The 72089-nt window shown below is 28.7% G+C and overlaps 2 protein-coding genes and 1 long non-coding RNA gene across 3 annotated transcripts; 2 read left to right on the top strand and 1 right to left on the bottom strand.

Moving 5' to 3' along the window:
• Positions 1-29185: 29185 nt before the first annotated feature.
• LOC111040711 lies at positions 29186-29846 on the bottom strand. Its single transcript, XR_002605233.1, has 3 exons — positions 29703-29846; positions 29474-29637; positions 29186-29331 (listed from the first exon to the last, which is right to left on the bottom strand). It is a non-coding gene; the product is annotated as an uncharacterized LOC111040711 (long non-coding RNA).
• Positions 29847-43936: 14090 nt separating this feature from the next.
• On the top strand, positions 43937-45872 carry LOC111040734. Its single transcript, XM_022324742.1, has 3 exons — positions 43937-44804; positions 44949-45655; positions 45864-45872. The coding sequence occupies exons 1-3, from the start codon at positions 43937-43939 to the stop codon at positions 45870-45872; spliced, it is 1584 nt and encodes a 527-aa protein (XP_022180434.1).
• A 131-nt stretch (positions 45873-46003) lies between these two features.
• On the top strand, positions 46004-46408 carry LOC111040733. The gene has a single exon (XM_022324741.1). It carries the CDS (start codon positions 46004-46006, stop codon positions 46406-46408), a length of 405 nt encoding a protein of 134 aa, XP_022180433.1.
• Positions 46409-72089: the final 25681 nt, after the last annotated feature.

The following is a 72089-nucleotide window of genomic DNA, read 5'->3' as shown; positions in this document are numbered from 1 at the left end:
ATTAATATCCAATTTCATATAAATGTGAACTTCAGAAACTAACAAAATTAATGTGGTTTACAATGCAGTAATTATACAACATTTGTAAAAATATTAGTGTTTAGTTGTTTACGCTTTAGGGCGTAGACCTTACATTAACCTGGAAGATATTTTTGTACGTTTTACGAATGATATTAAACAAACTAATTTTTAATTGTAAAATAATTTTGGTTTGATTTGTCCATGTTCAGCTTTAATATTATAAAAGTATTTTATACCGATTAGTGGACACCACTATACCACCTGCCGAAGCCGGACATGAATATAATGAAAAAAAATACCACGGAAGTCGCTTGTAAAGGAACATTTTTAAATAATAGTATTATAGCTAGGCATGATGCATTTATTTTTCAATTATTTAAATCAAATATCGAGGGACTTTAGGTACTTATAGAAATCACTTTTTAATATTTATTTTTAAATATATTTTACTAATAATAAATTCGGTAGTTGATTGTATATTTTAAATAATTATGCATAATAACATTGCAATATATTATACAATTGTTTTTTGTGAAATTTGTTCTACCAGTTGTCATATAGTACTCATAGGTCAGAACTCGATGATGATCGCACTTTATTGATATCCGTGGACATCTCCAACTACGAACACGCGTATTGTTAAAATCATTTTTTTCCGTGTTTGTGAGGGTATTTTCAGTTTTGTTGTACAAAATAAAGTAACATCACTGAAGTATTTCTTACTTAACAGTGGTAATATTCTAAAACATTATAATTTATACTTTTAAATATTGAAACAAATCAGGAAATGTTGATAAGTTGAGCTAATTTGTTTTTAAAGAGTTTTTTTTATTGAAATTATATTAAAAAGTTATTCATGAATTAATAAGATGACTGGATATTAGAGATTTAGAAATGCTCATTACTAAAATATATGATTGATCTTTCATGCGCCGTACTTTATAATATTATTAAATAAACGAAAAATGTAAGCCTCCAGCTTTTTTTCAATTTATAACAATATTATGTCATTATGGAGTACAATATTATTTTAATGTATTAATTCAAAATAATAATACCTTATTTAAGAAAACAAAAATTAGTTGTCATTTTATGACATTAATAACTTTATTTACAAGCTCTAAAATATAGGTATAAATATAAATAAAAAAATATTCAAAAACCTAGGACAGTTAATATATAGGTATTCAAAATACAGTTTTTTTATAATTATTAGAGTATTTATACTAAATAATTTTTAAAAGTATTGGACCTATGTCTGGACTAATAGTAGATTATAAAATACTTCTGAAATGTGTATTAAAATAACCACAAATTCTAAACCGGCGAAATTGTACAGTTATGCCGTTATCATAGGTGTCCAATGTACCTCATCAATAAGTCGCTGTAATGAACATTATTGTGTTTAATTAGAAGTAAATGATAAATAACTAATGCAGACAGAAAGCCATTTTGATCGGGAACTGTGGTCAGCTCTTATAACTATATAAGTAGAGAACGGATTTTCATGTATTTTAATAAATGAGGAAAGAGACTTTTTATACAGTAAGAATATGGTGAAATATTCTCTCAATTTTTTTTAATCCTTATAAATATGCTTTTACAAAAAAAATGAATGACTAGCTTTACTGCGGTTAAAGTGTTAAAATTGAAAGCTTAAAGCTAATAGAGCTTCGTGAATAAAAACTTCAATACACTTTTAAATGTGTTAAATGTGTGAAAACACTGTAACAAATCAAAACAAACAACTAACAAGTTTAAAAAAATATATTTCATAAAAACCAAAATAATGGAAACAATTTATAACAATATATAGCATGCATCTCTATAGTCTGTTATATTTTTGTTATATTTTACATTAAACAATTTTCTACAGGAAAAAATGTGTACAAAATATTATAATTAATCCAAAAATAATAAAATAATAAAATAAAATAAATGTGGGTATTGCACGATGCACTTACACTTTTATACCGCCGCTGGTGTGTTAAACGTAATAAAAAATGTCCATTTCCTGTGTACTATTTTTTTTTTTTAAGTGCCTTGTTATTTACTGTTCAAATAATTTAAATATTCTTAAAATATGACATTATGCATAAAATATTCTCTAACGTCTAAATACGCATTTGTATTCAAAATAAAATGCTGTATCTATGCACCTATATTATAAATTGTTGTTAAATAATACGTCGGAAAACCTCACCCAAATGTTCAAGCTGCAATACTGCATAGGCTCAGTAAAAACATGTAAGATATAAAAATCTGGTCTCTACTTAAATGGATATTTTATTATTTATTTCTATTTCTATTGTATATTAGTATTTGATTACTTATTCAAACTTTTTTTAGGAGGAAAAATCGCATAATATAACGGTGTGAATAATATATTAATATGCTCAATGTTTAAGTAGGTAGATTAAAAATAGTCTAAATAATCTATAAGAATGTGTTCTTATCTTTCTGCACAGAATCTCAAATGGTTTATTAAAAAATTTACAACGTAGTAGAGTATAATTACTTATAATTTATTAACAATAGGCTGGGAACTTCAAGAAGGTTTTTTGTACTGGCATATTTCTTTGGAAGCTATCCGAAATCTGATTCAACACAAATTCGTTTCATAACACATACAATTCAAATTTAATAATAGATGTTGCATATTTTCGCATAATATTTCATCAAATTTAATTGATTTTGCACATTTACACATTCAATACATAATAAGTTATTAATAACCAATAATATATATTATTACATTATTAATAATAACCAACCAAAAGATAAATACATTTATCATGATAGAACAAATTTAATTTAAAAATAAAAAAACCTTAACGCTCCATTATAATCATCTATATTTTGAATACCTATACAAATATACAATAGATTTAATATTCTAAATTCTGACCAGAGCGATGAATGTATTTTATTTTATTTTTTGATTTTACAATGATCTGGTGTTTTTTTATTCTTATTATATTTGTGTCTGTGTACACAATTAGTGGTCGTGATAATACTTTGATTTTCAACTTCAGTAACTATTCTGGTAAGAAAATTAATCTAGTTAGTGCATATAGGAGGTCGAAATTAAAATTCTCAGTATTTTCAAAAGCATTAGGAAAAATTAAGGAAAAACGGATTTTTTACGCAAACCAGTTTTTGACAAAATATGTCAAGTATTTTTCATGTAAGTTTTACATGACTATAACTATAACAAATTAGCCATAGATACATTCGATTTGTACTGAATGTTTATGTAAGCATTTTCTATACACAATATAATTTTTTAAAATATGTTGACACTTTTTGAGCAATTTATAGTCATAAAAAATTTTTATTTGTAATTTTTTAATTGGTACTCGGTGAAAAAATTTGAAAATTTAAAACAAGGTTCGTCATAAGTTTTTTAACAGCCGTTAATAAATATTAAACATCCTTAGACACAATTTTTTTTTGCTATAAGTATTTAAAGTTCTAATTTTGAACAAAATCTCGAAAATTTTGCTATTTATTTGGTAGTTAGTAATTTAAAAATTTTTAATTTTTATAGCTAAGGATTAAATATTTAAAACGAAGATTCCTATAAAAAAATCATACTGCAACCAAAACATCTAAAAATATGTAAGCAAGGTTTTTTATTTTTATTGACATTAAAAGCTCAAATTTAACACATCCATTGCAATGATTCAACCAAACACCCAATTGTACAACAGTTAGCAAAGCTTAATCCACTTACTCCATTTTTATTTTTTACTGTGCATATTATATTCTTTCATATTAATATTTAATAATTATTTTTTGAATAAGTATGTTTAAAAAAAAAAGTAATTGCCTATTATATTTAAGATTTATTTGTATATATTATAACGCAAATGCACATGCTTAATTGTTTTTAGCATTAAGCTCCAAGATGGCAGTTATTGAACTGCTGAATAATAGTAAACAAAATAAAAGTGATATTACATCGATGGAGATTTAAAATAAACGTTCCTTCATATTGTTGACATAGAAAACGTCCAAAAATCAATAAATCTGTTTTTGGTTTGCTTTTTTTTTTAACAAAAAAAAAAACAAAAAATAACTGTTATGTCTACAACCTTCTAAGCTTTAGACCGTATATTATAGTATATTTAAACTTAAATGTTGTTGTAGGCAGGTACTACAGCAATCAAACGCGAAGCTACATTGGTACTTTAATGTATAAAATATATTTTTCAAATAGGTAGTTTCCTCTTATTGTTCTTCTTACGACGGTAACATTTTACCGAATATACCACCTCGAGCATTTGTCTGTTTTTGATTCGATGATGATGTAATGCAATTACTCCATACATCAAAATTAATCAGTGTTAACAGCGGCAAAAGAAATATTAATTAAAGCAGAATTCATTAAACGAAAGTGAAATGAGAGACACGCATTGTCATCGACAGAGATGCTATACAGCCTATAGCTGAAAAGTTTCAAAAGTTGTCAAGTGAAAGTTTTCACGATCAAAACATATCAAAGACGATGTAAATTGACTAGTTTTATACAATCAGGATTCAGTGTTGTGAAGAATGGTATAAGCTGTCATCATAACAATAATTTACATTTATCATATAATTAATTAATGAAACCATCAGGTTATTTATTTACATTTTAATAAGTTTTATATAATAGTATATTCTACAGAGTGATTGAAAATTTATATTACTGCCGTTTTATTATATAATTGTTCAAAATAGTTAAAAATGTAAAATACAAAAGTTTTTTGATTTAGAAACATCCATTATGATTTAATAGTTTCTAATTGTTCACAATGTTTAAGGGGGGTTTTGGAAGGTCAACTTTAAAAATTCAAAATGGAACCTATACTTTCTTTGTAAACATTATGTGAAGACATTATTCAAATAAATATAAATATAAATATAACAACATATTTAATGCAATACTCTATACTTGAGAGCCCACCTAATCCTCTTAAAATATTGGAAACAATTATAAAATTATAAAATCATAATAGATGTTTTTAAATCAAAAAACGTTTGTAAGTACTATATATTTTTCAGTATTTTGAATATTTATATGATAAAGCGGCTGTAACAACAATTTTGAACAACCTTAGCTGTATAGTTGTTTGTAATGACTGCTTCGTTCGTTCACTCTAAAATTTAATGAAATTATATTTTTTAATCCTGATGAATTTGTAATGTTTTTTTTGTTTGTTTATTAAATGTCATTTAAATAAAATCGAGATAGGCACAGTTATTTGCATGCTATGAATTACTATTATAGTATTATTATTTATTTATAGTTTGATAAGGTTATACATTATCGCTTGGAATTAAACGTATACAAAACAAATTAAATGTCTAAAATAGCATCTCTGATTGTCGATAGGGTAAAGTCGATGTGTTTCTACAACAATTGTATAAAAGGGAATGAACTTGAAAGACTTCGGGTAACCTATGGTGGCCCGGAAATTTTTAAAATTAGTTCTCACTATATGCTCCCAATAATATTTATTCTTTCACAAATCACAGTCACTCGAATAATTATTTAAAAAACATTTTTTATCGTCTACCTTCAAAATAGCTTTATTTGGAACGCGCATTTTCGTGGACAGTAATTAATAATCATAATAAACATTTAGTTCTCAAAGTTCACTTCATTATAACTTGAGTATTTATATAGTTTAGTAGACACTAAGCTTATGTCATTCCTTATTACGAAAACCTATTTTTGTGAATTCTGGAATTAAAGTCTTGAAGCATTAAAATGTACCAATACTATTAAAACTAAAAAAGGGATTTTAGAAATATAACGTTTTGGTTTAAGTCGGTTCTTATTTATCTAATAAAGAGGATGCAACATCCATATGTGGAGAGTTACCCGCAATGATTGTAATTCAGTTTAAAACTTAAAAATCAATAAAAAAAACTTATAACGTATCCCAAATAATTTCTACCAATAAAAATTTGATTATATGTCAACCTTTAATTTAAAATTAACGACATAAAATGGGCTCTGCTGAATACGATTTCCTGATCTTGTGCCATGTTACACTACTTCTTTGAATTTCATTTTGGACTAGATGTTGTTTGTATGACCAAAAGAAGCCACATTAGAACATTTATAGATACTCGGTACCATTATTTAATTAATATAATCAATATAAATGCATTACAACAATTAGTAGATATTTTCAATTTATTTAATGTACCTATAACTACCAAAATTAATAATAATAAATAATAACTAATATCTTTTAGTAGGTACCATTATTTGATAAATATAACAGGATTCTATAATTTGAAATAATTATCAAACAAAATTAGATGATAAATATATGAAAAAGTAGTTTTAAAATGTAAAAACCAAAATAGGTATAAAATTTTTTATTTATGATTAAAATCGTGCCAAGAGTTATGCTTATGAGGTTTTATAGTTATGTTCTATTTATTTTTGATATATGTATAATCCACTTCTCAACTTTTACATAGAGTGTTAGTGTTATATATAAACAATAAAAATAATTTTCAAAATATTTTCCTTATTTTTTAATTTAACGTACCACACAATTGTCAATTTATACTACTCTAAACCTATAAGGCTATAAACTAAAAATATGTTATGTGCGTTTGAAATCGAATGAATGATTTTGACTAACCCTTAACAATGCTGACATTTTTGTAATAGATCATTTTTTAAAAACTCATTATTATATAATAGGTATAATTGATAATATGTACCGGTTTTCCCAAAATCTAAGTATGGCGAGTGACATAGTGGACTACCTGCCAACTGGCCTAGTTCTTTTCTTCCCTGTAACATGAGTCTCTGGACCAGATTAAAAAGGGTGCCTGTGCTGTCTTACAACGACTAATTGAAAAAATCTCAAGTCATGTTATTGTTGACATCATAATATGCAAATATGTTAATTATTATGATAAAAAAAAAAATGCGATAATGTTTGATGGTTCTATTTATTTAGATTTAGTCAATTATTGCAAACATAATATATTTTTTATCCAGAATTCACTACCAAATTATCAGCCAGCTAAAAAATGAGTAAATTAATTTCTTGTTATTAATTTATTTGAGATGGTAACTCATCTAGGAGCGAAAACAATTTAATATTCTTGTTCTAAAAAGCCACCCGAAATAATTCAAACTTTATGAAACTTTAAAAAACACACTGCGATTATAAAATTATGCCATCAATAAGTCATATCGTTATTTATTGAATACCTACCTATGTAGAGGTTATAACCTTCTATCGATTGGGACATGGAATGGTATTTAAAATTGGCTAGGTTAGGAATAACACTTTGGAATACCTGAACTACAGTTTGCAGAAGCTTAAAAGTATATGTTTTCTGCTATAATATGCGATTGCAAAATATAATAATATCATAATCATGCCGAGTCTATATTATATAGGTGACAATATTATTAAAATCAATGTGGGACGTCCACCCCATTATCACTTGGCATTTTTATATCATCAGATTTATTATTGTTAGGGCGAATATTAACTCTACGGTATAATTGCTTAGTAGTTATAACATAATAACCTTGTATACGTATGATAACGAAGGAACATATTAATAAAGTGTATAATAAACAATAATAATTATAATAATAATATATTACATTCATAGACGTGCGTGGACCTTGCTGGTAAGGACTAAGGGACCCGAGGTGAGAAGCAGAATTTGGACTAACAGAATATATTAACTACATTTAATATCGTATTTTCAAATATTTTATTCGTCAATGTGAATCATGAATATATTATACCATAACTATATTGCAGTGAATTAAACGTAGGTTATTTTTACAATAAAATATAGGTTGGGTTTTAAAATTTCATGAAATGTATTTTCTTGAAAGTGGAAATATTTAAGTTTTACAAAAATTAATTTTGAATTTTAAATAAAAACTGTCGAATTTCTAGGTAGTTATAAACTGAGAGAGGAAAATATTTTGAAAGTTATGTTTATTGCATGTAAACTGCTAACATTCTATGTAAAAATTGCGAAACTTTCATAATCTTAACACATTTTAAATCGTAAATAAAAAATGTTTTATATTTTGTTTTTAATATATTTGTTATCTAATTTTGTTTGATGATTATTTCACACTACATAATCATGTTATAATTATCAAATTATGGTACCTACCTAATGATATTAGTTAAAATGCACCATTGTTAATATGTTTAGGTACTTGAAACAAAATGTACATATCTACCCAATGATGCAATGCATTTATATTATTTATAAATATTAGGCTCCAGAAAGCATTAAGAATAATAATGAGACACAATTAATGAAAGAACACTGATCAATTTTTAACAGTTAATTCGAGGTAATTTCTGCACTGTGGCTATCAGCGATGATGAATCATTCAATATTTCCAATGTGTTATCATTAAGTAATCAAACTAATCACGAACTTTATGTGAATTTTAACTTCAGACTGCTATTAAAAACGATTGTGAATTTGTATTTATGATATTTTTAAATTTCTCCAAGTAATATAAAGCAAACTAAAAATATCTTGATGTTTGTCTAAATATTATATATTACCGTCATTCTCAGTGACTTGAAATTTCTTTTACGTTAGTTATTTTATTCTGATATAAAAAAAATGAAATGCCATGTAAGGCGATTTAGTAAAAATTAATACCTTTAAAAAAAATGTTAAGTTCGAAAATTGATGTTTAAAAAAATTAAACCTTTAATAAAATATTTGTTTTGAAATTTAACTTTTTTTTTAATATACTACAAAAACCATACTTTAAGAATTTTTACCTAAATATAATAAAATTAAACATATAACAACATCTTCATCAAAGTAAAAGAAACATACCTAATAATAAGAATTAAGGTATATTAAACTAAATATTATAATAAAAACACTTAGGAAATCAAACAACTTTTTAGTTGCACTGTTACAAATCATGTCAATGATCTAAAATCAAGAATAATACATTTTTCAAAGTATCGATTGAATAAATATTTTTTTTGAACTACTGCCAAAAATTAAAACATATTAAAATTTAATAATTTGACATTCTTCATACAAATCCAGAACACTTTTAATGGTAGTTGCAAAATATACAGCTACATTTTTTTAGATTAGATTTTTTCGAATTGGTGAGATAAATCACATGATTGATGAGAATGTATATTATTACAAATAGATATAAAATCCTAACGGATCCAAAAACGGTTCTCATATTCGTAAATCTTTGGAATATATTCAATAATTGATTAGATTTTAAAAATCAGACTGTTTCAAGTCTCAGTTTGACGTCATGTACTATGTTTAGTATACTTACAAAATTATGATAGGGAGGAGGGGTTAAGCTGAATTTATTTGCGATTTTGTACGTTAGTAGTACATGGTATAAAACACCAAAATAAGTTTTATTACCTGGTAAAATATTGTATCCGTTACACCATAAGTTTTGATTTATAATTTGACCCTCATTATATATTATAGTTTTCAATCAATACATCGTTTCATTTTTCTACGAGTATTTCAAAATCTAGTTCATATTTCATTATATTGTACCTTATTGTATCTTAAATTTGTTATGAAATTCGATGGCGGTTAATTATTATTTAAGAAAACTGTATGATATGGAAATGGAATTCGACAACAATTAATCTCAGATTTCACATTAACTTAAGTAGATATACATTTTTTTTCGATTGTATTTTCTTTTTTTTTACTTTCCACTGAATTTTTTTACGGTGAACTTTTTCCTATAGCTCTTAAGATTGGAAAAATATCAGATCTTATTTTACTTATTTTAACAAATTTGGTTGAAAATTATAACAGAAATCCACCGTAACTCTGGGCTGCCGAACTCTTCAAACGATTCGAAGTCTACCAATGGTGCATAATCATACCACCGTCACTTGACTGACTAATTGTAAGAGGGGGTACACCCATCAATTTATAGTTAGAACGAACTGTTGAAGAATTTAAAGAACACCATGCAGAAATTTACCTAAATTTGAAATCAAATCGACGAAAATCGACGAATTTCAGTTCTAATGTCATATCCAATAGATTAAAGTATGTTTCATGCTGCATAGAAAAAATGAAGTGGAGTGTGAGATTAAGATTACAAGTTTAATTTTAAAGCAGGAATTTATTACATTAATACTACTGTACAAACTCAATTAATAAGAACTATGAATAAACAAATTGTATTTTAGCGAAGTGTATTTGTCTTTTTGTATACCTAAGTAGTGAAGATAAAAGCAATGCTGTACCCGCTGCACTTTACGTTTTGGTACACAATTTAAAGCTTAATATAAATAGTATGGATTTTTCCTGTTTCAAAAACAACACTGATGGCATTCACTTGAAATTTAGTTTACTTGCATAGTATTTTGTCGTAACAAATTATAATGACGATGGCGGTTGATAACCATTATGTAAAGAACACCAAACACCAAACTTACATTAAACTACAGTCTCCATTGAAATTGACGAAAAATGATGAATCGCAGTTCTAAAGTGATCTTCAAGATTAAAGCATGGGATATATTGTGTATACTGAAAAACACTCAAGATTGGATTGTGGGTTTCAAATTGCTAGTTTGATTTTAACTTTTGAGGTGCTCATTAGTCATTACATTAATATTATGTACTGTAAAACCTCAATTTATAATAAATATGGTTTTAATAAAATAAACTTTATTTTAGTAACATATTTTATTTATTATAGGGATGTTTATTTGTGTGTCATATTTTGGTATCATTTTACAGCGCTTATGGCTTGAAGCCAACCATATTACAAAGTTTTAAATTATAATTGGCAATAGTTTATTATATAGATAACTCACGGTATTCATTTCGAATTTCGATTAATATTTTTTAGTCGCTTATACTTTTTTTTTGCTTAATATAATATTATGTACAGCGACTTGAGTAAAAAGTATATTATTATCCTTTTCAATTTAAGGACTTTTTTTTAAATTGTCGGTTTGGTCGAAACCTTATTAATCGTTTCTATACACAGTAGGTGGGTAGTGTAAATACGTATTAATCCGTTGGTTAGGGTCTTCATGCGACGTCGTCACGATAACGGTAGTATTGTTGTATAGTAGGTATAGAGGTATATATATATTTTTTTTTGTTATTCTTCGACTTTCCACTCGCCACCCCCCCACACATCATATACCCCACTGTTTGATGTTGATGAAAACGATTAAAAAAGCGGCGCATTCGTATTCAAATAACGGTAAACGTTCACAAAAAAAAAAAAAAATTAAAAACAGGTACCCACCTCCCATACACATATTATTCATTATTCATATATTATTGCGTATCCTAATATGTATCGGTAAGCATAATAATATATATATACGATCATTGAACCGTACACTTTAACCTAAGTATGTAGTATCGAATTACAATGAAATACTTGTGGTTGAAAAAAAAACTCGTAAGTATCTACAACTATACAGCAAGTCCGAAAAAAGAGATTTCCACTCTTTGAGGATGCGGTCCTTCTCTTTTACCTACCTATCCATATGCTTTACGATAATTATATTATAAATTTATATCGACGTGTCTACAGCTAGTTATGTTATTGAGACAGTCGTAATCTGTAAATCCTAGTTATGCCACTGGCAATGTATAATTAGGAACCTAATATATTATAACGTAATAACAGTGGCAAAATAAAGAGGAAGTTCTTATTCTAACAATCAGGCCAAAATTATTTTCATTTTTAAAGTAAGTTCAATTAATATGCATTCATAATAAAAAGTTAATTTAATTTTTGATCAACTATAGTTAAAAATTAAAATCAACCTTACAATTCTGTTTTAACTTTTTATTAATTAAAATAAAACAAAATAAATTAACTTTACGTCTTAAAATTAACATTCAATTCGTTGATTTCGCGTTAATAAAAATAATTAAATTCAATTTGAAGTGAAGTTAGCGGAAACCCAAAATCAATTAGTTATGTAAAAAAGTTAAAATTTAATTAAATATTAACTCGTTAATGCTCTGCATTGACAAAATGTATAAAGTGTACAATGCATGCTTACCCCCATTTGTTAAATTAACATCAAATTTATTAGAATTTTTATGTTTATAATTTTAATTGAGTATTAAAATAATAAGTAGAAATAATACCTAAAAAAATAATATATATATATTACCTAAAATTACTATAAAATAATTAAAATAATAATATTATATTATACTAAAATAATTATATAATATATTACCCAAAAAATAATACTTACTAAATACTTCGGACTATATTTTCAACTACCTATCTATATTTTTCATACAACTTATACATAATACTGTAACATGGATAAAATGCATTCACGAAAAATCTTTTTTTTTATGATTTTTTAGTAATTAATATTTGTGGAGTAAAATTACTTATTACGAAAATCATAGAGGATAACATTTTGAGAGTTTGACGTATCGGCTTTATATTTTATTACTATTTGACTTTATATTCGACTATAAAAATAAAATTTTTGTAAATTTAAATGGATATCATTTATTGTTTTGGAAACAAAACGAATGATATTATGGTAAATTCTCAAAAATATTACTTAAAAAAATATAAATAAATGATTTTGTGTGAATTTTGAGTATGTATTTTGTCCACGTTGCCAGTGGGCCAGAGAGAGAAAACAAACAGTGCGCCAACATCCTCTTAAGCATAATAATAATTATTATTCTATAGACTCAAGGGCATACGTTTAAAATATTTTTATTGACTTTATTATAAAACTCTATGACCACCTACTTTATTCTAAAAATCGAGTTTTAAAAATATTCATTTAATAGTCATTTAAATTTGAAAAAACTTTATATTGAATAGAACAAAATATGTATAACATAAGGTGTTATTTCATACTTATGTCAGATATTCAAGTTACACCCATGTGTAAATATTAGCAGCTAAACAGGTATAATTCATTTCTTGGTATAGGTAATAACAAAAAAAATAAATTACATATATCCATGTACTTTTAGTGAAATTATAGTTAAAATATTACATACATATATACATTATACATTTGATTTGTATGTTTTGATTAAATCTCTTTTGTATTTAGTTTGAAATTACGATACGAACTATTTGATATATATTTTCATAAATAAGTGCTAAGTAGTACACCTCCATATTATATAAAACTCCTAATATTGATTATATTGTACCTACACGTGTACAGGCATTACAAAATGTACGACAGTTTGTAAATAGTGTATTAATTTTAAGTAAATTTTAGTAAATGATAGTTCTCATATAACCATGGACCAACAAATATTTTATTAAGTATAACACTTACTTGATTCTAAAATCAATACCTATAGGTACACAAATAATTTTCATGTATCACTTTATGTCTATCAAATAGATAAATATAGATAAATACTGCTTACAGACAAGCTATGCTTACTTATTGACTATTGCAGAGTCTGTTGTATGAAGTAATGTACTGTCAATAAATTGTGACACATCCTATAAATTACATTTTTAAAACAGTTGGATTAATTTTATTCTATTGCCTATTTGTACAGTTTACACCGTATTACTGATAATAACAAAACAATTACTACAACAATTAATAGCAAATATATTTATAAGATAATTGGTATGGGCTCTCGTCCATCGTATGCAATACGATTTAATTAAAATTTAACACGTGATTGAAGCGATCAGCCCCACTGCAGTTAGCTCCAAAAGGGCCCTATTATTAGATTTAAGGGCCCTTTTCAGACATAAAGGTTTGAAATAGGGGACCCCAAAATTTAACTCACACCTGCAGAGCTCTTTCGTATCTAGTTATGGGCACTTATGGCATTGGCAGCTAGTAACCTATTCTTGATGACGCGATACACTTTTGTACCACTGTGCATCAAAACGGTTATTTATATGCAATATGCATATATTGTGTTAAGTCGTTGACTATACTTAAGTAATTAAATTCCTAAAAAAATTATTATCGGATTTAATAACGTCCAACATTCGCAGTGATGAACTCTTTTGTAGTACCCATGGACCACACAGATGCCCGCGATGATGCCATTTTTATTTTTTTTTTCTCGGTGCACAACATTTTAGACTTTAACGGTAACCTCTATTCAAATTAGGTAAAACATATTTTAATATACAAGTATATAGCACGTGGACATGGTTATGTCTTAAGTAGTAACTGTATAGTCAGTGTAGTAATAGTAACTAAATATTTTGAAAAATTAAGGAATTGTGTATTCGCCTATTATTTATACTTAAAACCATCATATATATATAAGCTTATTTATCAAACAAACAAAATGGTTGATTAATATTATAGACTATACTACTATAGTTTTAACTACAGTTAAATAAACTTATTATTTGTTTAATAATAATAGAGAAAAGTTTAGTTTCATTAGAAAATTAACAAACTATAGGTAGTTAAAAAGTTATAAAAATTATCTTTTTAAATTAAGTTAATGGCCATACTTTGTTTTACATAATATATTTGCATTTTGCACATATCTTTTTTACTTAATAATACTTATGGACTTATGGTACCTAAGTCTATATGTATGTGTGCGTAGTATACTGTATAAAGTTCACTAGGCCAGGTCAGTAGAGTGTTTATAGGGCTCTGCTTGACCTTTATTATTTTAAGTATTTTTGTACTCCAAGACAATATTTGTTCATAGATTGATTTTTGTATCATGCAGAAAAAGTCCCCAGTGGTTGATATTTTGTCGACGAATGTCAAATAACAGCAATAATAATAGTAATAATAATATTACTGTTCAAATGCTGAAATGCCAAATATTGGTTTTGATTTCTGAGAAAATAAAATTAGTTTATTCTATATTAAATATTACTATATACAATTAAAGGTGCCTATCCAATTATAAATCATAAAAAAATATAGTTGTAATAGCTAAATAGCCTAACTAGTCGAACGATCACTCATGATGGTTAATAATTGCAGAGTGTAGACCAAAAAGTTTTTGACTTATTAGTAGATATGTCACTAGATTATTCTATTAACAAAACTACGCCAGCTCATTAACGAGTTAAGTCTAAAAATTAATAATTAGGTTATATATTATGATCTTGGCTACAAATTTGTGTTTTATAATGTTATTAAGTTTTTACGTCATATTTAAGGAAACTTACATTGTCGGAAGGATTACCTCTGGCCATATCCCTCACCCCACCCCAATAAAGACATAATTCTGAATGCACCATTTCTTCAGTCGTTTACACTCTAAGACTAAAGAGTTTAAAGTTAAACTGTAGAGGTATTCATCATCACGATGGAATTTATAAATTAATCAATTAAAAATTAAAAACTATTAATAAATATTTTATTAATGCCTACAACGACATCCACTGCTACTGTTGAGGACTGCTCTCGTCGTAACAACGTTTCTGGGCATAAGTATTTGTGCCAAAAATGGTTAAAAAATATGTGATTTGCACCAAGTCTAAAAATTAAATTTGGTAATTTGCATCACCTTTTAAGGTTATAATATAGAACGAGTTGAAAAGGCATTATCTAATAAGTAAAAACTGTAATTGGTGCCACTTTAAAATAATGAATAATTATTTTTTTAAACTTATTAATCAATCAAGTTAATTTTAGTAGTCTCATTATTATCTCGAAGAAATAAACAAAAATATTTAAGGAGCTTGTAACATTAAAATATTTAACTATTAGTAACTGACTTTTGTAAATGTAAAATTAATATTGCAACAAGTTACAAATTTCCTGGTTACAGTGCCTAGTACAACTGTTTGATTACAACACTAAACGAGTAGTGATAACTTGCACATCCTAGATTGTAAATCAAAAATGGGCTGCAACTTACTGTGCACAATCTATAATTTTTACCCAAGACATCGGAACGCACCTTAGGCAAAGGAAAAAAAATGAAATGTAATACTGGTTTGCTTATACCATGGTAATCGTGTAAAGATTTTAAGATAAGTACCAACGCTTCAATTAAATCATGAAAATATTTTGAACAAACAAAACGATAACCCAGCATCTCAAATGACCTCCGTCTAATAGAATTAAAAACTCTTAAAAAAACACTCTGCACTCATCTCACTTTTTAAAAAACTTTTTACTAATATAATTATAACAATGATAATATTGTACAAATATTTAAAAACAAGCGAGCTTCAATTAAATCGTGAAATCATTTTAAAACATAATAGAGTGATTTATTCTCATTCAGTACAAAATTCGTTGTACGCGGCTAGAAAAAACATTTTTCAAAACTACCAATGGATATCAATGAAGTACAGAAAATCATCTTAAGGTCAGGTTAAGACTTTCTTATTTACTTATTTAAAGTTTTATGTAAATCATGACGAAAATATTATAGTAATTCTAACTTGTTCAAAAAAAAAATGTAAAATGTTTTGAAACGTTCGACATGTTTTTGCAGAGATGACACATTTCGTTATTGTAGTCCTGCATTTTTAAATCAGTTGGACATGATTTATATTTACTAGCTGAAATCAATTTTATGTGCCTATAGTTTTTTGTCATTTTGAGAAATAATAAGATATTATTTTACACGTATAATACTATTTATACTATTTATTAACATATATTGTACGTTACAATCAGTACCTATAGGTGCTATCACTTTATGTAACAATAGTTGTATTTTTAACCACACCTGTGATATGTTTATAGACAGTCCTAAGTATGTTAAGTGGTAAAGAAAGTGTACGTACCGTCAATCTTGGTTGCTCGGGACGATGTTGACCTTTTAACAGATTCATTATTGATAGTTAAATTCTGTAAAAAATCACACTGTGTCGCACTGCAGTTCCAAAGAATATATTAAACAACAAAAAAAAAAAAACAGACATGTTTTCAAGGAAATCGAAGTAAAAATAAAAACCAAAAAGTGATTGCTCCAAATCACCATTGTAATTTTCAAAAACCTATTTGCATTTAGTTCTTTATGTAAGTTCACTTGAAAACCTAAAATTATTATTATTTTTTTTTTTTAAAGTGGTAAAGCATATTTTTACGGTTTTTTCTATTATTTCAATTATTAAATAATATTATTGTACAATAAATGATGTTATAGGTTTATACTGATTGATTCAACATTTGATTAACTATTTATTTAAAACAAATACTTTTTAAACTTGAAAATGTATCTTTATCAGCAATGTTTATGTATTACTTATACAAAGTAAAAATTGTAACTCATGAAGAACATATTAATTCAAAAATTATATTTGAAGATTTACACTAAAACAATAAAGTACGGATTCACTTAAAAATAACAACACCTTGAGTTATGATATCGAACTGCAACTTTAGTAGCTCTTAATTTACGCGTTGTAAAATCTTCTTTTCTTCTACATTTTGATTGGAACACAAGGTGTATTCTTAAGATATAACAAATTTTTAATGCGAATAAAATGTTCTGAACAATATTATCATGCAAAGACAGAATTTAATTTTTCTTATCCAACATAAAAATCAAACGCAAAACGTGTGTGTCTGCTTACAGTTCGAGTCAAACAAGTGGTAGTTTTGTGCGCCATCCAGGATCGCCCCAGATAATTACTAAGTATTGTTAATTAAGTGTTGGTCAAACGTTCGACCAAAACGGTTCAACGTGCTCATTCGTTCGACTTGCAATATTATTACCACGGAATGTAAAATATTATATTATTATTTCGTTTGTTCTTATCGGGTGCGGCCGGTGCGGGTACCTGAGGCCTAGAGGTATCTATAACGATCTGGTTACGGGTGTGCGCATGCGTTTATGTAGGTTGGTATAAACCTATAAATCGCCATGCATTGAACATTATTATTATTATTTTTTAGCGGTCATCCGGTCTGTGATTATTATCAGTGCACTAGTTTCTAGTGCAGTGTTTAATAGCGTGTAGCGGAATATTTTCTGAGAATTACAATGAATAAAAATCGAATGTCGGACGAGCGTAGGTAGTGAGTTATAATAACGTTACCTAATTATCAGTATATAAAGTTTAGTTGTGGGTGCACAGAGTGGAGTGATACTAACCTACTATTGAAATCAACAACTTACTGTTAACGGGTAACATCGATCGATTTCTATGTATATCAATTATCAGAAGAAAAAATTCTGCAGCATTATAATTGGATGCTGTAGTACAAAAAAGTAATAACTCAGAGAATAATACGATTATGAAAATAGTAAAAATTATTAAAATTTTTTTAAATGCTGTTTTTTTATGACTTCGAGTTATTTAATAGGGATTTAAATTTGAAATATTTGAAACGTATTTGGTTTTAGATTATTATAAATTATATACTAATTACACACATAAAACATTGATTAGTGAATGTCTTATTAGTTATCAATTAAGGTTCACAAACTACTATAATATGTTAATGGTTATAAATTAAGTTTTATAAAAAAATGTTTGGTGGTTTTTAACAGAGTTTTAAGATGTGTCATGAGTTAACTCTGAGTTAAAATGTTAGAATTTGTTATATTATGGATTTGTTAAAGAACTTACATTTTATATGTAAATACGCTACATATTTTCTTTGTATCATACAATAAAAAATCTTTTAAAAATATTCACTTGCAAGTTGACGACTATAAACTTTTAGATATACTTATGATAAACATGTTTTTTATTTTTCAAAGAAATGAAATATCAGAACTACTAAAAACGATTTTGTCAAAATCCAATCTGAAAAAAAATATTATTTAAGGAGACAGGGATATCTTAAACAACCACACGTGACGTCACTGGGAATTCCTCGGAATAGTCGCCTATATTACGAGTATAAAAGTTGAAAGCTTTACACAATGATTTATACCAACCTAAACATTTTATTTTTGATGTTTGATACATGTAGAAATATGCAATCTTCCATGCTATAGACGATAGAAGTATCAGCATCTCAATATAACGTTTAGTTTTTTTTTTTTTAAGAGATATTTGTATTAAGTACATATTGAAGTTACAACGGCGCAGCACAGTGATTTATTTTGATACAATTTTTAATAATTTCAAAAAACTGGAGTTGACATTTTAATTTATTGGAATATCTAGCGGTTCATTTAAATGAAAAGTCCAATTTGACCTAATTTAAAGTTTTAGCTATTCCTTACTCTGTTTAATGCCGATAATATTTTTTTCAATTATTTTCGGTGAGTCTTCCTTTTAAGTATAAGGAAAGGTAAGGAAACTACCCCAAGCTAATCAAGAAACAGCCGATCTCGGCTGAATCTATATGGTAGGAAGGTACTAAAAGTTTGGTATCTACACTTGCCCCCCAAACCTCAATTCTCCTCCCCCAACCCGAGTGTCACAACCCCGGAGATTGTATTACCACGGACGGCTTTATATTGATGTACTTAATATGCATAATATATATATTTATTGTGCATAATATTACAGTATAATAATCACTAATCAGTGGTTTAGCCATAGAATATTGTAATTATTTTAATTTGTTTATACCTTAAATGCAAATTAAGTGCAAATATTCTGGATTAAATAGAAAATAGGCGTCTACATGCACTGATTTTATCTTCGGAGAGACTGTGTCCACACATCAACACACACACACACACACACACACACACATCTGCCAATTATTAATTTATTTTAAATATGTACAAATATATATAATATGACATAAGTGCATAAGTCAATGTTGCATATTATCATAATATGCCAGTTTACAAATTTACACTACTTTTAGTTAGTACTTACCTACATTGTGTAATTAAATCAGGACACTTACAAATAATTAAACTATTTATCAATAAAAACAGTTTGTTTTGACAGGTCAAATATGAAAATTCACAAAAGTGAAAAACCTGTGAAAAATATAAGCTGTTATAATAGGTAGGTATGAAATAAAAAAACTACTTGTGCACTGTTGCAAAAATAATTTTTGACTAGTGAATTTTCACATTTGGAACAATGTGTTGAAATATAGTCATGTGATAGATAGTGGTACCATTCAACCAAATTTCACACATGAAAATGAATTAAAATTTTAAAAATGTCAACATTTCACGTACCTATTCCCTTTTACATAAAAACTGCATCACGAGTATGAAAAAAAAACACCACCCTCGGCTTCACTTGTAAACTAACTTGCTACTATATATGACTAAATAAAAGAGTTAAAACTGTGGATATTTTCATTGGATATTAATTATAGACATACCTACGTCAGCTGTATTCATCGCTCAACCAAAGTTCTAAAAGTGTAAAGGTTTCTTGTGGATTTGACTAAAATTTAATCTTTTTTTTCACCGACCGAGATAGAGAAAAAATTACTTCATCGAATTTCGTGACAATTTAGGTACAGCTTTCTCTTTTGATGCAAAAAAACCGACAGTTTTAAAAATTCAAAGTTTTTGAATGATTTCACGCAGGAACGCAGGAACGTTCAAGTATTATATTATATTGACTACATTTCACCTTCGGAGAATTGTATTATTTTTTTCGTTTTATCATCAGCTATCTAGGGCTTTCGGCTACTAAAAGCCCGACAGATCAGTGTTTGAGAAGAGGGTATAATACGCTGCCAGCAAACGTCATATTCTGGTTTCAACCCCATGCCCTGCAGCCACCTACACGTAAACGCCACGTCACCATTTACGATAAACATTATTACACATGATGACGATGACGATCGTGATGATACTGATAATAATAATAATATTCTGTTCGATAGAAATCATTTTCTGGTGGCTATCTAAATCATAATATGCCTATAAAATTACGCAGGTGATAATATTTTTGGTAGCCTCTTATGCATGCTCAGAAAATTGGCCTACACCCCTTAAAATCCAACCTCCCTGCCAAAAAAAAAAATCGTAATTATAATGTAAAAGATTAGCCAGTTTTACTAATAAATTCGTAGTGTGTTCAGTATTTCTATATTTTGTTATTATTAAATATTTACAATAAATGATTCATTAAAAACAATATTATTGGTAATATAAAACTAATCGATACTTCAAGAAAACAATATAAAATATCACAACAAATTGCGCAGCAAAGTTGCTTTTTTCTTTGATAATTTATGTTTTACCAATTCAAAAATAGTTTGTTTAGAGTTGTAATATCAAAAATTGTATATATTAAACTTTGATAACTGATGAATGGTTTTCTCGAAGAACATCCACTTTTGAATGGAAAAATAATAACAATTGTGATAAATCTATAACCGTGGATAGATTAAGACAATAATTACAGTTATTAAACTTTAAAATGTAGTTCAATGATAAGATAAATTAATAATTAATATACAGTTAATGGACTTTGGTACTCCACTAACGATATTGTCGTGCTTGTGCTTAGGTATTTGTAGGGATTTTATCAAACATAAAAAACTTTAATATAAATTAATTTTGACATTTCATATACACCTGGTATACCCTGTGAGCAAGCTTTTGATATTATTTATCGATCGACGAGTATTCGCTACAATGATGAGACTTACGCTTCGGAAATATGTAGTTTGTATGATACTATAAATAGAATGAAATAAAACCAGGTCACATGGAAACTTTTTTTCACCTACGGGGGAAATCAACTTTTCAAATAATGAACCTTTAACAACCTTATACTACTAGACATAGACTAACCTACCATCACTGCGAAATATTATTACGCAGCTCTTAATTCTGTTGTTATACACAGTTCTTGTCGAATACGCTATAAGCCTTATGGTTATAACAAACTATAGTATACTGTAGATAGTTATTTCATTAACCTAAAGCTAATTAGTGTAATGAGTTATTAATATCATTTATTATAATTTATTAGAGCTGGGAATTTGATGAGAAATATTCAGTCTAATAAATTGTAGCGAAATTTCAATTATTCAGGGGGCCAGCGTCACTCACTGACCCCCTATCTACTTAACCCATTACCGCATAGATATATGATCAGTAGTACGTAAAGTCATGTAAATCAAAATCTACTTAATCGAATTTTGATTTAAATACATCCAAAATCCCAAATATCTGCCAAATAATTAAAAGTGAAAATTAGGTGAGAGTTTCTATATGAAAAACAAAAGTTTGTATCGTCACAGAATCGTCCTTAAGTGATATAAACAAACTTCAGTAGATATTCGAAAATATGGTCATCAAGTGTTAGGTATTAGTACTACACAACGGTAGGATAAATTAATTTTTGCAGAAAAAAAGCATTCGAAAATGTCATTATTATGTGAATAAAAATGTATAATATTATACTCTAAAAGTTTCAAGTACCTAAGAATAATATTTTTAAATTACAACAGAACCACTAAAAAGTTATTCTTTATTTGAATATTTAATGTCATTCAAATTTAAACTTAAATTGTTTATAAAAAAAAACTATGTTTATGTATTTTTAGATTTTTAGTTGCAATAAGATCTATTTATGGGAATTCTTGTTTTAAACTATTAATCCTTATTCCTTAATTATAAAAATTGAATATTTTGTACATTTTTTAACTACAAAATAATTTTAAGATTATCAAGATTTTGATCCAAATTTGAATTTTAATACTTATTATAAATGTGAATCTAAATATTACTCAACTATTACAAAAGCTATTACAATAACTTATGAGGGATCTTGTATAATATTTTTAACTTTTTAAGGATATTGGTTGGTTGATAAACATTTGTTCTGTGAGTATTTGTTGATTTATAGGTAAATATACAATACAATTCTCATAAATGACTGTTCGCCCCCCAGTAAACTTTTTGTTTTGCTAAATTTAGGAAAACGTATGGAAAATCTTGTATCAAATTTTCAAACCTTAGATAGACATCTAACAATTTTTATGAATTTCTACCACAAAATAATTTGGAAATTTTCGTGATTTTTTTCGAAATTCTAACTTAATTAACTCATAAAAAATTATTCACAATTTACTCTCAATTACATTTTTAATTTTTACCGAGTGAAAAATTATGTACCGACAATAGTTCAAAAAATTTTCTTGTGCATGCCTATAAAAAGTTTTTTTGAAGCTCAAAAATATTGCAAAATATGTAAATTGTGTAGTGTATAGAAAATACCAATATAGGTGTACAAAAACCGGTTTTGCATAAAAATCTCAGTTTTTCCATAGTTTTTATTTGTTTTCCTGAATTTTATTCTATGAAAATTACTTGAAAATTTGACTAATGGTAGTTCCCCCCCCTCCAACCCAAAGTACCAACTAGATGAAATATCCTAGTATCCTACCAGAATATTCAGAACAGATGCTGATCGAAGTAGAAAATCCAAGCATTTTCACTATCCCAAAACGTGATGACGGACGAAAATAAATTTAAAAAAACTCAGCATTTTAAAATCAATATATTTCATCAGTCCGCTCACCTCGTAAAATAAAACGTGTCCAAAAATGTCGTCGTGTTGTAATGACAATGAAAAAAAGCGATCGACAAAACGCACTCCAAACAACGTATTATATTTCTCTACGATATTATTATTATTATTATTATTATGTAGTCTAGTGTTAGGTAGTATTGTGCATATTATATTACGACGACGATGTTCGTCTGGAATAATTGAAATCGGATTTTACGACGAGGCTCGAAAGTCTTGTGCGTACAGCATAATACCATAATGTCTACAGTCTACACACGTATAATAATAATATAATAATACACTGCACTAAAAATAACTCGGGTGGTGCGTGCGTGCGTGTGAGCTTCTACGCACTCGTTTGACCCGACGGTGTACGCGCGTTTATATTGTGATAATATTATTTTATTCTTATGGATTTTAATATTATACTTAGGCAGTGTAGGCTGCAATATTGGCTATAGCGCTAAAATGTTAAAAGGCGCCAAGAAGATGCCACTATGTCTACTATAATATGTATCTCAATCAAAATGCATTTTTTATTTATTTATTTTTTTTGATACGAGTTTTTTTCATTGAATTCTTTTGGAAATTTACCTAACACAAATAAAGCAAGGAAAAACATGTGTTTTTTTAAATCTGTTTTTGGAATAATTTATTCAACAGACAGTTTTGTTGCTCAACTATGTTTTATTTTCTAGCTAAGATATTATGCAAAATTATTATTCCATTTGCAATGAAATATAAATATTGTTACGATTTATCAACTTAAAATTATTTGAGTGTTATAAAATATAAATGTTAATATAATACATAAAGTATAATACTTTCGTTAAATTTTGTGTATACTTACTTGTTTCATATTTTGAGGGTTGCTATAAATGGTTTAAGTTATAATTATTTCATATACTATCGACAACCTATTAGTTCTTAATTTAATCAGAACAACTTTTTATTGCATTTTGAAAAATGTTTGAAATAAAAACCATACTTTGCTTAGATATTGTTTTATGAGGGATATTAGTATTATTAAATTATTCCGAGCTTTTTTACGCCCCCCTTTAAATTCGCAGGCCCCCTTGTCCCTACCTCCACACGTCCATGATGAGGCGTGGCTATAATAACAACACACTAGTACCCGTCAACTGATATCAGAGTCTTACCTATTTATATTTGTTTTTCCCATTCATGCTGGAAAGATACAAAATGGTGAGTAGTTGCTTATTGCTCGTATTTGACCACTGAACTTTGAACACATAAAATTGATTACTTTCACAGTTCTTGAAATATTCAAAAATGTAGTTTTTAAATTTTTATTTTTGTTTAGTGATATTTAGTCACACTGCTTTCACACCTGATTAGTGATTATCAATATTTAATTTCCGATCACGATGTAGTGAAGGTATATGTATATAAGATAGATAATTATTATATAATTTATAAAATGTGCGATGTAAGCTATAATATTCTATAACATTTTCCACTGAACATTTAACTAAGTAGAGGTGTTAACTGTACTTCCAACTATAGTTCTAAATTAAAATTGTGTTATTATTTTTCATAACCATGAAAATTCAAGTATATATTTTCATGAAGTTGTAGTACCCGATTTATAATTCTTATGTATTATGTAAAAATATGTGCTTATAAGGAAGCCACCAAATGCAATATTCAAATTTGATTTTTAACATTAATATTATTATATAAGATATAAGTTTTCATAGATAATATGATATTTCACCAATTCACCATGTATTCCATCGTGAAACGGAAAGCATACCGTGACTTGCTATCAGGATCATAATATTTTGATTAACATACGAATTCCATGTATTTAGTTTTCACTGTCTTTGACGCAAACGGTAACTTAACTAGTTAATTATTTTTGTTTTTACCTTTATAACTTATTCAGTGAACAAGTTATTGTTGTAACTTAACGTCTTGTAATAGTTAATCATCATTATCGTACAGTTAAATTAATTTTCTTTTCACATCATGCTGAGCCAACAGACAATACTGATTTGTTGACTGTTTTTGTACAACTTCGCTTTGCCCTTTGGTTATGCCACTTGTATAACGCATATGTATTTATATTCGAGTAAGGTTCTAAAATAAAGCTCAATCTTGTTCCCATTAAAAACCTCCTATTTAGGGGAGTATTGGGGGGCTCCTAAGTTATTGCCACTAAGTACCAAGGCACATTTGTGCTGCACTAAAATTGGCTCCTTCCTGCTCTTTGGGTATTTTAATGAACTCGCCTTCCCCATTTTCTTTAACATATCCTCTGCTTTTTAACTTAAAAATGGTCCATTAACACGGGCATCTATTTTCTCATTTTTAAGTACCATTCCTTCATGACATTTTCTTTCTCGCCTATTTTTATTTTCCGGTTTTCTACTACTCTCGTTTCCCAACATAGTTACTCTCAAAATATTATAACAGTCTTTCAAAATCCTGGTCAATGTACAATTATGAGAAAAGCTTAATCGAACTGCAGTCGTACCTAGTTTTTTGGGAGCATGTCGTACGACTTCGACAACTCGCACTTCTCTGCCGAACTTGTTATTAAACGAATGTTAATTATAATATTATGTTTTGTCATGTGTGAGTCCAGGTGAGTTGATACGCAAAGAAATTCACGGTTTCGGGCAGTAAAAGTGCTTCGATTTTCAATTTTGTGAAAAAATTTTAAATTGTCAGAGTACAATATACCTACTATGGACTGAAATATAACATATATTTCATTATTTATGGAAAACCGTTATCAGAAGACTTTATAGTAATATATTACTTAATACATAGGTACCTACAAAATATATACTATTAACAACTCAGAAAATGATAACTATACATTCGAATTTTTATTTTGACATTCTTGAAAATATCGTCTGATAACGATTTATACTAAAGTGGGTTGATTCACAATGTACAGTGATTCTTTTATCGTGATCCGTCAAAATCCTATTCAGCCGTCAAACAACTATTTTTAATATAACTTTTAGGACATAATATATTATATTATTATATAGGTACTAATCTACGGTTTTACATAATTTAAATGTTGACGTTCTAAGGTTCAAAAATACAAATCGAAAATGTGTAGCATGGCTGGCAGGCGTATATAATACCCGGATGAAAAATTGCCACTTAAATTAGTGGTCTATTTGAAAATGTTTTATAGGGAAGATTAGCAATGTTACAGTTGTTGTGTAATAGTTTATAAATACATATTTTAACTTGGAATTAGGACAAGCCAACAACATAATAGTGTAAACAACGAGCATATTGCGTGAGTGAGAATTTACCCCCTACACAATTATACCCTTGATTGTAGTGACATGACTTCATATCGATACTTATAAAATATATAATTTCTAGTCATACTTTACTCTACGGGACATTATTTTTTACCATCCTGCATGGCGTAGAATATATTAATCGTATAGGTAAGTTATCTTATACGTTTTTATACATACCTGCTGTACCTACATGCAATACGAAATCGCTTCGGCGGCACATGTCTGTGGTTTCTTTTAATTTTATTATTATTAGGTATTCACTATAAACCAGTACTCGTACAACAGTCGTACCTACCTATACATACCTCCATTTTACATCTATATCAAATATATCTACATAACTGTACATCCACCGCCGATAGGCCTCGCATGACTTTATATAATAATAATAATATTATGTATAATAATATATACCCGATGTGTATAATACATTTAAATAAATAAGCGAGCCGCGTGCACATGATATTTTCATACATATAAGACTCATTTTTCTCTTCATTTGACAAGTACCTACAGTGCATGATAAAATATATAATATATATTTAAAAAAATTATATAAGAAATCAAAAATAATATCTAAATCGAAATGTTGATGGTCATACCCCGCTCGGACAAGCCAAACTTTCCATGTAAGCGGAAGACACCCTTTTTTTTATCCGCGTACATGCTTATTGTAAATTTAAATTACAGATTGTATGTTTTTAAAATAAAGTTAAAAAAAAAAAAAATCGAAATGTATCTTAATGTTATTCATAATATTATATTAAAAAATTATTAAAGCGCAACAACAGCTGACATGTCTCTAATATTATTCTTCTGTAGGTAATAAGTAATGGGTAATGGTTAATTTTCTTAAGACCATTTTACAGACAATTCGGTGAATATGCAATCGCGTTGCTATAATGATATATTTTTAATCAAACAACACTGTTTTAACTGGTGCTTCCACCGCCTGCACCTTTGATTTTAATCTAAACTATTTTTAAACTCTGCCAGAATACTGGTCAAGTTAAAAGGTTATGAAAATGTCTAATTTCTCCACCAGTTTTATTTTCTTACTTGTACCTAATGGGTATAACGTGCGGAAACTTTAACAGTGCGATTCTTTTGCCCATTTTCTTTTTTTAGTTTTCTTATTTTTCATTATCACTTCTGCATTAGCTTCTAATACACACGGGATACATAATAGTTAATTACGTAAAAAACGGGTGTGGAACAGCGGAAACTGATTTGATGTGCGTAATCGCGGGAGTTAGACAAAAAACTGAAAAACTGCAGTCGACACTATGTGGTCAATTTCAATGTACAAACAGTCCATGTGTTAGACGAACGCCAAACAATGTGGAAAAATATTAAGTGTGAGTGGTTCTCAAATGTACGAATAAGACAAAATACCAAACAAAACTACACAGAATATTGTTCATGGATAAATAAAACCGTAGTGTATGACTAACAAAGTAATAGTGAATTCGAAATTCCCCGTGGAAAAGTTAAGAAAATGGCCATGACTTATAAATTTATAGGCGCAAATAGGGGTTAACGCTCCCAAAAATGCAATAGTCCCCCTCCCAAACATTTCCTAAATGTGTTTTAATCTTATTCACTATTATTACAGTATAAGAATTAAGCCCCCCCCCCCACAAAAAAAAAAAATCTCAAACTTCCTATGCGGATTATACATATTCATATTAAATATTATTTATCTCATAAACATTTATCACGTGTATATAAATGAGGAAACTAAATAGTGAATACCATTGCAAGCAGGATAACACCGAACAAGTAAGTATATGTGTACAACACTGAAATTTCTACAAAAAAAATAATAAAAATAAAAGAAATGAAACGTATTTTGAGTTAAGTGGACTCGGCGCCGGTTGATTGTTCAGAGCAACATTTAGGCAGCAATTTATTTACCACATTAATATTATAAATTATTGTGCTGTGGTAAAAGATGACTGTGGGTAATATCAAGCACGGATTAAAGATCCACTAGGCCTCCAGACAGATTGAGGGCTCCTTTCAAGTCTCAAACTTCTACCCTTCTAACTAAAAAACATTTTTAATTACTACTTTTTGCAGTTGCATAATACAATATAACTGTATAATTGCGCGCCATTAAAAATTTAAGTTAAAATTAAATAATCAAAGAGACTAAGTGAAATAATAAATTATGCAATATTATGCGTATGATATTATACACAATTATCTTAACTAAATAAATAACAGTTCATAATATAGAAAACATAATATATTATTTAGACAGAGATAGGTCATAGGTACCTACGTAATAGCTAGGTATACTATTATGGTCACCCCAACAACCACCGAAATAACACAAATATATTCAATTTCAAGCGTTTACACATTAATGTAAAATATTGTTACATCATACGAACAGGTCTAAACCACCCAATAACGATTTATGATTGAATAACAATAAGTAATAATAGAAACTATTTGAAAATGTACATGGTAATGGCACTTCCGTTGTCAGTAATATTATTCACAACTTTTATGCTATTGTTATGAAATATAAATTTCACTACATTATATTAAATAATTGTTAAAACTAATTGCCTGTTAAATTGATAATTAGATCTAAGATCCAAAATTTGTTTAACCTTTTTCCACTGCTTGGATAGCCTATAAAAACAAAAATTAATTTTTCAAAAACATTCTGTATTACTCATTTCGATATTAAAATATAAAAGTCCCAGTTGAAACATTTCAAATATATAAACCTATTTTAAAAAGTATTAACCGCTCAACGCCGAGTCTGCCTTACCCGCCATGGCACAAGTATGACGACACTTAGAGCAAGATGCTATACCGATCTTCAAGTTGGCAGTATTCACCGGCCCGTCGACGCTTGAGTTCACTCGGACTTTGGGATCTGGGGTCCAAGGTCCCACATTTGTGAGCAACAGTGAACGTTTATGATCTGCTTGTCTGTGTTGTAAAAGATAGATAAAAAAGTTTTAAAATATTTCTAACATTGTATGAGTTGTGCCGACCTACTAGCGATTGTCACTACATCGTGCGGAAAACAACTCGTCGTTTCTATTTTCTACAAATCGTCGGTCGCACGCTAAATGCATTTCAGAAAACGGAAAATAATTTCATTTCCAGCTGGTAGTTTTCAGTATACTGTGACATTTCAGTACTAGAACAATACAATAACACTATGTACCTATTGTAGTCCTATACCTATAATATATAATACAAAACCAATATTAAATAGGAATTTATAGTTTTATCACATTTCATTGGCCGTGTTGGATACAACAGTATTACTTATATTTATTGACCATAAAGTCGTGTGGACACTGGACATAATATTTATATAATAATATTATGTTAGTGTCGCGTTTTACCTACATCCTACACCCAACTCTATAGTTGTGTTGAGCTTATATCAAAGGATTAATTCGTCATATTATCATAGACCTAACATAATATTATAATATTGTAAAGCAATATGAATTTGACTGCCCAATAATTATAAATACCTAATATTATATTATAGATACACTGGCGTGTAGGGTTACACACAATATTATGCTCGACAGTGCGGAATCACATTTGTATAATATTATGTTCTTGTCTGTGTATTTATTTTACACTCGTTCAGTGTTATTATAATAATACTTTTATATTATACTTATAACATTATGACTTGTGCGATAAATTATTAAAATGGAAACAAAGATTATTTTTTTCTCGTGAAATTGCTCGTTGTGGAAAAATAGATTCTCGTTTTGCTATTTAGACAAAAGACGAAATATGTGTAGCGAATTATTATTATATTACGCCTAGAAACAGAAAAAAAAAGTAATTTTGTGTGCAATGCAGTATATTTAATATTGTATGTATAACATTATTATTATTATGTATACTTTGATAAAATCATATTATACAGCACTTGATGACTAATCTAAATTTCAACAATGCGAAAAATATCACTTTCATTGCTAGACACATTGCGAATAATAGTAATAATTATAGTCTGATATTATTTTTGTGCACTGCGTGCGACAACTATTAATATATTATGCAGAATAATATGTTTATTTTGTGTTTTTTTTTTAAAAAGGTTGAAATAAATAATAATATATGTATATGATTTTTTTTCTGTATTTTCGTGTCAATAGTTTTTCCACATTCGGTATTGATACCGTGAATGGTGCGACACCGGTTGTAGTGACATATTGGGTCTTAAGACCTAAACATATAGGGCCCGTCAAAATTCACTATTATATTGTTTAATATGCTAATTTTTATCGGTTTTTATGACCTTTACTTTTGGTGAATTTAGACAAATATTTTATTTATATAACAACCACATATTACACGGGACATGACGTACTATCAACGTTTTATGCCTAATTTCAAGATTAAGTGCAAAATATTAAGCAATCAGTGTCAAACGATATGGCTATTATCGATTTAAGTTCAAAACAAACTTTGAAAAAGCAGTAGAAACGAAAATACAACTAGATTTTTATTATTTAAAAAACGTTATAAACAAAAATAACTGATTTAAAAAAAAAATTTAGTATAATAAACAATAATAATAATATTATGTAATGAAAATATACTTTCATTTTCAATAATAATATACAATATACGAGTGTACTATTATATGTAAATAATTATAATAATTATTATTGTTAATAATAAAGATTTAAAATATAATAATATTATTATGTTTAATAGGAAATACATTTTTTTTCAAATTTTGGTTGTTGTGACTATATCGGTTACCTATTTTATCCTGGTCCTTTGGACGTCGTTATAAACGATTTCTTCTGTACATAAAAGCATGCGGGACATGTCGATAATGTACGAAATTGGTCAATACACTTGAGCATTAAATTACACGGTTGTGAACATGGCATGGAATTAAAACATATAATAATATATAACATATTTTATAATGGTGCACAATTTATGTTCAAAAATGCACGTTTCCGCAGTAAATAATAATATTATAATCATAGCATAAAGGCTTTCTATACGTCATATTGTGGTATGTATTATTTATTGCTGGTCAGATTTTAAAAAACTAGTTTTTAACAGAATTTCATTACAAACCTCTAACTATATAGGCGTGACTGCCGGGCCGACTGGTAAATAGCACTAAAAAACGCATTCTCCCGGACACCCTTTGGTCCAACTAGTTTCTATACCATAGTAGATGTATTATACTTATACTATAATACTATACCTACACATAACGTTTATTATTATAGTATTCTAGATTTACTATATTATACACAGAACCGATTTCGGGAATTTACAGCAACGCATGTATTGCAATATTGTATACTTATGATATACAGGATGGTCCATTTAGCCTTAAAAACCAAAATGTTTTCTTTTTTTATAACGACATGCGTTATCATTATAATTCCTTACTCAAAAATAGAATATGTTTTGGAGTAGGTTCTTCGATAAAATATACAAATCTAGTTTTGGATAAGTGGTTATTGTGATTTATATCAGTAAGTATTTAAAGTCTAAATGAGAGGAGTGGAATGGAATAGGGAGGGGTACCCCGCACACATTGGTCCTCTACACTCTACTCATCTGAACTTAAAATATTGACCTACCTCTAATGAACTAATGTTCCGAAATTTGTATAAATCGAAACACTCCAAATCGTATTTGCTTCAGCATATGAATTAAAATATGTATGTTGTCATTCAGAAGAGTAAAAAACTGTTAAAAAAAAATGATGGCAATAAAAAAAATAGTAAAAATGTTATTTTATAATGACTTTAATGATAAATAAAAGAAATGTTTTCAAAAATGTTTCAAACAACGAGTGTCGTACGTTACTTATGGATCACTCCGTATATAATTAGGTACTCATTACTGCAGGTCACCTTAGGTATTAAAATATGAATAACAAAGCAACGCTTATCCACTGCATGTAAGTAATGGCTGTTGGACGATTGAGCACGTATTGTACCATTTTGGTTGAACTATTGATGAGCACATTCAAAATGTCCGATGAACAATAACCTGGGATGGTTGAGTTACTTGGTTAGTATTGTAACTATACTTACCTATACCTACGGCACATACTGTAACTAGGAAATTTTAAACATTTGTTACATAAACAGTTGTAGTTAGTAGCTCATATTTAAAGTTATATTTGAAGTTTCAAGTTGATAAATTATTTTTGTTTATTTCTTCAAGAAAATAACAACACTTAAAAAAATTCTCTAGAACCTATGCGGCAACGAGAACAATTCATACAAGCAAGTCACACGTAAAATTTAAAAATGTTAGAAGTTCGAGTATAATATAATAACAATAAGTAACTTTGTATAGTACCAGTACGGTAGAAGCAAATTACATAAACGTATGTAAATGTACGTAAACAATATTATACTCTTATGTGCTCCACTTTTTTAAACTCAATTGAGTTGATATATCTGTCTATACCGCCATTAACTTTAAACTTAGCGAGTACCACGCGTGATGTGTTGCGTGTATTAATGCTTACAATGCTGTGGAATGCAATGTGATTTCACTGATTCGATGAAATGTGTCAATTAACCGATTGTTTCTAATAAGCGATTGGTTTGATTTGAACTATGAAAAAAAAAAAAATGAAAAATAAGCTAAAAATGTTTGTATAATATAAAAAAAGTACATATATGTACAAATGTATATATTTTTTGATATGATTTTAATAACTCCTACTTCTGTTTAGAACTTAAATCTTGGCGTTTAGACATTTTTAGATTTAGATTTTTAGAATAACGAAACACTTTTAAATCACCTTTACGTACGCACGCCGAAGCTGAACTAACGATACGTATAGGAAAGAACATTCTTATACATCGCATAGAACGTACTGCACTTAAGATAAAGTATAGTCCAAATATAAACGTAACGACAGCAAAGATAAGATTAAATTACATTGGTTATCACACGGATAAATGGTGAATATATGTCAACTGACCTCCCATTTGTTTCAAATAACCGATGTGATGATTCAATAATCAGATTTATTTTCAATGTTCTAATATACGGCCGGTCCGTCCCTGCACATTTTGTTTCAATAACGCGATTGTATCAATTATCCGTGTTTCTAATAAGCGGCTTCTACTGTACTTCTCGCAGCTACCAAATTTAAATAATACAATTAAAAAACCTATCTGCTTCGAGCCAAGGCGTTAAATTTTCTCCGTCACTAATAGTTTTTGCACTATTTAATACTCTCAAACAAATTGAATAATAGATTCTTACCTATGTCGGGTGTGTTAGAATTTAACGAGGTCTTACTGGTATATAATACAGCTAGACATCGAATGAATAAAACGTATTTTTTGAATTTTTTAGTTTTCATGGTTTTATACTTAATTTCTGTAGACATAGCGTCGCTGTTTCAAATACAAATAATTCGATTCTATAATTGCTGTTATTCTGTTACGTGATAAACTAACATTGATTTTGGATGAACACAAATACTGCAATGTGATCCACTTACCTATACCTAATAATAATAATTAAAAAGTAGATTAACTTTTTAAACTGCAGAGTTATGTTAGTATATTTTTCCATATTAACTTTAAAGTTAGTGAGTTTCGTGCATATTAATTACTGCTGTAATGCCGTATAATGTGATTATATCAATAAACGGCTTTCAGCTACCTAATATTTATAAAACAGTTTTATTCTCCGTCTCTTGCACAATTTTCTCTCAAACATATGAAATACCTAATAAATACCTAAACTGAGTGTTTCAGAATCGAATGCGGTCGTACTCACAAGCGAACGTCATGCATACAAATGAGAATTTAAAAAATATATTAAGTCTACATCAACATAGTGAAATAATACAACGTGTTAATTTAATGCAATAGGAGTTATCATTATATTATTATATTATTATACTTAAACGCAATACGCGGAAATATGACACATAATATTTTGCAGTAGACCGTAGAGCCGTACATTAGTATTATTATTTTTATTATTATCCGATAATCTCAAACAAAAGTACAATATGAACATGACTAAGCGTCCGAGGAATATTATGCAAATATAGTCATAGAACAATTCGAGCAGGTCGGCAATTTTAAATACTCTGGAAGCCAATTCGAATCACTGGAAGGCAACGCTTAACGAAATAAAACCGAGGTTGGTCGGGTTTATCATATTTTGGAATAAACAAAATGTCTAATTCTAATCGGTTGTCCGAGGAAACTAGAAAGAAGCAATACACCACTCATCTGCAACAGGTTAAGTCAGAGTAGCTTAGGGTTATTGTTGTTAATCATCGTGGTCGACGACTGCATAGGCATTGCCGTATTTTACTGAGGGTTTAAAGGGCGCTTGCCCTAGGCAGAATATGTTTAGCGGGCATCAGAATGCCGAAAAAAAAAGGTTTAAACTTTTTGACTCTCTGTATGGAAAATGTATGAAAAAAATATCAACTTAAAAAAATAAATATTGATTTATATTTTATATTATAATTTCAGCTGCAAAATTAATACGTCTTATGGTGTAACCTCACGACAGAATGTCATGGAGACATCCAGCGAAAACAAAATATCTTAGTCTATAGGTAGGTGTATTTTGATTTTAGACTCTGAGAGGGGAGATTAATGTATTGATTTTACAATGATGTGTGTTAGTTAGCTAATATAGTTTTTCAAAACATCAGGAAAAAAATAAATAAAAATATGGAAAAACTAAGATTGTATGCAAAGGCAATTTTCAACAAATTTGCAGGTCTATATTTTTATGTAACTCTAAAAAAAATTATTGCATAGATACTTGCAATTATCATTGGTTGTTTATGCTGCCATTTTATTTGCATAATTACAGTTTATAAACATTTAGACACATTTTGAGTAAATTATTACCTACAACAATGTGAAAAAATAATAAAATAACATAACTGGCAATAAATATTCTAACATATATAACATTCGCCGAATAAAAATGAACATAGTCATATAATACCTACTTATATAATAATAATTGCATTCATGAATATGTCTGAAAATTAAGTTTAAGTTTTATTTTTTTAATTGTATGATATTTGTTCAACAAATTTGTAATAAAATATTTTACTATTTTTATAGTCTTCATTGTAAGCTTCATTGCATCGTTGCCATCTCACATTTTTTGTACCATGAGGAGTTTTTAAAATTTTGATACTTCTAATTTGTATGTATATTAAAGAGAAGTGAAATGACTCTCAAACATTAATAGTTCTAGCCAAACTTGCCAATGCAGCAGCCCACTATTGAGGTGAAAATAAGTTCTTTTCACTTTTGAAACTGTTAGTCAGGTAATCACAACATTTTTTTTAATCTTTCAATATCAGGACTCTCCGACATAAAATCATGTATATACAAAACATCTAATAGAAAAAAACAATAATCAAAGTATGCCTATAATCCATTGTTGTTCGTCAACTTTTTTACTATTAAAAATGTTGTTATTATAATCTCCAGATAATCCAAAGTTGTGTACCAAGTCTAAGTATTACGGAATCTAAAACCCAATATGTCATTGTTAAACTATCTCAAGGACTATCGTGGCCCATTTTGGAGAAAATTACTGTGTATAGTGTATACTCAATCAATTTAAGAAATTATTTATTTTATGGAAAGTATAATACATATGTTTCATAACTTTTGTTTAGTAACCAACAAAACATAATTGGAATATAATGTCCATTGACCATTTTTTAAGTTTATAAATGATAAACATTTGTGTAAAAAACCTAGGAAAACATTTAAAATATGTACTGTTCATACTTTAATATATTGAATCTATTTCCAATAGTAACTTTAAATATGTGTCACAAGAAAATATAATTTCCTGTTTTTCTATGTGGTTAAATAATTAAAAAAGGCTCATCTTGTTTCGTCGTTTGTTTCATAAAACTCAAGTCTAAAGCTTTATGCGCCCTCCGGGGAGGCCATTAGAGTTAGCAGGGAGAACTTTTTAACGTTTTTCATAAATATTTTTAATTATGCTTTTAACGTCTATAATATTGGTTTTCTATGCCAACATTCTACATACTCCTTGAATCAGAAACCGAAAAACCCGTGCCTACCCATCCCTATATATAATCAAATAAATCAATGATTATTGTATATAGGAGGCTGCGTACGAGTTGATTCCCTATTATTGTATATCAATTATCAATAGATTGCAAGAGTAGAGAGTTTACGACAGTATAAAGAGTTCGACCGTCACACACAACTCGCTCTTATATCCACCGAGACCACGCGCGAATTTACAAAAAAAAAAATTTAAGAGAAGAGATGTCACGGTATACTGGTGATCTCATTACCAGATACTAATTTATAAAAACAATGTGTTACAAATTTTGACCAAATTAATAATTTTTTTTATATTTTTTTACCTAGTTACTACTAAATGTTTTTAATAATAATATAATTCAATAAATAATTAATAAATAAAAATTGAATGATTTTCAAAATATGAAAAAACTAAAAAAAACAACATTTTTGAGAAACTTGTCAGCCAACCTCCTCGTGGTGTTTCTTGGGTTATGCCAATAGGCTGGATATTTTACTAAATATTGAATAAAATATATAATGACCCGGGAATCAACTCGTACGTACTTCTTAATGACCCGGGAATCAACTCGTACGTAACTCTTTATGACCCGGGAATCAACTAATACACGAGAAAGGTCTCGGGAATCAACTCACTTATTGCGATATAGGATACCTAAATCGCCGGATGTAGGTTTTCAAGTATTTCGAGTACTCACGTAGGTACACAACATTATATCCATACTTAATACCTACTACAACGCTCTAGAATCGGTTTCGTGGAACAGGAACGTTTATAATATTATAATATGTATATGTATTATACTAATCAAACACGTTTTTTATTCAGCCTATGCAACATGTGCGTCTAGAGACCGCGATAAATTATCGGGGACCCGATACATTAAATGCGTTTGTGAGAAAACCACGAGAAGTTTCTGCCCATTCAGAAAGACACGCTATAGTTTCTAGAACATTATAATATGTCTTCTTATATGCATAATTATACCCATTTAGCGGCACCGAGTGGAGGCTGCAGTCGCCGGTTCGGCATCAACGTGCAGGTATACCGCAGAGATACCAGGTATTTATAATATTATGTAGCATTTTTAATGAGGCGCATCACTTAGTGGATATACAGTACAACATAATATTATTCTATTAAACACGAGAGATGGATAATGACTTTACGTCAGCAATAACAGTAATAATATATGCAATCACGCGGATGCAGTTATCAGCTATACTCGTATATATTAGGTATCGAGAATTAACGCATAAAAGAAAAATATCTATTGAGTAATATATTTTATTATAAGTTAAGTCTATACGTCGATAACACAGGTACCTGTGTGTATATTATGCAGTTGAAGACTGCGGGAGTAATAAACTAATCGCAATGCTATTCTACAAAATAAATATTACATTTCAGTAGGTACCTAAATAACCACTGTAATGTTTTTAGAGAGATCTTAATTTCTATCTTGTGACTGCGTGCTCATAATATAAAATTTATAAAATTATATTTTTTAGTAAGATCTTAATTAGGTGTAAAATAATAATATATAGCCTATGGATAACGTGAAAGAATATTCATTATTTCAAAAACTATTTAAGATTTAAAAATATTATTTTTACATTAATTTCAGTCGTAACAAAACAACATTTTTGAATACTTTTAAGTTTTTACTTTTATGACGACATTATACATTTTTATATTTAATTTGGCCATTAGGCAATACTTGTAAAATGTATACAACGATAACATGTCATACGAATATTTTACGGTTGAAGACCTCGAAAATAATAAGCTAATCACAATGTAATATTATGCATCAGTAATCACTGCAGTGATTTGTGTTTTAGAGTGATCTAAATTCCGTATCCCGTGATCACGTGATTATAAAATAAACTTTAAATTAGTTTTAATTTATTTTTTTCCTAAAAATAAATTTATACTTAAATTCTATAAAGTAGTTATTATTTTGATATAAACTATCTGCTTTAGTTTTTTTTTCGATTTCAAAATAAATTTTAAATATTTTTAACAACCGTTTTCGATTTAATATTACTATTGATTTTTAATAAGATTTTTAGAGATTTGTATGGACATTTAAAATCAATTTTGAAATATATTTCAAGCCCTAGACTTATTAAAGTATAATACTATTAAAACCGAATATTTGAACTTGATGGATTATATTTTTTTAATTTAAATTTAAATAAAGGCTTCAAATACTTCAGTCATTGCCAGGTACTGTGTGGGGGAAAAGTTTGGTTGGAACACGTATGTATGTGTGGCAAGGATTTTGTTGCTAAAAAATTCATCCGGGAGCAACGCAGGCCGGTAAGTACGCTCAAAACGTTTCGGCAGATTGAGCGTACGACCAAGCCACATTATATTTTTTAAATCAACTGAAAAAGCTAAATTTTTTCAACTGCCAATTAAAGTAGTTTAGTTCATGGTTGATTAAAAATAAATCATCTAGTTCAATTAAAAAAATGTAAAATATAACTTTTCGACTTAACGTGAACATTTTAACAAGTTATTGGGCCACATTTGCATTAAGATAAGACAATTATTACTTATTAGCATAGAAAATATGAATAATTTTAAAAGAAAATAAGAGTAAAATTCGGTCAACGTACCTTTACTAATGAGTATGTCTCGCATCATTTTTTATAAATAAAATAAATGGTGCCTTTTTGAAAAGTTGATTTGTCAAATAAGCAAATAAAAGATTTCTCGTGACCTGGTTCTTTTTGGTTCTATTTATATAAACATATAAACTACAGATTTTCGTACCGGGAGGCATCACTCGTCTCATCGTCGTCTCAACCACGACTCGACGATCGATACAAAATATCATAGGTGTGCTCACAGGGTGAGCCAGATTTATATGAAATGATGGAATTAATTTATCCTTGAGTTTTTTAATTTAGGTAAAATTTCTACAGACTCAAGATCATAAGTATGATAAAATTGTTAGTAGTTTTCCAAAGTCCATTACCTTAATTATTCAATATAGCTTATAGTTGTAACAACAATTTAAAGTTAAATATTTGTAATTACTATTTTAATTCATCCGTGGTTATCAGTTTATCAAAATTACGTATTATTATTTTTCGATTCAAAAGAGCTTGTTATTCGAGAAAACCATGCATCAGTTATCATCAAAGCTTAATAATTATAAAATATACAATTTTTTTCAACTGTTTACAAACTGTTTTTAAATAAATAATATAAATGAATGAGCAGAATAGCAACTTAGCTGCACAATACATTGCACAATTTTATTTGTTGCGATAATTTTAATATTGTTTTCCTTGAAGTAACGATTGGTATTTTTACCATTATGATTGTTAAAAACTGTAAAAAAAAATATAGAAATATAGAAATATAGAACACACTATTAGCAGAATTGGATATTTGCATTATATTTGAGATGTTTTTGCGAAGCGGGAGGATTTTAAGGGATGTGGGACAATTTTCCTTTTGTCACTTCCCCTTGCCCAATCACTATGCACACGGCTACCACAAATATTATTACCTATGTTATTATGTATAATATTATAAATGAGAACACCCCTGCAACATTATAGTTTTAACCGAGACAGACTATTATTATTATTATCATCATCATCATTATCGTCGTTGTGTATAATAATATTTAACGAAAACGGTGACGTGAAGTCTATGGGTAGTGGCTGCAAGGTGCGGGGCTGAAACTGAAATATGACGTTTGCTGGCAGCGTATTATACCCTCTTCGCAAACAATGATCCGTCGGGCTTTTAGTAGCCGAGGGGCTCTAGATAGCAGACGATAAAACGAACAGAGTAATACAATTGTGCGTAGGTGAAATGTAGTCAATATCATAATATTTTAACTCCCCTGCGTTCCTGCAGCTTGAAATCATCGCCAAACTTTGGTTTTTTTTGTCAAGACTGTTTTTTATTTAAATTTTACAAAGCAATTTTTCTTCTATCTCGATCAGAAAAGACGAAGATTATATTTTTGTCAAATCCACATGGAATTTTTGCACACTCCGGTTGGGGATGAATGCAACTGTTGACGTAGGTAAGTCTAAAATATTAATGTCTAATGAAAATATCCACTGTATATTTTTACCTCTGTTATTAATTAGTAGTATAGAGTAGAAAATAGGGCTGAGGACTTTTGTTTTTTTTCCATACTAATTGCCAAGAAAGGTCATCGAACAATGAGTGAGAGATCTATAATATATATATATATATTTAATATGACATTGGAAATTAAGATATAATATAAGAGACATAGGTGCTTGGTACCATACTATTTACCATTAGACATGATACTCAACTCATCTGTTCTTAGGGCAGCTCGAAATGTATAGTATAAGAATAAAAAGATGGCTACCTCTCTGTGTACAGTAGGTCACAAGTGGGTCACTGTAATGGATGGTGTTACATTTAAATTCAATGATATAATATAATTGCATAGGAAAAACGATTCTAAGCGTAGGCGGCATATCAGTCAGCCATATTAAACATATTTTTAAATTACATCAAAATAACTAAGGTCGTTCTTCTCCGTATAAATATATAGCAAACTTAAAATAGCAATAAAAAAGAACTATGTTCAAATTTTTTTTTTTAGATTTTTTGGTAATAATATGTACCACTTCACTACTAATATCTTGCTTTAAATTTTCGATACTTAGATATAAAAACAGAACATATTATAAATGTTTACCTTCAAAATATGTGAAATGAATATGGAAACAGTATTTGAGAAACAAAGTCATTGATATAGGAAGAATAGAATTTTGTACACTGTATAATTTTAATATTCATAATTTTAACAGCTTTAAAATTTATAAAAATATATAATAATATTTTGTTTCAATAATCTTTATTTTTAGTTATATTCATTAATTTATTTTGTATTTTGTATTTTGTTCTATTCTCTGTTAAAAGTTAAAAGCATATAAATATATTATCATTATTATTGTATAAAATTTAAAGTCTCAGTAAATATAAGCCACAGAATAGGTTAAACTTAACCTATTATGCTCTAAGCTTATATAAATATCCAATTGTTCTATTATCATTTTTTATATTGTCCTTGTTCATTTTATTCTGTTCTATTTTTCATTTTCTTAATTGTAATAACGATTATAAAACAATAAAACAATGAGTCATAAACTCTCTCTATTCAAAAAAAAGCTCCACTTTTGAAAAGAGAACCAAATATGTATAGTTAATGTATCTTCTTGTATCATCTATATCATTTTAAATGTTTAATTTTGTGTCAAATAAACATTTATTTTATTATTTGAAAATTTTTGAGATTTTGACGAATATTGTAAACTAACTTTGTGTTATTATTAAAACTTTAAACGATTATAAAATGAAACAGTGCCAATGTATTTGTAATATTTTACAACAGTCATCAAAATAACTTATAAGGAACCTTGTATTAAACGTTCAAGCATTTCGATACAGCAAAAAAATTTTCTCGACAGTAATTTTAAAAAATAGTTCCAAAGTAGGTACTTACATTATATTATATATTGTATACCTACACATAATTACATTTTCAAATTAATGTTCAATTTTGTTGGGAAAAATTAATTCAACCTACTGTATTGCTAATGCCTAATAGTAAAATTAATTACTTTAGTAGCAATAATATCATAAAACAAGTTAGGAAACTTCAATCTACGAACTGGCCAAATTTACGGTTTCTAAAAGTATTTTGTAAGTAAATATATTTAATAAACTATAATATTCCATATACTTATTTATGATTGAAAAAATGTAAAGTTGGTATGGTTGACTATCAGGCACATATCCTGGATAATTGTATGGAACAATTGTATGGGGGAGGAGTCAATAAGGTTAAACGTTTTATGTTGTCGACTGACCAAGATGTTAAACTGTAATTATTAGTTCACTCTAAATCACTCGGGTCATGGGTTACCACTCCCCCCTCCACAAACCACCGAAGTGGGGGGTACGTAGGTACGGTATACTGTTGAATAGTATGAAACTATAGAGGCCGCATGTTTTATCTTTCCTTAGTGCCTTATGTCTTATAACACCTGTATCAGGTGTTGTTAAGGATACAGAAAAATATGACACAAGGTATAGCGGATCCTGCGCAGGGTTGCCCGTGGCAAATTAAATTATGTCCTTGGATTTACCTTACAGTAAGTTTTCCCAGGAGCGCCTCTATACTGGTCAGGGCATATGTCGGCGTCTAGAGGTCTAGTATCATAATGTACGGTTTCCCTGCAGCGTCGAACGATGGAACAGCTCGAGGTGTCTACGTCGTGACGACGACCACATCAGGTCCGGTAGTTGACGCTAGACGCCACGACGCCACGTCCAGACGCTGCCCAAAACGTAACAGCGTACTCCCGTAAACCAAACGGATTTTTAACTCATGAAATATTTCACACTTGTTAAAATAAAAATACATTTTAATAATAATTGTTAGTTTAAATATAATAGTTTAATTATTGCGAGATCGTATTCAGCAAGATATGACAAAACCGATAACGTCATAAAATAAGCGATACGTGTAGGAAATTGACTTAAGTTGTCCTTCATAATTCATCCATAGATTATAGTGAGCACCCGCCAAGTGTTTTCGTTACGAGTACTACGCGATGTGTAGATGACGAAAAAATAAATAAATTTTCACATTTTTTGTTGGATAAGCTATTTCCAGACACTTTTTTTTCTATTTCACATGTAAATAATATTATCGTTTATCATATTTTTATTTAAAATGATTCACTCATCAATTACATTTTTTTAGATCGTATTTTAAGCAGGCGCGGATCCAAGGGGGGGGCCAAGGGGCCATGGCCCCCCCCCCGTAGACTGGTGGATTTTCTATTATATCTATTTTCGGCAGCCGATAAAATGTATTGTTTTGCCGATAGCGTTTCGGCCGTTTCCGTTTTCATCGTTCGCCGTCAAAAAGCTAATCTAATCTAATCGAATATTTAAACTTGTTTGATGCAATAAAATGTCTGGCTGTATGTAGTACCTATCTATTTTATTATTGACGATATTTATTGTGTAATGATAATTTGTTAGTTGACATATAGTTACGATACAATACGCACACAGCCGCTGTAACTGTCGATAATCAACATCAAACGTGTCACGTGTATAGTTGTATTATTATTTTATTAAAATGTCAAAGCGTAGTGCCGATTTTATGCAAAATTTTCTTAAAAAAAAAAAATGTGTCATTAAAGACAATGAAATGGTAGACGACCCAGCTCCCATTTCGTCAAATCAACCTATGAAAAATGTAGACATTGATCCAACATCAAATCAAAACAAAGGTACTGTAGAAAATATAATTATAGATATTGGTATTGCATTAAGTTCAAAATCAACAATTGATGATTTTACTAAAAAACAGTTACTTGAAAATCATTGGAAACCACCAATAGGTTACAATTTTCCTTATTCAAGTCACACAAAAAATGGAATTCTTCGTAAACGATTTTTGAAACAAGAACATATAAATAAATATTTTTGGCTTGTTTTTTCGCCTTCAGAAAGTGGATTATTTTGTATTTATTGTTCTATTTTTCATAATAAAACTGGTCATGGATTTAATAACCATACTCAATTAAAGTCATTAGTAGTTGAGCCTTTAAAGAAATTCGCTAAGTTATTAGGAAAGGATGGTTACCTTGAAACGCATGATAATAATTTGTACCATAAAAATTCTGTACTGAACGGAAAACAATTTTTAAAATCGTATAATAATCCAGAGCTAGAAGTAGTAAACCAAATAAATTCACAGCGCCTAAAACAAGTTAATGAAAATAGATCTAGACTAAAACCTATAGTTGAAAGTTTGATTTTTCTCGGGCGGCAAAATATTGCTTTACGTGGTCATCGCGATGATGGAAGCGTTAATGATCTATCTGATAACCCATTAGAGAACGAAGGAAATTTTAGAGAGCTTTTAAAGTTTAAGATATTATCTGGAGATATCGCATTGGAAAATCATTTAAAAAATGCTGAAGCAACAGCTACTTATATAAGTAAAACGACTCAAAATACTCTTATTTCGATAATTGGAAATATAATTTTAAAAAATGTATTGAACAAAGTAAATAAAGCAAAATATTTTAGCGTAATTTTCGATGAAACAACTGATATATCTAAAACTTCACAACTGGTTATAGTTTTACGATACGTGTACGACAAAACTATAAATGAAGACTTTATTAGATTTATAGACTGTCATAAAAATAACTACGATCAATCTAGTGTCAATACTGAACCAAAAATGACCGGAGAAATAATAGGAAAAACTGTAATACATATTTTAGAAAATTTAGCTTTACCTATGAATAATTGTGTAGGAATAACTACAGATGGGTGTTCTGTGATGCAATCTGAAAAATGCGGTGCAATTAAATTATTACAATCTCAAATGAAATTTGCTGTAAAATGTTCATGTTTTAGTCATGCTCTAAATTTATCAATAATGAAAGGTTGTAAACAAACATTTGTTAGAAATGCATTTGGAATTATTAAAGAAGTAGTAAGTTTTTTCAATACTTCAGCTAAAAAAAATTTTGTTTTAAAAAATATTTTAAATACTTCATTAAAGTCTTTATGTGAAACTAGGTGGGTCGAAAAACATGATTCCATTATGCAGTTTTCTTCGAATTTGGTTTTAATTATTGAAGCATTAGATAAAATATCTGAATGGAACGATCTTGAAACGTCCTCAAAAGCGTCTATTCTAATAAAATCATTGTCAAGTGCGGAATTTATTTTAACATTAAATCTTATGTCCGATATGTTTTCAATAACTGCACCAATAAGTAGAATTTTGCAATCAAAAAGTCAAGATAAATTTTCGGCTTCTACATTAATAAATAATGTACTTAGTGTTTTAAAAGAAAAACGGAAAAACAGCGTTGAAAATTTTAATTTAATTTTTAATAATAGTAAACAATGCTTGGAAAAAATAGGAATTTTCGACGATATTAAAATCCCAAGAATAACAAAACAAATGACTAAAAGAGCTAATCCACCAACTAAAAATCCAGAAGATTATTTTCGTATCGTTTTGTTTATTCCATTTTTAGATGACTTAATTACCGACCTTGAGTACAGATTCGATAAAAAATCAGTGTCAGTGTTTGATTTAGATATAATTTTGCCAACGTTTATTCATAATAAAGACGTTTTTAATAACCAAAAAGAAATCCAAAATAAAATTAACAATATGATGGCACAATTTTGTGAATTAATATCTATTAATTTGAACTTATCGGAAGACCTCGTAAAAAAATATTTCGAAGGAGAGCTTCAATTGTGGCATACATATTGGACAAATGAAAAAGAAATTCCAAAAACATCATTAGAAGCTTTTGAAAGATGTGATTCCGAAACCTTTCCAATTATTTATAATTGTTTTCTCATACTCCTGACATTACCAGCCACTTCAGCAACTGCGGAACGAAATTTTTCTTCTCTTCGCCGACTAAAAACTTGGATGCGATCAAGAATATCCGAAGAACGCTTAAATGGACTTGCATTACTTAACTGTTATAGAAATATTAGTATTGACTGTGAAGAAGTAATTGACGAATTTGCCAAATCTAAAAGACGAATGGATTTTGTTCTGTGATCATTTTTTAATATTTATTATATTTTATTATTAATTATTATTTATTATATATTACGTGTCATTATTAATTAAACAATTTATATTACTTATCTAATTATTTAAAAGACGAAAGGATTTTGTTCAGTGATCATTTATTATTAATTATCTAATAATTTTATATATTTTATTGTACTGATAAACTGGTATTTAAATAATAATATTTATCTATTAGCTTACATGGTATGTACAATGTTTTTATAATACTTAGGCCGAAATTGTATTTAAGATGGCCCCCCCCCGTAAATATGTTTTAGATCCGCGCCTGATTTTAAGTAGGTACTTATTTCTTGTTTTTATTAAGTGCAGCTAGAAGTCCTCAGCCTCAATAACAAGCGACAAGTGTATTGCATACGGCCGAGTAGAGTACGTGTTGTTTCGTTGTAGTGTGCGCAATCGTAGGTACGTATAACCTTTTTTTCAGCTCGGATTGCAGGTCAGAATTAAGCGGGTCGGCTTCAGAATAAAATAGTAATATTTAAATCGTCATCATCGTTTTTTTCATCTTCTAGCTGTGTCCCTGCTCCCTTGACACAAATACTTACGATACCTCTTAGTTTGAGTACCTCTAGATCTATATTAATAAAAATCAATGTTTTTTTGCTTGTATGTGTGTATGTATGTGTGCGTGTATCACTCGTGTTTCTAAAATTTGGTACATTTTATAGCCTTAGGAGGACTTTGCTCCCCTACATATATACATAATTCTGAACTCATCAGTCATCACATATCAATACAGTTCCTTATTACATATAGCAATTATAACTAAACAATTTGTGCCTACACGGCGTTGCGAAAAACAATGGACTAAGAGACTTAGAGACGACGACGATATTATTCGTACGACGTACATAATATCAAATGTGCAACAATTAATACAAATAAACAGTTTAATCTCCATGTTACATTTTTATTATTATGTTGTAAAAATATTGCAATTATACCCGCCATTGAATATGGTATGGTAGGTTGCCGGTAGTCTGCCTGCCTACATATAATGTAGGTACTGTCATGAGGTACAGTATATGTGGTGGGAAATACCCCGTGTTTATAAAATATAAATATTGATGATAAAGAAGGAAGTGAATTCGACCATTTATATACCATGCTTATTATACTAACCTAACCGAGTAAAATAAACTTAAAGTGGCTTGGTGAGGTGCGGTGCGGTCGTACGTTTAATATGCGGAAACGCTCTGAGTGTAAGTACCGGCCGACGTTGCTAGCTCCCGGATGGGTGATCCCCGGGGTTTTTTAAAAACACATCCTTGCCACACATACACAAAAAACGTGTTACAATCCTACCAACATAAAAGTCTACTAAGCCCTTACAAAAAAACTCCCTACCGTACTACCCCACACAAAATCGCCAATGTGGCCACGGGTTCCCCCGAATATAAATAATAAAAATAAAATAAACTAATAATATATCATACTATAATAATTGAATTACTCAATTGAACATTTTAAATTATTTCGTTTCGTAATAATTTATAATTTTTTTTATTTAAACTTCCAATTAGTATACTACGATAATATGTAAACACAGCGAATGGAGAATCTATCCGAGTACCCCCCCCCCCCCCCCACCACTGTAATTACGCTCCCCAATCAAACACAATACCTATTTAAAACTAGCTAGTATGTTATGCTACCATAGCATACCATGCCTACTATCGTGTGAAAATTACTTTATAGTTGCAAATCTTCTATTTGACGACCTATCCTGCTGCAGTATGTGTATTCCTATATGATACGATGCTGTGAATAATAAATAACTTGTAATGTGGTTGGGGAATTTTCTAAAAAGGAAAGAACATTCCTTATGGTTCAGCGCGTATGTGCCCATCATACGAGTACGTGCAGATATTGTGTTTAAGTTGTATGCTACATCACGAGTGTGTACGACGACGATTGACTGCAAAATATAATATTGTCTAGACATTAAAATCCTTATTATTATAAATGTATAATAGTAGGTACATGTAACGCAGGAGTATTGTATAAGTCATTTTTTGACGCGGTCATACTTTTGCTTCGGATGTGGAGTGGGCAGATAATTAATTATAATACAGGGTAAGTTTAACTATATTATAGGATTCCTTACATAATTACAAGGCTCGGGATATTATTATCCATTTGCATTTTACGCATATTCTAATAAAATTTAAATCGATACAAATTTATTTTGAGATGGTAAGGTTTCAAATTTAAAAATATTTTTTGCACATTATGTATATTTGAATGCGGGTTTTTAATAAATGCATATTTTAGACATAATAGTATAACGGTCTATTTTGCATATTTTGTTTGCACATTTTGAATAGCTTATGAGAAAAATACATTTTTTAAATAAAATAAAAACATTTTTATTATTTTATATTAACTTGATAAATCACTTTGAGTATATTAATGACTTACAAGTTACAATAGTCATGAGTTTGGTATACTGACTCCATGGCATATTCGGTAGCACAAATGGAAAGATATTCAGAGGAGGAGACTCGAGAGGACATGTACATTGTCAAGATGACGAAAAGCCAAAAATAAAATATATAATTTTATCGATAGCATTTTGGAAATAATTTTATATGGGATCGTAGTTGGTGCTCTGTGTTGTATGTAACTTTTTTATGAGTGGTTATACCACTGCAGGTTCCCCTTAGTTATACGCTGCACTAGCTGAAGCCTGAAAATAAAATCATAAGCTACTTTATAGTGGACATATGTTAGATATACTGTCTTTGTCATAACCATGTTAAAGACCCATGTAAATTGTGAATTGTTGGTGAAATAAAATAAGTGAAAAACGCAAATTCGTGTCCAATAATTCATGTTCGACGAATGATAGGATACTATAATATTGATAGGAAACGACAACTGATAGGATACGATTTTATTTTATTTTAACATTGTACAGTATAAAATATAATATTTAGATTCACAAAAACAATTTTCATTTTCATTATTTCAAATTATTTCAAAAAATATAAAATTATATTTAAATATTATTTAAGTAAATATGTTTAATACAATATGTATTTAAACATTTACTTTTTGAAATATTTAAAAATAATGAAAATGAAAATTCGTTTTATATCATGAACACTCCTCCCTTATTATGCCAAGGCCATAGTCTGGAACTTTTTATGTTGACTACCCTACCATATAACACCCATATCATACCTATCATATATGTGCGCTCAGTAGTCTCATGGACCCGGACAAAATTGGCAAGTACAAGTAAAATATTAAAGGCAATAATTGGACGTTTACATTGGTAATTCTATTTTTGTTTAGAAGACTGCGAAGACTTTAGAAAATTGTGCTGAGTATACCCTAATTTAATTTTATGAGAACAACACCGATTAATCATTCCAAAATACGTTATTTATGCGACACGGTACCTATAGATTTTACGGTATATGGATACAACAATATGATAATATTATATTGTAATTCATAACCGCGCGACGATGTTTACAAGAGTGAAGCGTCATTTATAAAATATTGTATGTAGGTACTCGTATATTGTGCATAATATTATAACAATAATAATATCGTGTACATAACATGTCGTAATAATGCATGCGAATTGCACACAATATATTATTTACTATTGTGATCAACAACAATTATTATAATGTAAGCCGTTCGTATTTTACTATAATATTATGCATCACGAGTCGATGATAGTAATAATAATAGTAATATGTGATGAAATATTAGACACCGGGAAATCTGGTCATCGACATCGTGCACTGTACAAACATAATGATGATATTGTATTGATGCAGTAAGTACACAGACCGATTAAGTATATAAACGCTTATATAATATGACAAGTACCTTTACTAATATACAGGGCGATTCGCCAAGCATGCTAGCCCCTATTTTTTTTTAAATTTTATTTAAATTCTGAGTTTTGAAACTTTTAAGTATTTTATTCGAAGACTATAATATTTTTAAATTTTTAAATTTCTCGTGAAATTCTTGAGGCACTTGATTCAAAATTTGAAAGGGTGGTTTAAATGTTAACACTAAAAATAATGTTCCTTAAACATGGATTCACGAAAAATGTATAATATTATATTACCAAGATCTAGTCTTTATCAATTAATTATACTTGAAATATTCATTTTATGAATTATTAATCACTAAAGAATGTTTGAATCGACATAATCCCCATAAATGTTTCAAGCCCATTATCGTGAGCTTATTATCCTTAGCACACGAAGTTATGAAATAACTAAAAAACGACTCGTTTGAATTTTGAATCAAGTATGATTACCTCAAGCTTAATTAGAACCAGAAAAATGATCTACTAAATAATAGACAGTAGAAAGGAGAGTTTTTGTGTTTCTAAAAACAGACGTTTGTTTCGCCAAAGGACACTCCTTAAATATTACCCAAAACTCTCAAGAATTTAAAATTCCTGTTGTCTTTAAGTATATTTAAAAATCCAAAAATTAAATTTTGTACCACTGCATTGTTGAAGGAAAAAAGGAGGTGACCATGCTTATTGAATCACCCTGTATATTATGGATCTCCTATAAATTATAATATTACATCGAGAAAATCAAAACCCACTTCTCGTGTGAATATGTGATGACGTTATGTGCAATGTAACGCTGCTGAAGTAAACAAATATTTTTAACATAGGTACCTATCTGTAATATATTCTAATGTATATCGATATGCATTCAGGATTTCTTACACTACGATTAGCATAATAATAATAATAATAATAATATATCCTTGTGTGTGTATAGCTATTTCAGGTGATTATTACCAACTCGACGTTCCAATGCACCTCGTTAAGTATTTACCCGCAGACGCATTCCGCCGTTCAACAAATTATTATTCACATTATCCAAACGCTTAAATACCTTTATGGTATTTTCGCATAACAAATAGATTTTATTAGGTACACTAATTACTAAATTATTAAACAGGTAGGTTCCTCGGTCGTTTATACGCGCGTACAACTCTAATGGCCGTCGTCGTCGTCGTTGGTAATCTAATAATATTTTAATCGACTTTTTTCCATACCTATATCGACCTGTGCGAGAAACCACTTTGATAAATGCCAAACATAATTATTATATTCTTCGATTGAAAATCACCCATCGATCCGCGTTAAAAATCAACTAAGATGCCTACAATTTTACGATTTTTAATGCGGATCGATGGATGATTTGAAATCGAAGAATAATAATTACGTTTTGCATTTATCGAAGTGGTTGCTTGGACAAGTCCGCATATAGGTATCAACTATATATATGCCTACTATATGCAGATATAGCGCAATATAATATGCAATAATATTATTATTACATAAGCGAGCAGAGACCGTATGGGTTTGGAAGTGTGACCGACCACATGCAGTAAAATAGGTAGGTAGTTATTATACAATACGCAGCTGATTTTATAATTCTATAATATGTGTTCGATTTATCTTGCTTAAACACAACGCACATGTGACATTACAATAACACCTATAAGTAGGGTCTTAAAATTGTATGAGATTTATTTTCGTGAAATATTTCATGTATGTGAAAAAAATATTAATGAAATCTAAAAGTTAATAGTCAAAAACTTACTGGAAGAAAACATTTTTAAAAGTTGGTTTATTATATCGAATACTATTATAAATAGGCTTCTAACATTTCATATAACTTTCATTAAATATTTCATTTTGAAGGAAAATAAAAATAAAATTTTAATTTAAAACTATAGTAGGTAATACAGTTAACCCCATTCCCGTAGCTGTCTGGTGGAGGTTTCATAGTCTAAGCCCCCCCCCCCTCGAAATATCATACTTATTTTACCCGGTAGTACCCGGTAGCTCCCCTGCAACAAAAATGTTTGGAGAAACGTTGAACTAATTTTTCAAATGGCCATGTCCCTGTGAATGTTCAGTAATGCAAGTCCAGTCAAACTTGTTCCACAGATTGTTGATCTTAAATAAGTATTAAGACGCCGTAATGAAGAGAAGCTAGAATTAATAATAGGCAAAGTAATTTATAATTTTAATATTTTACTAAATAGCCAATCCATTAAAGTATACCATTTTATATAGCTACCATTCATAGAGCGCAGCCCTGTAGGCTGTGATCATTCAAACTACTTTCTTTTTAGAAATGAGAACCGTTTTGCTGTAAATTGTCAATATTCTAAGGATAATAATAATTGTTTTCCCACAGTTATAATTATTGTTCTTAAAAATATAAAATAGATGTAATATTAGATCTAGTATACTTATTATACTTAAGCATTTTTTACGAACTGTACAATTTTGATGAAATTATATTTTATTGATCACTTTGGGACATACTAATTACAAGTATAATCTTCAAATCGTCATAGCCCCATATCTTCCAAATCTATTATATTTATATACATCAAATCCAATAAGACGCTCCAAAATCCAACAAAAATAACACAATAATATGCAATAAATAATAATATTATAATAGATGCGTTGAGACCGTATTGATTTAAAAATGCGACCGACCACATAATATACAAGTAGTATAAGTGTATAATATATTTAATACTTACCCATCGTGTAATATTATTTTTATTATTATTATTATCTTATTATATTATAGAGCGTGGCTGTTAGATTTGATTATGTGTTCGATTTATCTTACGTACAAGACGCCCTAGCTGTAACGGTATAAATTCAGTGTTGGATAGGATAAATAATTTTTTTTCTAGATAAAAAAGAGAATATTTGCATAATGCATTTAAATCTAACTTTTCAGAGTACACCTTATAATACTTGAATATGATTTAAATTTAAAAAACAAATATTTAGTTTAAATCAATTTTTGTATTAGAAAATAATATTATATTAGTGAAGAAAAGTATAAATGAATAATACATTTTTTTAATGAAATATTTATATTTAAATTTAATACTTAAGTTATAACGTTTTAATAATAAATAATATAAAACTTTCTTTAATATTAAATATCATTATTATTATTCATACATACCCAATATGAATTATTTATAATAATTATAATAAAATATTAGTAATCACATAAAAATTTTATTTGTACAAATAATTGTATCCTGTAGGTACTTCTTTTTTTTAGAAATATGAACTATTTTACTGTAAACTGTTAAGAAGGACAATATTGGATCTAGTATATTTATTATTCTCAGACAAATTTTAAATACTATATTAAATGTCGACAGAGTAATAGAATAATATTAATTAATACAATTTTCAAATCACCATGGCCCCCATAATTTACAAAACTATTATCCTGGTTACTACTCGTTAGAATTTTCTATTTAGACACACTGAATCCAATTAGAATCCAATCAAAATCCAACAAAATATTGTTTTCCACATAAAATGAATGATATCACCGCTACAAGACACTATCCTTATGTTATTTTATGGTATGAAGAAATCTGAGTACCTACCTGTTTGAAAATAGAATGCACTCAGCAATTCTAGTATTAACTGTCATAAATTCACTAATAAATGGGAAAAACTGGAGTGACGTGCTCGGTGAACCGCCCTGTATACAGCAGTATTATAATGCATTAAACATATTATATTTTATATTTTGAAAGCCGAAATATAATAACGTTTTCGGCCACGGAGACTCGAGAAATGAATAAATTTGTCCATTCTGCAGTCGTATTGCGCACCTGCACACGCGCGCGCGCGTGTGTGTGCGCGTGTGTGAGTGTGTGTGCGCGTGTGTGAGTGTGTGATATATATTTTATAATACTTATTGTGAACTATACGCGCGTTTATGTGAAAATAAAAAAGCAATCGTCGTGCGGATTGTTCGTAAAATTTAATTTTTCCTAGCTAATATCTCCAGTAGATATATTTTATTATTACGATATGGGCAGATAGGCAGATAGGTACCTGCAGCAGCCGCCCAACAGGATATAACGGCGATAAATTATTATACGTCCGTCCGTTCTTGTTTTGTTTTTGTTCTTTCCCCCGGCCCCGACCATATAATAATATAATGTAATGATAATATTACATAAATAGTTCACGAAAGCAATATTGGCGCTATGACCCCGTAGTAACATTAAAAATAGGTATCGAACGCAATTGGGGCTTACTATTTTTTTTATTATTATCATTCACTGCGATAGTGTATATTCGACCCGAGGGCAACTGGTATATACATATATAGGAGGTACACGCCCGAAATTTCACTGCGCAGTCGGTTTTATATTATATTATATTATTATTATTATTATTATTATTATTATTATTATATATTATATCATGTATAGGTACCTACCGATGATTTTTTTTTCATGAACGTCACACTCGACTGAAACCGAAACGTAAAGTATTACTGTGCACTGTACAGCCACGTAGGGGTAACTTCTATATACACCTGTTGTACTATCGCCGCCTTGTTATTGAACAGATAAATAAATAGACGCCGTTTGTGAATAACATTCGGTCTTGCATATTGTTATTATTATTACTATTATTATTATTATTATTATTCGTCCGACGCACCCATTGTTCAAATGAACAACGATGGCGGCGAGTTTCCATAATAATTTAATACTTCTTAGGTGAAACCTCTAAATAGCGAACACTCTCGGTCACCTAAATTTCCTTTGAATCCAAAAACCAAATATTTTATAACATTATTTACTTAAATATGCATATTTGTTTAAATACAAATAAATTGCTGTCATAGAAGCTTAAGTATCACAATAATTACATTAGAATCCTATATTAATTGTTGTTTGCATGTCACAATAGCAACTTAATCTTATACTCGTGGACATAATAATAATTTTTATTTTGGGTGGTCAAAATATAAACGATTTAAAACAAAATTTAGTGCTTCTTGATAAAAGTTTTAGGGTACCTAATCTGTTTTGTGGATTAAAAATAGTGTGTGGTATTTGGATACAGCCGAAATTTCATCCACTATTTAGAGGGGGTCAATTAAAAATATACCTCGTATATCAATTAAAACTACATACCTAATACATTTAATGTACACTAGACTGTATTTATGCAATTATACTAAGTATTTGAACATTGCAAACGTAATAAACTAATATTTATTATAATACTGATACGTGTTAATTAATATTTAAAAATTGATGAAAAGATAGAATTATATACAAATAACTTTTAAATATAATAAGTAATATTACAAACATTTTTAAATAATTAATTAATTAATAATTGGTTACTTTTGCTTGTTTGATGCCTTGGCGCTAAGTAATAATTTCGTGTGTCGATGTATTATCTAATTTAATTGTGGAGGAGAATTAATATTATGTATTTTCGCATCATGAACTTCGTTGCTGACATTAAAACGATTGAATGTTCAAGATAAAGTAAATAGACTACAAATACTACAATAATGAATCATTTCACTTAATGTAAATGTGTAGTTTATTCAAAATATTGATACAATATTCTAAATGTACAAGAACAATTTTCAAAATTCAAAATCGAAATTCCATAAAAATTTTCGTTATTTAAAGGATGCTGTAGCGATAAAAATTTCTATATTTCAAATGAGAAACACCATTTTTTACTGTAACTAAATTATTTGTTGAATAATTAGTCGAAATTATGATTCTTAAAAGCCTAAATGTTTAGAAACATTTTTTACCAAATAATTTAAAACAATTTGCAGAAGAAAAATGGTTTCACATTGGAAAAATATAAGTTTATTCTCCTCAGGAAATTTGTCTTAAGTAGTGCGAACAATCTCAAGAATTTAAAAATATGGTCTTTACCTAAGCGTAGGTATTTAAAAATTCCAAAAATCATATTTTGAATAACTGCATTACTTATAGGTACAGAAGAAAAAGGGAGTGGGCGTGTTTGGTGATTTATACCACACTGTATATATTATAATGCATTTATCTTATTTCGGTGTGTTTTTATCACGCGTGCAGATGTATATATTACATTATTTTTGAAATGTAAAATATTACATTTATTATTATTATTATTATTATTAATATTGCGGAGTTAGGAACCTATATATAATAATAGTATCGAATGCGCCATGCCGTCATCGCGTACGGCACAACGGACACAGAATTAATTAAAAATAATGTGAAAAAATTATTCTTTTATCCGCGGGTACAGAGAAAAATAATAATAATAAACATCTCGGTACCTACCTCTATAATACGTCATGTATGCTCACAGTCGATTTTATACGTTTTTACAGCGACCTACCTACCTGCCACCGTACACGCCTAAAAGGGTATAATAATAATAATAATAATAATATCGTATAATAGAACTTCTTTGGCGAATCTTTTGTTCTCGCCTGTCGGTGTTATTTTAAACGGGTACCCTCCTGCACCTCTGCCGCAGCGGACCCTTTTTAGCCGGTGGAATTTATTTCGTAATTCCTCTCGAACCTTTTTAAACACGTTATATATTTTTCGGTCTGAATTTTTTTGGATAAATATTTCCAACAAAACACATTTTGTACCGAACATATTTCGTTTGGCACACACATATATGCGTATAATGCGTGCACACACCCACACACACACACGCACACACTCCTCTCGCCGTCGAATATATTATTATTGTATATAATGTGTGACGGCAAAATGCGTGTAATTCGCAATATTCCGAGTGTGAGTTACACACAAATAATAATAATAATATTATTGTTCCGTATTGTCGGTATTGTGTTTATGCGACTCGTTATCCGACTGCTGCAACTGATGTATCGAGTTTTATAGGTTCTATCGCGTTACACAGTCGTATTATATTATTTTCATTTATCCGACGTCTGTAGTACATGTATTTATCATATATTATAATCTTCCGTAGATTATAATCCGGAAGTTAACGATATCTGAATAGTATTGAATCAATAATATACTTACCCGAATACCTGATCGACTTTTTACACGACCGCGGTTGTTATGAAATAATAATACAAAACAGTCGGATATATTTCATAATAAACTTCACGGTTTGATAACATTTGGCAGGACCAATTTCTAATCTTATAAACCTATTTTAAACAAAATTCAAAAGGAAATATGTATTCATAGTATTAATTTAATACCTTTTAAATCTTATCAATATGGTACGGATGTTGTTGCATTGCAACTATTCTTCTACTGTTACAATTTATTACTAAGCAAGTCTTGAATGCGTTTCGCCTCATTATGAATTAAAATCTAAAAATGTTGATTACAATGATTTGAGATTCTATGGATTTTTTTCTATTGTATAGCAATTTTGTTGAATTAACTCATTTATAAAACAATTTAAACAATTTCCAATTTTGTTCATGTAATTTTACTTTGGTTTTTACTTATGTGCTTTAAATCGAAAAATGTTTGAATTTAAACATTTAAAACAAACACTAATAGTCCAGTTCAATTATTTTTTAGGTTAGTAGTTTATACATATTGTTAATACAATATGCGAAACATTTTTTTTTCTAGAATTTAAACATTGTTTAAGAAAAAAGAAAGACGAATATAACTGAGGAATTATGTTTCTCATATAAATTATTGACAATGAATTATAAATTCAAAACATTGTTATTAAATACTGCAATTTTTAAATTTTTAAGTGCAATTTTTGGTATTTTACAACACTGCAATCAACTTCACTAGATTTTTACTACTTCAACATTCGCACTCTACGTATCAATAATGTACAACGATTTGTAAAAAGCAAACTACTGTAACACTCGTAGTCTACAAAATATGACCTTAAAAGCCGAAGCTTTATTTATTCCTAATAATAAAAAAAAATTCAATTTCTGGGTTTTTTTTAACGACTATAGAAACTATTATTGTATTGTTACGGACGGTACCTAAAATGTAAAATTCATAATTATAATATGCAGGTCGTGGGTTCGTCTATGTTTTGATTTCAAGTAGAATTATTATTGTAAAACTTGCATAACATGTATAATGTATTGTGCCGTCGTTGGAATTGTGTTAATTCGACTGCATCTGATGTATTGCGAGCAGAACTATTGGGTTACTATCGTATTATATTTTTTTCGATTATTTATAAATATTATTTTCATTTCTTCGAGGAACAGTTATATTTAATATTATTTATAATCTTTAGACTTCCATAGTGCCGTAGCATAATTGAATCCGGAAGTAAACGATATATAGCAGTACAGTGTACAATGTTGAAACAGTATAGACCTAACTCTACCTACTCAACTTCTTACTCGGCTGCGATATAATAATGATATAAAACTGTTATATATAATTTATAAGCTTCACAGTTTGAAAATATTTAACGAAACTATTTTCTAACTATTTTTAACAACTAGCGACCGTCATATCGACAGGTACCTAAAAACCTAAAAAGTACAATTCATTATAATAATAGGTACTCATGTACCTTATGTTTTTACTTTAAATACAGTTATTATTGTACAACACGCAAAACACAATTATAATATAGTTTAAATATTGTTTTAGTTTGTACAAACAATATTGTGATTTCCGTTTTGAGTAGTTGATGTGTCATTTTTAAATAATACAATAAATAATTATCAAATCGAGAAGTGTGAACTTTTAACGGACTTTTAACATTTTACATGAATAAACATTAATTGTTTGAAATTGAACGACTATTACAAATTATTGTTATTAAACAAATATTTATGTTTGTTAGTGTTTCGTCGATTGAGTGATTTCTATAACCATTACATTTATGTATAATAGTTATTAATTGTATATGTGACGTCATGACGTTATATTTCGTACTTCATAAATCATACACGAAAATTTGTTTTCTGTGATACATTGGCTGGGACAATTGTTATATTATATTATTAATATTATTATTATTATTACTGCCATCTGTTATGCATGTGAAATAACTATAGTTAAAATTGTTTAACTTGAGTGATTATGATATATTTCTATATAATTTATGTAGGTACAGCTAATAGTTGCATTAGGTATTATCTCAAACTCAGTAAATTAATATACGATTAAACACAACCACAAACCATCTTCCAACAGGCTCTTTGACATTGTACACTTTTTATAGTATATGCGAAAACAAAAACAATTGTGATGAAACCAATTGGTTGAGTTGAGTATGTAATATAAGGTACAAGATAATAACTGTAACTATAGAATATTAGACGAATTTTTTTGAAATTGTATTTTCGTAAAATGTAAATATTATAACAGATGTAACAGAATAATAAAAAAATTAAAAAACTTAAAATGTATAATTTTGCATAGCAAAATAACACAACCTACATAATCATATTATATATAGAAAGTCCCAAAAATCTATAATTTGTTACTTATTAGTTATTACCATTAGACATTAAACATAATAATAACATCTATTGTAGGTATACCTATACAGAAGCTTTTTCAAGCAGATCCATGGAAAGTTGAGTTTGTATATGACAATTTATTATTGTCGTATAGATAAATTAATAGCTGTATAATTTATTGTCTTGTTAGTACTGTCTTGTGGGTGGGTACTTAAACTTTAAAAATAATTATGTCATATAGGCGTTTCAAAGACATCGGTGCCTTTGCTTTCAAGATTCTCAAAAAAAATAGTACAGGGACAATGATTTTAGACCTAAGTTAAATATAAAAATTATTATAGTAGTAATCTATTACCAATATATTATGTGTACAATTAAAGATTTTAATAATAAATTATTCATCATTTTAGTTGTATTAATTAACCAATTTTCTAAATTTATAAAAAAAAAATTATAATATTATGTAAGATAAATACGCGTATATTATAATAATACATGTTATTATTAAGTTTTTATACTTGGAACCAAAAGATGGATGTATTGATACTCCAATGATGTGTGTGTGTGTATGTGTGTGTGAGTGTGTGTGTTTTTTCTGTCTGTAGTCGTTTTTTAGACATGAGCGTCTTCATGGGCGTCAATTTTGTAAAAATTCGCCAAAATCAGGAAAATTTTCAAATTATTTTTGCTTAGAATTCATAAAAATATGTTCTATTTATATCTAAGGTTTTAAAATTAAATATATGGTTCCTCATAAGTTATGATAATAGCAGTTAAAAAATATTAAAGATACATAACCACAATCTTTTTTTATAAACATTTAAAGTTTTAAGTTGACATAATTCCATTCAGAATCGCTCGTTTGATCATGTGTAGGATGGCCCATTGCCTATACTTGAAGAATAAATAAAAATAAAAAGGGTGCAAATTGAGAAAACTGACAACACCCGAACACTGTGTTCACAAAACAAATTGCAAGTTTTATTGAGCTCAACAGACAACAACACAGTAACTGCTACATCTACATGTAACATTTAAAACCCTACAACAAAGTTTCGTCTTTAAAGTATATTATAATTCCTTTGAAAAAATATTGTTGGTAAATATTATTTCGATTAAATTGAGGTAAACGTTCTGTACGATTGTACGAATAACATTGAATAAATAAATAAATTTCAAGTTCAGATGTCTAAAATGATAAATATCGTTGAGTGAATTCAAAGGTAAGTATAAAAATAACTTCGAAATGAATACAGTTCACAGCAATTTAAACTTGAATTAATTTTTTTTTTCGTAGGTGGGCCATAATAATTGTACGAAATGTATAAAATCTATATCGCGATCTCAAAACATTTTACTGAATAAGTCCAATTAAATTGCATCAATACTTACGTCCTTAGTCCTTATAACGACTCATCATTACTGCTATATACATCATCAGTAGCGTATACCTACTCGTAAAAATAAATAATATTAGTAATGAAAATTCACTGACATTTAGAAATGTCTACTGTACACATTATATATACTATATAGGTACCTACCTATATTTTCAAAACTTTATAAAAGAGTACCTCTGCCGACTTCAGACGACTTTCAGACGAAATGTTCTACTTTTGAATCACTTTATAAAGCTACTAGAAATGTTCAGAACATTTTCCATCTTTTGTAGAAAATATTGCGATTAAAATACTATAATAAACTGCACCACCATAAGACCAATGCGTATAAGTATCTTCGTTTCACTCGGAAACCTTTTGAAGTACTCTGTTCTGTTTACTTCTGTGTCTAATATGTACATGGACGATACATAAAGCGACTAAATTGTTAGTAAAAATAAAAATGATCGTACCTATTTACGCCCTAAACAGTACCAACAAAAATAATATAATCTCTAGTTAACGCAACGGATTACGTAATGACAAACGACATTTTTCGAATGAAATATATAACACGTATATTTAAAGATGTGAGCACTATAAATTTTACGGTAAAAGTACATTTTTCATAGGTCGTATTACCGGGTAGATGGTAAACTTTTTTACCATTGTTAAAAACGATGGAGATCCCTAGCTCATTTTAAATATTTTAGTTTAGTTAAGTTTAGTTTATTTATTGTAAAAACATAATACAAGTATTCATGTTCAATATCTATCATTTTTTAACACCTTTAAATTATACTCGTGTTGGAGTTTTAGTTCTGATAATAAGTTTAAAATATTACATCATTATTACTTATTACGTTACAACGATGTATATCTTAAGCAATTCATTTGAAGTAGGTAACGAGTTAAGAATTAGAAAGACAACATTTAACGACAGTCAATAAGGTTAGGTTGAATATCAAGTACACATCGGTAATATTATACAAAATAAACTTAGAAATTAGAAATTAAGGTACCTGCCTATACTAATGTACTATTTCAGAAGTCGTTAAGACTATACATACACCCGGTAGTCTTAGTATTTTTTCACATATTTTGAAAACGTATTAAACACAAGTGATTAATAATATCGTTATTCATTCACACGGTTTGAATTTTCGATTATATTTATAATTATTATACATTTTATACTACCTATATATTTGTATATATTTTATATTTATACTTATCCATTTTGTTCCTATCGGTTATGAATGGTGATGCAAATTATAAGTTATAAACATTAATTAATTTTGGAATGATCAAATTCAGGAACAGGTTGGATACAAAAAAATGTATTTAGAAAATTTGCCAATTTCCTGATATTTGTTTACATCACTAAATTAATATTATACGTCTTCGCTCAGCCTGTGTAGTACCTATATAATAGTTTGGTGGGCTGAAATGTTAAGCACATCATGACCGTATAATTTTAATATAAGTATAATCCAATCGGATATATTATAAACACATACACTCGAATAATTTTGTTTAGGTCTACGCGATTTGCATAACCGTAGTTGTGCAGCATTACCATAAACGCGATACGCTCTCAAAGTTTTCAAATTAATTAGTAATTAGTACGGTGCCTACGAGAACATATGACAAATTATGTATAGGTATAGGAATAATGCTATGACGTAAAAGCTATGTATAATATATATGTATATATACAGAAGCATCCACCTCCACGACCAGAGATCCGCGATTGTATAAAATATTATATTAATAGGTTATGATAGGTATTACCCATATTATTCTGTAGATAAAGCGAAATAAATCATACTGTGCATTTAGAAATACTAATAATATGATTATTAAATACAGGGTGGTTCATCAAGTACTCTCAACGACATTTGTTTTATTAGGTAAACACATTTATTAAAATTATGATTCTTGGAATTTTTGAATATAAAATACCATATTTTCAAATTCTTCAGATTTGTTATACTACTCTTAAGTAGCCTTAAGGAGTGCAGTCTTGCGATAAAAACTTCAGTTTCTCAAAATCCCTTTTTTAGTGTAAACTATTTAGTTTATAATTTTATTTGAAAATTTCGTTGTACCTAATTCAAAATTCGAACGAATAGTTTCTCAGTTGTTAAAATATTTTATGTTTATACTAAGGGGGTATGATAGTCCTTCACAAGTTGAATGCCTTGTGTAGTAGTGTAGTCTATGTGATACACCCAAAACTTTCAATTATTGCCCTTAATATTTTACTTCTACTTGCCAATTTCATCTCGAGTATCAAACATGATACTCAACATTTTTCAAGATTATTTATTTATTTATATTTAGAGAAATTTTGAATGCCAGAAACACCAAGAAAAACTGAGTTCATAAAACTTCAACTGCACATAAGATACTCAAGGGCCAAGGCGTTCGTGGCAAGATCGGTGAATTTGGTAAGGCAGTCAACTTGTTAAAAATGGTTTTATAAAAAAAATGTATGAAATATTGGACTATTTGAGCATCATGTAAATAGTGTTTGAAAAATTCACATGAAAATTGAATTCGTTCAAGTTCACGTTAAATGCATATGAAACAAATTAGTTCAAGTCTAAAAAAAAACTATGGTCGTTAGTTAATTTTATAAATCTTTAAATAAAACTTGTCCTATATGTGTCTATGATCATTGAACTTACGATAATGTAAAGACAAAATTACATAAAACCATAGATAGTGAAAATAATAATTAATTAAAACACAGTTACATTAAAATCAAAGCCAAATTAAAACGTACAAAAATATAAAGTGAAATATATTTGAAAAATGTTTAATATATAGGTTACAATTCGAGGGAAGTTATGCTAATAAGCCATTTCTCTCGTACTTAGTGATGATATACAGACAATAAGGTAAAGTTTGAAATTTTAATTGCAAAGCAAAAATTGTCGCATTTCTATAGCTTTCAACCCATACACATAACCGTTAATTATAAATATAATCAATTATTGCTAAAATAATATAATTATAAGTCTAGACACGCATAAAAAAAAATACCAAAATATATGTATTTAATTATAATTTGTGAGTACATATTTGAATTAATTAACAACTTTACTGCCAGTCATTTTTTTATGTACTCGACACCGCTGCCACGAAATTCGTTATGAAATCTCACTGGACTTCAATTAACTGCCACAAGATATAATTAAAGATCTCATGATATTTATAGTTTAATATTTCAAACAGCTTGAAATGGGTCGCACTTATTAGGATTTTAACTATATAGTTTTGGATTGCACGTTACGGGGATAAAGTCAGTGACACGGACTTTATTTTATTTTCCGGATATATTTTATAATAATAAACTCTATTACAACGGATTATCAAGAGCTTGGAAGTTCTCTAAAAGCTATATGTGGCACAGTGGCAAAGACGCGAAGTACGTACTGAGATCTCAAATTGAATTTTATGGCAGCCACCGCCAAGTTGTTAAATATATACGTCGTATAACATAGTTATAGTAAATGTAGGAAGTACTAGAAAATTAAAAATACATATTGAAAAAGATATAACTTTTTATTTATTTTTAAACAATTCACTACGACACTATATAATCTTCACAGTATAGTTTTCACAATACTTTTTAACTCGCAATTATTTCAAATTGAACAGTATTGCTCATACAATTGGTATTTATTCTTCAAAATGTTATAAACGTTTAATAGGAAAGCATTTCACTGTTTATCAATACCATGTATATGAAATGTCTACAAAATAGATAATAATATTATAAATACATTTTAAAAAAGATTTTAATTTAAACGACCCAAAGGTCGTTCGAGTTCCTGAAAAATATGACTACCGCTCACATTCACGTTATGTTTAATAAAATTATCTTTATTTAATTTTAAAGTGAGCGACGTTCCTCGTTCGCAAAATATGAACATCATGCACAAGTTCATTCCTAACACTACATAAATAGCGTGATTCAAGTGAACCAAGCGTATGTTCAACTCATTAATTGATACTTTAGAAATTAATTTTTTTGTTTTCTAATTGATATCTTAATACTTTCAGATACTTTTTTTTTTAAAATTTATTCCTATTCAACGACAACGTTTTTTAGCCTACATTAAATTAATATAAACAAATATACATTAAATCGTTATACAATTATTAACATGATTAGGATGGATTACAATTTATGGCTTATGTTTATATTATGGATAAATACTGTAATCTATACTCTATATGCTTAAATATTTAGATTTTTAATTTAAGGTATGTCGCGATACTTTAATGCGATTTGCTCTTGTTTTAAATTTGTTTGAATATGTTGTTGAAATACTAATAGTTATTTAACTTGCGATAACTAAAGATTATGAGGAGTATGATGTTCTAAAAACTATAATAATTCATATTAATTCATTAACATATTGTAAACGTAAAGTATGTGAAAATTATTGTCATATTATAATTGTGTTCAATACAACATATTATATTTTTGTAAAACCATTTTTAAGGACTATTATCTTTGGTATACATAGATTTATATATTAATTTTAAAAAACCGTATACAACTAACATTTGAATTTTTATTTAGGAAGAAATATAAAAATGTTCAAAATAATCATCTGCTTGACGATAAATAAAAGGTTGTTTTTCATTTGAAAAAAAAAAAAGAAAATTTATATCACCACAAGACGCTACTTAATTGGTACTTGTAAAAACCTAAATAATTAGCCCTTGAGTAGTTGAACTGGGCACGTGAAAATTCAGTAATTGAATAAATTCATTATTAAAGGAAAAATTGGGATGAGCGTGATTGGCGAATCATCCTGTATAGTGTATACCATAGGTACATTATGATATATATGATACATACTTGGCAGGTGGTAAAATATTTTCCAAGATTAGTGTAAGTGTTCGGAAACCTCTCCCGTTTAATTATACGCATTACGCGGTCACCTTATATACCGAGGTATATAATAATAATAATAACAATAATGCGTACGTGCATTGTGTCGGAACGCGGCTACCTGCAGCGAAAGTGTGCCCGGTAACCGCGAACCGTGAATCTGTTATTATATTAAATAAACGAGATATTGTTGTGTACCTGTACATGTATATACCAAACGTGCTAACCTGCCGACATTTATTAATATAACATTATATGTTATGTGCGCGAGGTCCAACCCCAACCGCTTTTCGATGTGCCCCGATGTGCAGTCGACGAGTACCTACCTACCTACCTTTACACTTATCTTATTATTATTATTATTATTATTAATATTTTTGTCGTGGTTATATAGGTATACTCGGACGGTCTGCAGCGACGGCTCCGCCAAAACTCTTGAAGCGCACCTTTTATTTTATTATTGTCAGGGGGTTCGCATTATGTTATTAATATTTATTATTTTTCGATTTATCGTTTGGCCGTAAAGAACGTTTAATCTTTTGTGACAACTACAAGACGAAAACCTTGTACGATTTTCTAAAAAAAAAAAAAAAACCTACCAAAAACGCAATAAAACTGTACACACGGAATAATAATGCCACCACGGTTTTATGCTGTATACCTACGCATATATATATATATATACATGCTTACTAGAAAGACTTGTAATTTATTTCGAACTGCAGCACAATAAAATGTACACATGACGTGAAATATATTATATCATAACATATGTCGGTGTAAATCTTAACGTAAATGTTGGGTTTGTGCGGCGTTGTATTATTACTATTATTATAATATTCTCTAGCCACGTCGAAAATTAAACTTTTATTGTTTCTCTTTCTTTTCTTTCACCGTAGGTATATAGGCAATAACATGGTATAGACCCATAATATTTTAACGAAACGCTTATAATGCATTTCGTGTTCTATTACTAAATAAATTGTGCGTTATAAATTATAATCAAGTTATACATTTTACTTTCTACACCGATAAAAGACTTACAGACAACATTTTATGTCTTGGCCGAAATCGATTTTCCCATCACCGTTTAGTTCATCCCGAAAACCCTACATAAATGCGGTAGATATGTTTACCTACTTATTTTACAAATGTTCGATAATATTTGCAAAATACGCTTTTAATATTTTTTAAATATATTTATTCATAGAGTGTTTTTAAGAAATAAAAAGTTATGAATACTACACATTTTCGTTGAAATTACATCAATTAAAATATCACATTTTCAGTCTGTGCTTATTTTTCTAATTCTTCGATTTGAGAAGCTTTTAATTTCTTATGCTTCTATTATTTCCGTACAAGTTTCCGGGGAAAAATAATTTTAATTTATTTTGGTTATTTTGTTGATATAGGTACCTATAATATATTAGTACAAATATTTAAGCCCATAATAATTATACAATATGTAAAATTATTTATTTTATGCCAATAGGTAGGTACCTAAAATAATAAAATTAATAAAACACAACATACCCACTTTGAAAGCTCCATAATCTGGACACTGGCATTGTATAAAACATTCTACAGCAGCCGGAAACACGCGGATGGTACTTGAGAAAAATCTCGCTTCGAGAGAAAGAATTATTAGAATTAATACCAAATTAATTATTATTACCTATGTATCAGTGAGTAAGCGAGATTGTTCCGAGTGCATCCTCAACTCACAGCCAAAGAGCCCAACTTAAGAAACATAACTACGTACTGACCATTTTAGAACAAATGTATACAACCACGTACCTACGTAATTTTTACAACAACGACCGTGGAAAATAGCAAATGGCGGGTGAATGACATTTTATTTTAACTTTGGCAATAACTGAGCACGATTGCTTGACTCGTTTACCGTCAATTTAAGTGCGAGTAGTGACCAGATGCATGTATATAGACAAGACACAAGACTGCAGATAATTACTCGAGTTTTGAATTGTTAGAAATTTTAATAATTCAATATTATACAAGCAAAAAAATGTTATACAAATTAGTACACTCACTCAAACTTAAAATGCTGAGTGGACCTTAGCCAAATTAATAAAATAAATAATATTAATGACCAAATATTTGTATGGTGTAAACCTCCATTTCACTTTCTCGTGGTTGCACCCTGCTGGCTAACTTAAATGAACTGGGACGCATTCGGTCTAAGTCCAAACTATGATATTTTATTCTCCAGACCGCACACTCGGGAAACTCCCGATTAAACATGGTGTGTAAAACAATCACTTGACTGATTAGAGATTGAAGGTTACCAATAATAATTAATTACAACCATTAAGGTTAGTTTGATATTGACGCTGTTCTATATAATTGTATCATATTGTATACAAATTGGTTCTCGATAAAGGATTTTCGAAAAAGGAGATAAGTAATTTAATAACATTAGTATAACATATTTCCCTTTATAATAATATACGGATGTACATAAAAAATTTAAATAAGTACCTAAATAAAAAAAAAATACATTAATAGGTACATAATAAAGTAAATATATAGGTAATAAAAAATAAAATGTACATTATGACGTATTTTGAAATAAAAACTTGACGTTAAACCATACCTATACATAATATATAGACAGTTCTAAGTCTGTATCGAATTAGAAGGACATTTTAAAATGATTTAAGAATAATCCGGGAACCAATTAGGATAACCTACCCTTCGCAACAACCCTGGAACCAATTCAAATACACAGAGTGGTCTGAGGGCTGTTAGGGGGGTGGCATGTGCGTAAACGGTGTAAGTGTCTAAACCACATCTCAGTTATAAATAATTGTACTTCGTAATAGTTCCTAAAGTGTTGAGAAGATGGAAATAAATCGTTCACTTTTCCCAAAATAAGCATTGAATGCTGGATTATAGATTGTAATGATATCGTTTGTTTATGTTTTCTGTATACAAACAAATAAGTGGTTTTTTTTATCTCACATTTATGAAAATAAGACGAAATGGGTGATTTGTTTTCTCTTATTTTATTTCAATTAGTTGTTTGAAACATTGACAAGCGTTATTATTGTTTATATCTTGTTTACGTTAAACTCAAAATTTATTGAAATTTGTGTCTTAAACTCTTAACCAACTATGCACTTGCCCCGTTAAATTTTTCATCATCACTAATCAAAATTATATTTAAAAAAAAATTATTGTTGCCTTTGACTTACTCCACCCTAATTTAAAACAAAATTATTCTCATTAAAGTGTAATTAAACCACCAAAATAACAATTTTACATAAAAAAAATATTTGATTTTACAATTTGTGCAGGTTTGCAAACGCAGGTTTGCAAACGCTTAGGTTTCTAAGTTTCTACAGTTATTCAATTCCTAATTAAAGCTCCTAAACTAAAATATTAAATATCAGTTACATTGCTCCGTGTACTCAAAATTCTAAACTTCCGTTGGCCGAATCACTAAACAAGATTTAATACCTCTTAATCGTTTATAATTTAAACGCTGTAGTCTGTATACGACGACAGGCTACATTAATTGTTAATCATTTATCCTTTATGTCTTCGTTATTTCGTAATCTATATATTTATACAAATTAATTTAATATGTTAATCCACCCCGATGGGCACTGTTGCCGAGGGTATTATCTTGAAAAAAGAAAATATATCGTTTACATTTTTTGATGAGAAGAAAAAAGGGAAAAAGGTTATTAGATCGGACACTGTCGAGTGGTACGTGAAAATGTCGGTAGGTGGTACTCGGGTATAAAAAGATTGAAAACCGCTGTTCTATTGTATGTACAAGTACCTATACAATTTAATTTATGACGTTATAAGTACCAAACGTATATTCACTCTTGCCTTTTACCCGGGTACATTTTTTCACTTTTCAACGTAAATTATATTTTATTTCTTTAATTATATTTACAATCTGCCATTCTACTGTATGTAGGAGATGGTATTTTGCGCCAATTTTTAATGGCAGGTACTTGTTATTTGCTCCACCAATAGGTACGTTCGAGTGAGTATGTAATCTGCGCCAGAATATAAAAAACAACGTCATGTAATTTCTGCCACATCCAAATATTAACTTTGGCAATCTACGCCACACTTTCAATTTCAATTATTGGAATTCATCTGATCGATTTGCTGGACTTAGTTATATCAAACTATAAACTTGAATAGACTGTTAATTATTATATTCTTGATTTTTGTATATTTTATTATTAACTGAAATATTACACGTTTATAAAGTACCAATTAAAATTAGCTTACATTTTCTTTATTTCACTTCATGTACATTTCAACATTTCAATAGAAATGTATCTATTCAAATTATTTTTATAAGTGAATAAAAAATACAATAAAATTAAGTACAAAGGTATAAATAAGTTTGAAAAATCACTAATCATTTTTTTGGATTTCATAATGCCCTTTTACCTAGTCTTATATGACACAAATATTACAACCTTAAAAATTGGTGCAAATTCTTTCAACTAATATTTAGATGTAGCGTAAAATACATCAATGCGTTCAAGGAAAATGAATACTACTATGTTGTAAGAAGAAGCTTGAAATAAGCCACCCCTTATTACTACACACACTACTGACATTAAAGTGATATTATTATTGAAATTGTTTAATTTATTTTTATTTTTAGACATTTAAACTTTATACCTAATATTATGCGCACGAGTAAAATCCAACTTATATCACCTATTTACATATTCAATATTATATTAACATTTGACTACCTATATAATATAATGTACTCTTCGTGCATACATCAAATAGGTACTATCCATTAAGTATGCCATACGTATATCATTATACATTATATTTGTCAATAGCTGTATTTAATAATTAATAATTCAAAGACACGAATATGGAACATCGTCTTATAATTATTTTCTTTTTTAAAAAAAGGTAAAAATAATGATACACTGCAGCGGTACTGTCTGGTCGTCATGTTTTTATTTTTACGAAGTCGGTCATTGAAACTTTTGTCGGGAATCTTTAATTTTTCGCTCAATATTTTAGATTCAGAATGGAGGAGAAGGAGGAAGAGGGTAGCTATTGTTTTTTATTCGGTCAACATGAACAATGTAAAAATTGTCGAAAAGTTTCATTCGACACGCCTCTTTTATGAAGATATAACAATATTAACTGGAAGTTAAACGGGAGTCTGTAATTTTCATCTGCAAAATAAAGATTTGTGTAATTTGCACGACTGCGCAGGTAGGTGTAGTCGAAAACACAGTGTTAGTAATTTGCACCAAATGGAGGGTAGCCGGGTAGATACCTATGTAATTTGCATCACAGTTGTAGGTAGTCCAAAATGGTGTTTGTAATTTGCACCAAAATTAGTATGTATCTATATGTAGGTCTCCGATTATTGAGTAGGCTAAACGACAACAGTAGCTTTGTCATCATAAGTCACTCTGCCATAACTCTAAAATCGATATTTTGGCGTCTATCGATAGATATTTGTATTTCCCATCGATTTCCGTAATAACAATTAAGGGTTTTCTCATCAGACATTCATATAATATGTACGTAGATCTGAAAATAGAAAATACCTATGACCAAATGCTAGAACAAAAAACAGTATACTTTCTTCCTAATAATTATTGTCGTACTAGTTACTGAGCACTGAGCAGCGGGTCTGACAAAGACAGCGGGTCATATCTCAAATTTAAATTTAACCTAAATATAATTAAAATTTATACTACTAGGCTTGGTACTGCAAATAATTTAATACGGAATAATATTATCTAAATGTATAAATACAATAAATATTATTATTTTAAAATTTTAATCTCAAAGTGCTAAATTGTTATGAAACCCATTTTCTTTTGAGTACAATTATTTCCTTGTGTAAAATATAATAACATTCAATCATTATTAATTTTAATGTTTAAAAAAATATTTTTTTTCACTCTACGGGCTAATTTAGTGTTGAAAACTGTTTTTTGTTTCCAGAAAACCCACCTTTTTGGAATTGTAGCATAAGCATAGTGGCTAGTGACGGCAGAGCATCAAAGATATAAAAAATGAATATAATTTGCACC

Source organism: Myzus persicae, unplaced genomic scaffold (genome assembly GCF_001856785.1).
Source record: "Myzus persicae strain clone G006 unplaced genomic scaffold, MPER_G0061.0, whole genome shotgun sequence".
In the NCBI taxonomy this organism is placed as follows: Eukaryota; Metazoa; Arthropoda; class Insecta; order Hemiptera; family Aphididae; genus Myzus; species Myzus persicae.
Note: the sequence above shows the minus strand (reverse complement) of the source record. Positions and strands in the feature narration are given on the sequence as shown.

Coding starts and splice junctions, on each gene's coding strand:
- LOC111040734 (XM_022324742.1), top strand. CDS start 43,937: ATGTCAAAGCGTAGTGCCGATTTTATGCAAAATTTTCTTAAAAAAAAA. Junction 44,805..44,948: donor AGCAACAGCTACTTATATAA/GTAAAACGACTC, acceptor AACTGGTTATAG/TTTTACGATACGTGTACGAC.
- LOC111040733 (XM_022324741.1), top strand. CDS start 46,004: ATGATGGCACAATTTTGTGAATTAATATCTATTAATTTGAACTTATCG.